The sequence below is a fragment of the Mercenaria mercenaria genome, chromosome 16, assembly GCF_021730395.1.
Source record: "Mercenaria mercenaria strain notata chromosome 16, MADL_Memer_1, whole genome shotgun sequence".
Classification (NCBI taxonomy): Eukaryota; Metazoa; Mollusca; class Bivalvia; order Venerida; family Veneridae; genus Mercenaria; species Mercenaria mercenaria.
In genome coordinates this window covers 35971549-36025519 of record NC_069376.1, presented here as the reverse complement: position 1 = coordinate 36025519, position 53971 = coordinate 35971549, and the positions used below count along the sequence as shown (strand labels likewise).

The following is a 53971-nucleotide window of genomic DNA, read 5'->3' as shown; positions in this document are numbered from 1 at the left end:
AAGGTCACAGTGACCCGAAACATTTAAACGATTTTTCGGACAACAACTTCAGAACGCTTGGGCCTAGGATCACGAAACTTAATAGGGAGGTTGGTAATGACCAGCAGATGACCCCTATTGATTTCGAGTTCCAAAGTTCAAAGGTCAGAGTCACCCAGAACATTTAAACTGTTTCCGGACAATAACTTGAGAACGCTTGGTTTGAAGATCATGAAACTTCATAGGGAGGTTGATCATGACCAGCAGATGACCCCTATTGATTTTGAGTTCAGTAGGTCAAAGGTCAAGCAAGTTCGACTTTGACATTGGCTTAGTTCTGTGACAAGGCCATATTGTGGTGGTATAATTCGTCACTCTTGTGAAAACTCTAGTTGAAACTAGTAAGATAATCAAGCCGTATTGCAACCACCATGTCAATCAAGCCTAATTAAAACCAGTTTGTCAAGCGAGATTGACACCAGAATGGCAAGCCTTATGAAACCAGTATGATTATTCAAACCTTACTGACACCAGTATGTCAATTAAACTTGACATACTGCTTCTTGAAAGCAGTATGTCATTTAAGCCTTACTGAAACCAGTATGTCAGTCCAGCCGGATTGACAACAGTATGACAATTATGCTGGATTTCAACCAGTAGATAAATCAAGCTGGATTAAAACCAGTGTGTACAAATTTGATAACCTAAAAATGCATGCTTACAGAAAGGTATTGGATGTCAAGATAAGAGCATATTCTGTCCATTGGAGAGTGTAATGCTGGCTGCAAGATTGCTTGATCCTGCATATGGCACTAATTGTCGTATAGTTACCAGCACAGAAGTTCACTCATTTTTGTGCCCCCCTCCCCTATGAGTGGTAGGGGGCATAAAGATTTGCTCTTGTCCGTGCGTCCGTCCGTCCATCCGTCCGTCCGTCCGAAGTTCGTGACGCGCCTAGCTCAAAAAGTATTTGATATAAATTGATGAAACCTTTCATGAGTCTTTATCATGATATGAACTTGCGCACCTTCTATTTTTCGTCTGGCTCCGCCCCCTAATTTTAGAGTTATGGCCCCCTGATATAGTCATAAATGCACATTTTCACCTTGTGACACGCCTAGCTCAAAAAGTATTTGATATAGATTCATGAAACCTTGCTTGAGTCTTAATCATGATATGAATTTGCGCACCTTTTATTTTTCATTTGGGTCCGCCCCCTATTTCTAGAGTTATGGTCCCTGAAATAGTCAAAAATGCACATTTTCACTTTGTGACACGCCTACCTCAAAAAGTATTTGATATAAATTGAAGAAACCTTGCATGAGTCTTTATCATGATATGAACTTGCGCACCTCCTATTTTTCGTCTGGCTCCCTGAAATAGTCATAAATGCACATTTTCACCTTGTGACACGCCTAGCTCAAAAAGTATTTGATATAGATTCATGAAACCTTGCATGAGTCTTAATCATGATTTGAACTTGCGCATCTCCTATTTTTAATCTGGGTCCGCGCCCTATTTCTTGAGTTATGATCCCTGAAATAGTCAAAAATTCACATTTTCACCTTGTGACACGCCTAGCTCAAAAAGTATTTGATATAAATTGATGAAACCTTGCATGAGTCTTTATCATGATATGAACTTGCGCACCTACTATTTTTGATCTGGGTCTGCCCCCTATTTATAGATTTATGGCCCCTGAAATAGTCAAAAAATGCACCTTTTCACCTAATTATGTGCCTCACCCAGGAAGTATTTAATGTAAATTCATGAAACCTTGCTTGAGTCTTTATCATAATATGACCTTGCACACTTGGCATTCTTTTTGAGAATTTTAGCGTTTATTACAGAGTTATGGCCCTTGAAATAGCAAAAATAGTGGATTTTTTGTTTGTGATGCTCATAGCACAAAAAGTATATGGTATAGAATAAGGAATCCTGTTCCTATTTATTTTTGAGGCTATATCCGATTTAGACTGCAAACATTTGAATTATTTCCCCTTATTTGTGACAAATGTACCAGTGGGCGGGGGCACACCCTGTGTTCTACAGACACATTCTAGTTTGACTTTATTATGGAACTGTCGTTGCTCAAAAAAATCGATACATAATTTTATTGTAATAATTGTTATTGTAATGTTTTATATTCCACTGAACTAATCATTAAACACAATGTATCTAATTTTCATTCAGACCTGCTAAAATTTGGCAGAGATCAAAAAATAAAAGTGTAGACTTGGAAAAGCCGTTGAGTATATATCATTCAAGCCTTATTGAAACCAGTACATGTATGTCAATCAAGTCGCATTCACACCAGTATGACAGTCAAGCTTTATTGAAACCACTATGTAAAAAAAAATAAAGTCTTATTAAAACCAATGTGTCAGTCAAGTCTTTTTGAAACCACTATGTCAAAAAAGTCTTATTAAGACTGTGTCGGTCAAGTTTGATTTTGAAACAAGTATGTCAATCAAACCTTTTTGAAACAAGTATGTCAACAAATCTTACTGAAACCAGTCTGCCAATCAAGCCTGATTGACACCAGTATGACAAGCAAGCCTGAATGAAATCGGTATGTAAATCAAACGGTATTTAAACCAGTATGTCAAGCAAGTCTTTACCAGTTTCTCGGTCAAGTCCGATTGACACCAGTATGACAGTCAAACCTTTATAAAACCAGTATGTCAATGAAGATTTATTAAGACAATGTGACAATTTAACCTTATTGCATCCAGTATAATAATCAAATGTTATTGTAATCAGTATGTCAGTCAAGCTTTATTAAAATCAGTACGTCAATCAAGCCTTATTGACGCTAGTATGATAAGGAAACCTTACTGAAACCAGTATGTCAGGCAAGTCTTACTGAAACCAGTATGTCAGGCAAGCCTTATTGAAACCAGTGTGTCAGGCAAGCCTTATTGAAACCAATATGTCAGGCAAGCCTTATTGAAACCAGTATGTCTATCAAGCCTTATTGAAACCAGTGTGCCAGGCAAGTCTTATTGAAACCAGTGTATCAGGCAAGCCTTACTGAAACCAGTATGTCAATCAAGTCTTATTAAAACCATTACGTCAATTAAGCCTTATTGACGCCAGTATAATAACAAAACCTTACTGAAACCAGTATGTCAGGTAAGTCTTACTGAAACCAGTTTGTCAGGCAAGCTTTATTGAAACCAGTATGTCAATCAAGCCTTATTCAAACCATTACGTCTATTAAGCCTTATTGACGCCAGTATGATAAGGAAACCTTACTGAAACCAGTATGTCAGGCACGTCTTACTGAAACCAGTGTGTCAGACAAGCCTTATGGAAACCAGTATGTCAGGCAAGCTTTATTGAAACCCGTATGTCTATCAAGCCTTATTGAAACAAGTGTGTCAGGCAAGTTATTGAAACCAGTGTGTCATACAAGCTTTATTTAAACCAGTGTGTCAGGCAAGCCTTATTGAAACCAGTGTCAGGCAAGTTACACTGAAACCAGTATATCAGGCAAGCTTTATTGAAACCAGTATGTCAGGCACATCTTACTGAAACCAGTGTGTCAGGCAAGCCTTATTGGAACCAGTGTGTCGGGCAAGCCTTATTGAAACCAGTGTGTCAGGCAAGCCTTTTTGAAACCAGTATGTCTATCAAGCCTTATTGAAACCAGTGTGTAAGGCAAGCCTTATTGGAACCAGTATGTCTACAAGCCTTATTAAAATCAGTACGTCAATCAAGCCTTATTGACGCCTGTATGATAAGGAAACCTTACTGAAACCAGTATGTCAGGCAAGTCTTACTTAAACCAGTGTGTCAGGCAAGCCTTGTTGATACAAGTATGTTAGACAAGCCTTATTGAACTCAGTGTATCAGGCAAGCCTTACCAAAACCAGTGTGTCAGGCAAGCCTTATTGACTCCATTGTGTCAGGCAAGACTTATTGAAACTAGTGTGTCGGACAAGTCATATTGAAACCGGTGTGTCAGGCAAGCCTTATTGAAACCAGTATGTCTATCAAGCCTTATTGAAACCAGTGTGCCAGGCAAGCCATATTGAAACCAGTTTGTCAGACAAGCCTTATTGAAACCAGTATGTCATGCAAGCCTTATTGAAACTAGTGTGTCAGGCAAGCCATATTGAAACCAGTGTGTCAGGAAAGCCTTATTGAAACCAGTGTGTCAGGCAAGTCTTATTGATACCAATATGTCAGGCAAGCCTTATCGAAACCAGTATGACCATCAAGCGTTACTGAAACCAGTATGTCATGCAAGCCTAATTGAAACCAGTATGTCATGCACGCCTTATTCAAACCAGTATGTCAATCAAGCTTAAATAAAACCAGTATAATGATCAAGTTTTATTGGTATATCACTCAAGTTATGTTGAAACCAGTATGACAATTAAGCCTTTTTATTCCCCAACAAAACGAACTTTGGGCGGGGGTATATAGGTGTGAGCTTGTCGGTTGGTACGTTGGTTTTCATGGTTTCCGGACAATAACTCATGAAAGGCTTGACAGATTTAGATAATTTTTCGTACACATATGTAACAGTGTCAAATACAGGTCAAGGTCGACTTTGAGGTCAGTAAGTCAAAGGTCAAGGTCATAATGTCATAAGACATTTAAACGGTTTCCGGATGATAACTTGAGAATGCTTGGGCCTAGGATCATAAATTTTGTGTAACATCATAAAATACAGGTCAAGATCGACTTTGAGGTCAGTAAGTCAAGTGTCAAGGTCACAATGACCCTGAAGAGTTAAACCGTTTCCGGATGATAACTTAAGAACGCTTGGGCCTAGGCTCATGCAAGTTGATAAGGAGGTTGGTCATGACACACAGATGACACCTATCGATTTTTAGGTCAAAAGTCAAGGTCACAGGGACCCAGAACAGTAAAATCGTTTTCGGACGGTGACTTGAGAACGCTTGGGCGTTGGATAACGAAACTTAGTACGAAGTTGATCATGTCCAGCTGATTACCCGTATTGATTTTGAGGATCAACTTTGACATTGGCTTACTTCTGTGACAAGACCGTATTGTGGGGAATATAATTCGTCACTCTTGTGACAGCTCTAGTTGAAATCAGTATGATTATCAACTCATATAGATACTGGTATATCAATCAAGCATTTTTGGGATGCAGTGTGATAATCGAGCCTCAATGAAACCAGTTTGTCAAGCAAGATTTACTGGAACCAGCATGAATTTCAAACTTATTGAACCCAGTATGAAAATCAAGTCTTGAGTAATCAATCAAGCTTCATCGAGCCTTATTTAAACAAGTATGACAGTCGAGCTTTGTTGAAACCAGTATTACAATTAAGCCTCGTTAAAACCAGTATGTCAATCAAGCCATATTGTTACCTCTATGTCAGTCAAGCTATATTAGCATGAGTATGGCAATCAAGTCTTATTAAAACCAGTATGTCAATCAAGGCTTATTGACACCAGTATGTCCTCGAGCCTTATTGACACCAATATGTCAGTCAAGCCTTTTGAAACTAATGTTTCAATCAAGTCTTATTGAAGCCAATTTGAGAATCAAGCCTTATTGAAACCGGTATGATAATCAAGCCTTATTGAAACCAGTAGTCAGTCAAGCTTTATGGAGCCATATTGGAACCAGAATGACAGTCAAGATTTGTTGAAACCAGTATGACAATTAAGCCTCGTTAAAACCTGTATGCCAATTAAGCTCTATTAACACGAGTATGACAAGTCGTATTGAAGCCAGTATCTTAATTAGGCCTTATTGAAGCCAGTATGTCAATCAAGCCTTATTGAAGCCAGTATGTTTATCAGCCTTAATGTTACCTGTTTGTCAGTCAAGCTATATTAGCAGGAATATGACAATCAAGTCTTATTGACACCAGTATGTCAATCAAGCCTTTTTGACACCAGTATGTCAATCAAGCCTTATTGAAACAAATATGTCAATCAGGTCTTATTGAAACCAGTATGTCCACCATGCCTTCTTGAGACCAGTTTGTCAATCAAGCCTTATTGAAACTATACGTCAGTCAAGCTTTATTGACACCATGTATGTCAATCAAGCCTTAATAAGCCATATTGAAACCATTACGTCAATCAAGCTTTATTGAAAGCAATATGTCCATCAGGCCTTATTGACACTATTATGTCAATCAAACTTTTATTAGCATTTTTGTCAATTAAGCGTTATTGAAACCAGTATAATTATCTAGTACTGAAACCAGTATGAATCAAGTCTTATTGAAACCAGTACAGCAATCAAGTCAGATTGAAACATGTATGGTAATCAGACCAGACTAAATCTAATATGGTTGTTAAGTCTTACTGAAAACAGCCTTATTCCCAGCCAGCATTCTATATCGGCCCGATATCAAACCGACGTCCTTGTCTACAACGGGTGGATACCGGCTTCAATTTCGGTTGCAAATAGGAATAATGTTGGCCCGACGTCGGCAGACGGTATCGGGCCAACATCATAATGGCATCGGTCCGATATTGGCAAAGGATATTTGTCCAACATCAAAATGATATCGGCCCGATATTTGCTGATCATATCGTGGTCGCGAAATAGTGTGACACGCATTGCTTTATCAAAACTTTCTTAAAAAATACATAACTTAGATACGTTACATCCAAATGGTATGAATGCAAAGTCACTTTATAAATTCTCAGAGTAATGTTCTTGAGAACTGATGTGGCACGCATCATGTGTATGAAGCTTATTTGTTTTTATGGATATAATATTTTTCACAACTATTATAATGCATGTTTTAGTTACGTAAGCTTTCTGTATATTCTTAACACTAGGAAAATTGTTCAATTAGAATTTAAACAAATTTATAATTTCAATTTTTTTGTAAATATAAATATTTCTATGGCGACAATTTACAAAAAAAAAATGCATCTTAATAATTACCTCCCTTTATTACATATAAAATTTTGATAAATACTGTTAACAAATTTTGTTTGGAACCTAGTTTGGTTAATATAGCATATATCATATTTGCTTAATAAATAAGCACATATAAACAGTTAGATTACTTACTATTATATGTACACTTTTTGAAAATGTTGCATTATCTTGTTGATAATTTATTGTTATATTAGAAAATCCAATATCGGCACGATGTCAACCCGACGTACGAACTAGTTACACTGATTGATGTCGATCTACCGATTTCAATATTTTGCGGCACTACAACGGCCTGACTTCGGCCCTACATCGGCACATTTTGCCGACATTTTACCCTATATCGGGCCGATATAATCATGCTGACTGGGTTGAAACCAGTATGTCAATCAAACCTTTCTGAAACCAGTATGTCAATCAAGCCTTATTGAAACAAAATATGTCAATCAAGTCTTATTGAAACCAGTATGAGAATCAAATCTTATTGTAACCAGTATTAGAACCAAGCTTTTTTGAAACCAGTAATCAAGCTTTGTTGAAACCAGTTTGTCAATCAAGTCTTATTGAAACCAGAATTTTTTTATATTCATTTTTTTGGATTTAACGTCGCACCGACACATGATAGGTCATATGGCGACTGTCCAGCTTTAATGGTGGAGGAAGACCCCAGGTGCCACTCCGTGCATTATTTCATCACGAGCGGGCACCTGGGTAGAACCACCGACCTTCCGTAAGCCAGCTGGATGGCTTCCTCACATACAGAATTCAACGCCCCGAGTGAGGCTCGAACCCACATCAATGAGGGGCAAGTGATTTGAAGTCAGCGACCTTAACCACTCGGCCACGGAGGCCCCCTGAAACCAGTATTTCAATCATACCTTACTGTTACCTGAATGTCTGTTAAACTTTATTTACACGCATATGATATTCAAGTCTTATTGAAACAAGTATTATATTCAAGCCTTATTGACACAAATATGTCAATCAAGCAATATTATTAATTTATTATTGAAACTTGTCAATTAAGTACTATTAAGTCAGCAAAGCTTTATTACCCTTATTGAATCTAGTATGTCAATCAATTCTTATTAAAAACAATATGTCAGTGAAGTCTTGTTGAAACCAGTATGTCCATCATGCCTTCATGAGACCAGTATGTCAATCAAGTTTTATTGAAACCATACGTCAGTCAAGCTTTATTGACACCATGTGTGTCAGTCAAGCCTTAATACGCCATATTGAAAGCATTTTGTCAATCAAGCTTTTATTGGCATTTTTGAAACCAGTATATCAATCAAGCCTTATTTAAACCGATGTCAATCAAGCCTTGTCAATTAAGCGTTATTGAAACCAGTATGTCAATCAGGCGGAACTGAAACCCGTGTGGTAATTAAGTCAGATTGAAACCAGTATAAGTATCAGGTATTGAAACCAGTATGAATCAAGTCTTATTAAAACCAGTACAGCAATCAAGTCAGATTGAAACATGTATGGTAATCAAACCAGACTGAATCCAATATGGCTGTTAAGTCTTATTAAAAACAGCTTGCTATCAAACATGCACTTCTGAAGCTTTAAGCAATAAAAATAACTTGCTGTTAGTTCATGTACTGCTTTGTTATAATACTAGTATACTGTTTGGCTACCACGGGAAGTAAAAGTAAATAATTTTCAGTTTCGGTTATGCAGTCGCATTGTTCTTCAACATAATTACCCATACAAAAAGAAGAAGTCACTATGACACTGACATTTGACCCTTAAAACAATTTGTAATCAATCAACTACATGCAGATCTTATAGGTAGTTGAAGGTCATAGATGTAGATCAAGACATTCTTTTGATCAACCGCTTTCAGCCACAATGTTACTTTTAACTTATTTCTGGCGCCCAGAAGTCAAAATACGAGTCATCTTCTGACCAATGAACGTAATTGTGACCTTGACCTTTACCTTCGGACCCCAGAAAGCAATAGGTGTCATCATTTTACCATAATCATCTTACGAAGTTTGAAGTCTGTATGAACAAATAACCTCCAGATGACCGTTTTCAGTCCCAAGGCCGCTTACTAACCACTGATCTTCTGATCTTCATCTGACTATTGGCAGTAATCCTATGAAGTTAAACCGCAATACGCCCAACCGATCAGAATCATATTTCAGTTTTGAGGTCCATTTTTCCTTGACCTTACACCCAGTGACCACTACAGGCCATTTTCTGAACACAATCATTCATTGCGATTATGCAATTTATGCAGTTACATTGGCCTTTGTCATAAGTCCGAAGGATAAAGGTCCAAATATTCTCAATATGAAATAATTTCAGCTCTAGGACCTCTGTGAATAGCCTCTGAGCTTCATCTACTGATCATAGGGTGTCTTATTGTTTAGTTTGACAGCTATATAACCCAAGTGATTGCATTTAATCAGCTCACAGGGTGAGCTTTAGTATAGGTGGGTGGTCCGTCGTCCACATTTTCACTTAAACATCTTCTTCTCTGAAGCTACTTGTCAGAATAACACCAAATTTTGTCTGTAGCATCCTGGTGAGGTCCTCTATCAAGTTTGTTCAATTGTGGGCACTGAGATCCCTTTTAGGGGCCGCCTGAGCTGAAAATAGAAAACCCTTTAAACGACTTCTTCTCAGGAACCGCTTGATGGATCTTTATCAAACTTGCTCTCATTATAAGGTCCTGTCCCAAGTTTGTTCAAATGGGGTACTTGGCCCCTTTTGAGGGCCGCTAGAGCCAAAATTATATATACCTTTAAACCATTTCATCTCACGAACGGCTTAAAGGATTTCCATCAAACTTGGCCTTCTCCCGACTTTGTTCAAATGGGGGCAATTGGCCCCTTTTAGGGGCCGCAAGAGCCAAAATTAGAAATACTTTAAACAACTTCTCATGAACCGCTTGAAGGATTTTCATCAAACTTGGTCTGTAATATCATTATAAGGTCATCTCCCCATTTTTAGTCAAAGGCTCGGGGTGAGCTATTGTGATCGCTCACCTTCCGTCCGTCCGATTACACTTTCCTTTAAACAACATCTTCTAAACCACCACGCCAATTTTGATGAAACTTCACAGGAATGACCCTTGGATGATCTTCTCTTAAAATTGGTCAAAGATTTAAGGAAAATCTTTTAAAATCTTCTTGTCCAAAACCACAAGGCCTAGGGCTTTGATATTTGGTATGTAGCATCATCTAGTCGTTCTCTACCAAGATTATTTAAATTATCCCCTAGGTTCAAATATGGCCCCACCCTTGCGGTCACAAGGTTCACATAGACGTATATAGGGGAAAAAAATTGAAAATCTTCTTGTCCAAAACCACAGGGCTTATGGCTTCTATATTTAGTATGTAGCATCATCTAGTGGTCCTCTACCAAGATTGTTCAATTTATAACCCTAGGGTCAAATATGGCTCCGCCCCGGGGATCACATTGTTTATATAGACTTATATAGGGAAAAACTTTGAAAATCTTCTTGTCCAAAACCACAGGGTCTAGGGCTTTGCTATTTGGTTTTCAGCATCATCTAATAGTCCTCTACAAAGTTTATTCAAATTATCGCCCTGGGGTCAAATATGACACGCCCTGGGGGTCACATGGTTTATAAAGATTTATACAGGAAAAACTTTGAAAATCTTCTTGTCCAAAACCACAGTGCCTATAGGGCTTTGATATTTGGTATGTAACATCATCTAATGGTTCTTTACCAAGATTGTTCAAATTATTCCTCTAGGATCAAGTTTGGCCCCGCCCTGGGGGTCACATAGTTGATATGGACATGTATAGGGTAAACTTTGAAAATCTTGTACAAGGGCTTTGATATTTAATATATAGCATTCTGTAGCAGTCCTTTACCAAGATTGTTTAAACTATCTCCCTGGGGTCAAATATAGCCCCATCCTTGAGGTCACATGGTTTGTAGAGGACTTCTAAAGGGAAATCTTTGAAAATCTCCATTCACTAAACCACATAGCCTAGGGCTTTAATATTTGGTATGTTGCATCATATTCTAGTCCTTTACCATATTAAGTATAATGTTTGATACAGGTTTCCATATTCATTTTGAATTGTCTTAATCGTGACCTACTGAACTAGTTTCTCGTTTCTTAAGTTACAGCATAGAAATTTGGACCACATGTATAATTTTTGATACAGATTTCAATACGCATCTTGAATAGTCTTAATCCTGACCTACATTCTTGTTTTTGAAGGTACGGCTTAGAAATTTGGACCACTTGTATAAATTTTGATACAGATTTAAACACTCATTTTTAATATTCTTAACTCTGACCTACTTTCTTGTTTTTTAAAGTTACCGACAAAAGAATTTGGACCGCATGTATAATTTTTGGTACAGATTTCAATACTCATCTGGACTAATCTTAATTTTGACATACTGACCAACTTTTCTTTTTGTTTTTGAAGCTTGATCTAAAACTAGAAATACCTTTAAACAACTTCTTCTAACGAATAGCTAGATGGATTTTCATCAGACTTGGCATGTAGGATCATTACAAGGTCTTTTCTCAAATTTGTTCAAATGGGGGCAGTTGGTCCCTTTTAGGGGTTGCTAGGGCTAAAAGTAAAAAATACCTTTTAATGACTACTTTCATGAATCACTCGGTGGATCTTCATCAAACCTGGTCTGTAGCATTAATAAATGTCTTAGGTCTTCTCATAAATTTGTTCAGTTTAGGGTGTTTGGTCCCTCAAAGGGTCAGATGGTTAAGGTCCTCTTCAGGTGAGCGACTTATGCTCATTTGGGCCTCTTGTTTCAGTCTCTATGTCGATGTGACCTTCACCTTCCAGTTATTGACCAGTGTTCATTTCTGAACGCAGTCAATCATCAAACGTGTGTCATTTTCAGTCTCGAGTGTACAGTAATTTCTTTGTTTTTGTTTTTGGGTTTAACGCCGTTTTTCAACAGTATTTCAGTCATATAACGGCGGGCAGTTAACCTAACCAGTGGTCCTGGATTCTGTACCAGTACAAACCTGTTCTCCGCAAGTAACTGCCAACTTCCTTACATGAATTACCTGAGGTGGAGGACGTATGATGTCAGGCACAATGTCTTTTATCAAATCGTCACGGAGGACATACCCTACAGTAATTTCGGCCTTTGACATAATATGGTCTATATCAAGAGGGGCAGATATTTGACTCTTAAGCATGTCTCATCAATCAACCACACGCAATTATCACAGGAGTTTTGAATGCTATTGGCCCAAGTGTTCACCAGTTATTGAATGGATTTTTTTCCTCAAGGTTCTTTGACCTATGACTCATTACCGATCGCAAAAAAAATTTCCTATAAGATTTAACGGTTGTAACACAAGCGGTCTCCTTTTATTAATCGGATACCGGTTTTTGGAGACACGGACGTGTTAAGTGATGGCGCGTGCGTCTGTCCGTCTGTCTATCCATCATAGTTTCTGTCCGTAGCATAACTCGGTAAGCATTCAAGGTGTTGACTTTAAACATGGCATATATATAGTGGAGATAAGACGATATGCAAGATAAAATGTAAGGGAAGATTTCCAGAAAGCACAGAGCACCACAAACACCAAAAACACCAACGCCTAAGGACAACCGGCAGTCAAAATTGTGGTGGGCACGATAACTTACTCATAGTAAAAGGAGAGAGGCAGCAAATGCAAGTGAGCGTGAATGCAAGGGAAATGGATTGGATTAGGCGATGGGGATAATGGGGGTAGTGAGGAGAAAGAGGAAAGAAACGCTAACAACAAACAAGACAACATACAAAGCACAAAGTACGACAAGTTGAAAATAGGGGCAAAGCGCATGAAACAGGTCGGTAGGTCAAATGTTAATGTAACAAATGCAGATCTTTGTCCTTTTTCATGTGTTCGGAGTATAAAGTAATAACTTTTCAAGGTATTGACATAAATCTTGGCATATAGGAAGCTGGCCATCAGAAGATGTGCGGAGTTCATGAACCAGGTCAAATGTCAAGGTAACGGCGAAGTCAAGTCTGTCCGTCAGATTTTGTAGCCAGAACATAAATTAATAACCACATACTAACTTCAAACTTGGCATATAGGTAAGTGGCATATGTGTAGAGCACATAAACTTGGCGGGTAGGTCAAAGGTCAAGCTCACAAATTTAGTAAAAGTATGTTCTTTGTACTTCGTATTTTGTGTCCGCAGCACAACTTCAAAGCTACTATTCAGTGTTTAAACTTGAAATATGGGTTGTGATGAGTATTTGAACAACAATCTTTGTGCAACAGCCCTCCTTACTCCCCCTCTCCCACATATTCTTGTGTCTAAGTATTTGAGCGCATGAATAAGGCCTGTAGGTCATAGGTCAAGGATACAGCAAGGTCAAATCTGTCCATCGTATTTTATGTCCAGTAACCATACCAGGTATTGATTTCAAAACAGAAGGTGGCGATGAGACAATGTGCAGATGAACTTGACTGGTAAGGAAAGGCAAACGCGGAAAATCGTGACTAACCTCATTGATATGATTTGCTGGGTACCTTTTGATATTAGTCTTAGAATGTTGAAATTTAAATACCATTTATAAAACATTATAATATATATTATTAAGTCTCTCTGAACCTGGACTAGGTCTTGTTTTTTATAATATGGTCGCTGGATCATGCATGTAGTTCATTTGAATGTTTCTGTTTAACAGAGTTCCACTTAAATAAGACAGGTGCTGGTGATTCTTGTGGGTTTATTATAATGGATAATACAATCGGTTTAATGTGACTAAAGCTACCTGGTCATATACGGAAACTAGCTACAGTTCTGTTGCTAAAATGAGCACGAAATATCGAGATCAGCGCTCCGAGTGCAGACCATTTCCTTTGATTAGTTGTGAAAGAGTTTTTCTATACTTTTTCCAACCCAGCCATTCTTATTTAAACATTTCAGAATATCCAAAGACCACTATAATGCATTACTAGACATTTACCATCAAATTTGCCAGTATATAGATAGTAAAATGTTCTTATGTAATACATCAAATATGACGCAAATGTCTCATATTCAAGCTAAAACAAAACTGAATCGGTGGGTTTGGTTTGCAGAGGAACAAAACGTATATGATTCTACCAAGGAACGAGGAACAGGTCGCAACAAGCCCGGAGAGTCCATAGGTTATAGCGGCGTACAAACTGTGAAACATTTAACTTGACTGTGTCAGCATACATAAAGCAGGAAATAAGTCGATTAGACTTAGCGCGCATTTTGGCACTTGTAACGGCAACAAATAAATATCACTTTGATCTGAAAAACAGTATTACAGCATAGCAGATTTTCATAATTACATATAATGAAATATTGTAAAACTTTGAATGTAATGCTAAGGGCAGGATATGAGAAATACTCTGATTGCAGTGTTAAATATATATGTTTAAATACTCTGAATATTGTTATTCACAACTAAAATGTCTGTACTATAATTAAGAAATAATTTACATGTATAGCAAACTATTTATACACGATGAGCGGTTATACGTCTGGCGTAATAATTCACGAGTGCGCAGCCCGACTGAAATTATTTAGAACGAAGTATAACAGCCCGAGTGTATAAAAAGTGTTCAAACACGACTTTATTATGAATTATTTCGATTTTAGTGTGTCTTTTATTGTAAAATGTATTCAAATTGAGACAATAAATACAATGAGATTTATTTTGAGTCGGCAAAAGACAACATTACAAAACTTTTGAACCGACTATACAACAATTAAAATAAATTTAACAGAATTAAAAAGCATTCAGTATTAAATAGAACTGGTTACGCATGTACAAGACTACAAGTAATTAAATCTGTGTTGAAACTGCTGATCTAGACATTACTGCCTAAAAACACCGTAAGAAAGGAAATAAATCTGCAATACAAAAAAAAAAACACAAAGGTGTATGTTTAAGAAATGGTGTTAAAAACTGCCTCCCTCCAAATCGGATTTGGAAAGGACTGATAAGCAATTTCCTCACAGTAGCAAAATGACAAAAACATCATAAAAGAAAGCATGTCATATAGACAGTGTGTAATACATAATAAGCATTTATAAAAACATACGAGCAAGCTAAGTAGCACTTACTAAGCAATGTATAGCAGCCCACAACATAAGCAGAAGCGAAATGAGTTCTTACCATATGTTGTTGTCTTAACTTGAGGGACCTGTAGAATATTAGAATTTCTAAAGTTACACCTGGAATCTTTTTTCTCTACTAAACCTGGCAGAACTGTAGGGGTCATTTCATTCAAAAAAATTAAAACCCTCAAAGCATGTTCTTGGATTTTTTCAATTTTTTCATATTACTGACTGAACAGAAATGCCAAGACAATAAACAAAAATTATAATTTGAGAGCACAAAAGTAAGAAATATTGTTAATCTGTTAAACTTACTTCAAATTACCTATTCGTTTTAAAATATTTATTTGTTGAGCAGCCTTTTTCAAATATTTTTTTATATGAGAGTCAAAACTTAAACTAAAGTTGATGTCAACACCCAGTAATTTCACAACATCTTCGTATTCAATAGCGGAACTGCTGATTTTAAGTTTATGGGCTTTTTCATGTGTTTTTTTACCAACAGCTATTGCCTGAAATTTATCCGGGTTGGTCTGCATACAGGTAAATCTGAACCAGTCAATTAAATCATCACTTTCTGTTTGTAAAGTTGTAAGGAGGAGTTCATCATATTTTGGTGTATGAAATGAGTGTGATGTTATCGGAATAATTATAAAGGGTACTGTTGTTTATCAAGCAGAAATTATCATTTATAAATTATTAAAAAGTAAAGGCCCAAGAGTGGAACCTTGAGGCACACCCTTATCTATTTCGGTCCAAGTAATGTTACCAATTTTAAAACGTTGTTTCTTATCTGAAAGATAACTATACATTAAGTTTATAGACTTATTAATTAGAACATATATTTTAAGTTACTAAGGAGAATGTTATGGGACACGCAGTCAAACGCTTTTGATAGGTGCATCAAAATGGCTGCAACGTGTTCATTAGAGTCAAGAGCTGATTCCCGTCCTCAAGAAGTTTCAAAAAGAGACGTTTAACTGGCAGCCATAACCTTTTCTTAAAGCACATATAATAGACATTAATCAAAAATGGAGTTGTTAAAAGGTGAGAAAAATGTGCAGCCAGACTGGTACTCGACACTGGGGCCTCGGAATACATAGCACAAGACCTAGACCTTTGGGATTTGGTATGTACAATTGCCTTGTGGTCCTCTACAAAGATTGTTAAAATTATTACCCTGGTGTGAATAGAGGCCCCATCCCGGGTGGGTTCCAAGTTTTACATAGACTTACACATGAAAAAAGACTTTAAAAATCTTCTTTTCTGAAACTGCAAGGCATAGGCTTTTGATATTTGGAGAATGTTATGGGACACGCAGTCAAACGCTTTTGATAGGTGCATCAAAATGGCTGCAACGTGTTCATTAGAGTCAAGAGCTGATTCCCGTCCTCAAGAAGTTTCAAAAAGAGACGTTTAACTGGCAGCCATAACCTTTTCTTAAAGCACATATAATAGACATTAATCAAAAATGGAGTTGTTAAAAGGTGAGAAAAATGTGCAGCCAGACTGGTACTCGACACTGGGGCCTCGGAATACATAGCACAAGACCTAGACCTTTGGGATTTGGTATGTACAATTGCCTTGTGGTCCTCTACAAAGATTGTTAAAATTATTACCCTGGTGTGAATAGAGGCCCCATCCCGGGTGGGTTCCAAGTTTTACATAGACTTACACATGAAAAAAGACTTTAAAAATCTTCTTGTCTGAAACTGCAAGGCATAGGCTTTTGATATTTGGTATGTGGCATTGCCTAGTGGTCCTCTACCAAGACTATTCAAATTATGCCCCTTAGTTGAAAAGAGGCCCCACCAAGGGGTCCAAATTTTTACACAGACTTTTATAGGAAAAAACTTTAAAAATCTTCTTGTCTGAAATCACAAGACCTAGGCCTTTGATATTTTGTACGTAGCATTGCCTTGTGGTCCTCTGCCAAGATTGTTCAAATTATGCCCCTGGGGTGAAAAGAGGCCCTGCCCCGAGTGTCCCAAGTTTTACATATAGGATTTTAATTTGTTAAATCTTCTTGTCTGAAAGTTCAAGGCCTAGACCTTTGATATTTGGTATGTAGCATTGCCTAGTGAATCTCTAACAAGATTGTTCAAATTATGCCCCTGAGGTTAAAAGAGGCCTTGGCCCGGGGGTCACTTTTTATATGAGTTATATAGGAAAAAATACTTCAAGAATTATCAGATCATATTTCCTAGACTGTTTAATTATAATTACCTGATGATCCCAAGTAATTAGGGATCACCTGACTGTGACCTTGATCTACTAACCTACTTTCTTGTTTTTTAAGATACAGCCTTGAAATTTGGATGACATGTACAGTTTTGCACACCGATCTTATAACTGACTTTCAGTGACCATGAATGTGACCTACTGATCTACTTTCTTAATATTTTAACATCAGTTTGACATTTGAAACATTTAGCTCACATTACTCAGGTGAGCGATCCATCTTGACCCTCTTGTTTAATATAAGTCATATACCGTGACAAAATCAAAGTAATTGCAGGGATAGAACTTTTTCCAAAAATTTCGAGAGCACAGGGAAAATGCTGACTGGTCTATAATTTGACTTTAATAGTGGGCCATTATTCTTGAAAACTTGAGCTTGTTTTAATCTGCCTGGAGAAATGCCTGAGTAAATTGTATAATTCGAAAGATGTGTAGAGTGAGGTACAAGAGCTGGTTTGCCTAGTTTTAATATCTTAACCACCAGTTGCCTTTTGAATATTAGATTTATCGATTATTTTTGGTCAATGGAATCTATTCCCGATAAATGTGAAGTTCTAAGAATGTACAGTAAAAGAAATCCTGTCATATATCCTTACACCCTACATAATGTCCAACTTCAGTCCACTGACCATGCAAAATGTTTTACCTTAAGTAATAATTTGACCTGGTCAAATCAGTGATTCACATAAATAACATAACATCCAAGGCCAGTGATACCCTCCGCTTCATCAAAAGGAATGTAAGAACTACTAACAGACAGGTTAAAGAAATGGTCTATACCTATGTCCGGCCCCAGGTCGAGTACTGTTCCATAGTCTGGCACCCCTGGCAAAAATATCTCACTTATAAAGTAGAAAGGGTACAATGATCTGCAGTCCGCTGTGTTTTAATGATTACCAGTATACCAGTAGTGTCTCAGATATGTCAACAGAACTAAATTGGAAGACCCTAGAGAAGACCCTAGAACAAAAAAGAAATCATTCCTTACTGGTTATATTCTATAAAATAAGAAATGAATTAGTGGCAGTGGACCATCATCATCTCATACAGACATAAAATTTAAACTAAATTCCCCAGTCACTCTCTCTAAATACTATAATCTACCGTTTTTAACTGTATAGTCTCGGTCTTTTATCTTTTTTACTTAGTATTTTTCACTAAAACACTGTTTCCTGACAGCGACTTCCAGTCATAACCGCTAGACGATTGTTCGGTAGTAGATAGCTGAAGATAGTTTAAGTTGATAATGCCGAGAAGAGTACCCGGTGAGGTTATATACCATTATAACTATAAAGCCAACAATACAATCTACATTCTACTGAGCATTGTGACTGAAAATCCATCTGAAACCCATTAAACGAACTTAAATTCTGCGAGAAACCGACTGAGTCATAACAATGAATACATTACAGATATACAAATGTACGTGCAAAAGCAAAAGTAAAACTATACTGTATGGTGTGTGTTTATATTAGTAATTATCAAGGTCCAGCCAGCAGTATTATCTGAAGTGCCTCGAAGAAAGCTGTGAAAAGTTAATACCTATTATATCTAACGAACCTTTTCCGTTAGTTTGTTATACTGAATACAGTTATATGTAGTATTTAACGCGTGGAAGGGTCTACCTTTTCCGTCTTTTCCGGAAATTATCTTTTCTTTTTCTGAATTTTCCGTGTTTTGCCGAATCAGAGACTGGTTTTCATTATTTTATTACAAATGAACACGAAATTCTGAATGAATTAAAACCAGTCACATTCGAAAAACAGGAAGTGTACCTGACAAAAATATTGACTTGTTTTTGTTGTTTTTTTTTTACATTTTTCTTCCAGTTTGAAGCATGTAGTTCATCAAAATCGAACTTTAGCTTCAATTTTAAACCATGTAATAAATTTTAGGTGTATTTATCAAACTCTGATTAGTCAGATCGCCATTTTTCTGAAAAGAATATTTTATGACTCACCTGTAATCAAGGTGTTTAGTTTATGATTTTAGTTCCGTTCAGAAACCAGCAGAAATGAACGGCTATAGTTTGGTCCAGTTGATTAAGACTGTCCTTCTGGGATTTACTGCCTTGATTTCGGGCGGTTCACTGATCTTACCATATTGGTACCAGTTTGAAGTTCAGGTGAGAATTTGTAGTCCATTTCTTTCGAAGTTCAAGTTGATTAGACTGATAATTTTTTATTGTCACACCTTTTTCGGCAATATCCGGTTATCTTCCCCTCTACGGAATGAAGTATATTATATCCACCTCAATCCGCGACCACCACCCCTAAGAGTGTCTTAAACTTATAGATATTGAATTATAACATACAGAAAGGTTTCTAAATCAACGTATTTTTTACCTCCCTTTATTATTTTTGTTCATTCCGTACATAGAGGGGAAGATTCCCGGATATTGCCCCTTTTTCCCAAGTTTCTAGTCTTATTTTTTTTCATGCATAGAAAATCAACGGCTACACGGTTCATTCAGTTTAGGAAATGTCTAGCCTGCGTTTGCCCATGATGGGAAAAATTGCTTGTACCAAAGAGCTATAAAAATAAACAGATCGGCAATTTGAAAGGCATATAGGGCAGATCTTTCCAACATCACATGGGAACTGAATGAGATTTCGTTTTACCAGTGTACGAAAGAGACAGCAGAAGGATAAAAATTTGTGTCATGAAAAACTTTCTGTCAGAATTCAGATAGTTTGTTTTTAATGATAATGGTCTTTTTAGCTCACCTGTCACATAGTGATAGGGTGAGCTTTTGTGATCGCCCGTCGTCCGTCCACAATTTCGTGTCTGCACGATAGTGGTTTCATTTATGATTTTATTTTAACCAAACTTGCACACAACTTGTATCACCATAAGATCATGGTTCCTTTCTTGAACTGGCCAGATCCCATTATGAGTGCAAGAGTTATGGCCCCTAAAAGGGCCAAAATTAGCTGTTTTGACCTTGTCTGCACAATAGCAGCTTCACTTATGATTTGGTTTTAACCAAACTTGAATAAAACATGTGTCACCATAAGATCTCAGTTCCTTTCTTGAACCGGCCAGATTCCATTATAGGTTCCAGAGTTATGGCCCCTGAAAGGGCCAAAATTAGCTATTTTGACCTTGTCTGCACAATAGCAGCTTCATTTATGATTTGATTTTATACAAACTTGCACACAAATTGTATCACCACAAGATCTTGGATCCTTTCTTGAACTGGCCAGATTCCATTATGGGTTCAAGAGTTATGGCCCCGGATAGGGCCAGAAATTAGCTATTTTGACCTTGTCTGCACAATAGCAGCTTCATTTATGAATTGAATTTAATCAAACTTGCACAATACTTGTGTCACTATAAGATCTTGGTTCCTTTCTTAAACCAGCCAGATCCCATAATGGGTTCCAGAGTTATGGCCCCTGAAAGGGCCAAAATCAAAATTAGCTATTTTGACCTTGTCTGCGCAATAGCACCTTCATTTATGATTTGATTTTAACCAAACTTGCACACAACTTGTATCACCATTATAAAGGTCTCGATTCCTTTTTATATGCCTGAAGGGGCGTATTATGTTATCGCCTCGGTGTCCGTCTGTCTGTCTGTCTGTCTGTTGGTTAGCAATTTCCCTTCCGTTCTGTAACTCTTGAACCCCTTGAAGGATTTCAAAGAAACCTGACACAAATGTTCACCTTTGAAACGACGTGCTGAGTGCTTGTTTCGGACGGCTCACTTCAAGGTCAATGTCACACTTAGGGGTCAAAGGTCATATGACTTTGTTTTGTGTGTATATTGCTCTGCATTTGCATTGCATTGCAATGCTCTTGTTTTTATTTGGCAGATCCTTCTTTTGTTAACTTACAATAATTGTTTTTTAATTACTTCCCTTTTATGTTACTATAAATAGCTTATTTAGTAACTTTTTTATTATTGGCCGAGACCACTTTTCTGTGGTACAACATGGATGGTACCTCTAAGTTTTAGGTGTATTTTGACATATCTGTACCTTATAAGAATTTTTGTTTTCTTTTTGGTTAAATTTCTTCCCTTTGTTCCTGTCCTTTGGACTTATGGCTATATAGAAAACTGATTTCAAAACAATTTTACACAAGACTTGGGTGATCCTCTGCTATATTCCTTCAAATAATTTTGATTCAGCAAAAACATGGCCCCCAAGGGGTTTTGCTTATTTTCCCTATATGCCTATATAGAACTTTGAAAATCTTTTTGTCAGAAATTGCAGGTCCGTTTTCAAAATAATTTTACACAAATATTTCTTGGGTGACCGTCTACCAAATTCCTTCAAATAATTTTGATTCATTGAAAAAGTGGCCGCCTGGGGGAGGGGCTCATTTTCCCATATGGCTATACGGAAAACCTTGTATGAAACTACTGGCCTGATTTGAAAATAATTTTATTTGAAGTAACTTTAAGAAAATTTCAACTACATTTTCTCATAATTCTTTTGATTGATCTTGATTATGATTTTTTGACCTCCTTGTTTTTAAGTGCAATGATAACAGGTGAGCGATATAGGGCCATTATGGCCATCTTGTTTAATGTTATTAGTATTTTCTACATGGGAAAGGAATGAATTTAGCGAAATGTAATGGTTAAAAAAGCATTGAAACTCCATGAAGTACCATTTTTTCAGAGAAATCATTTAAAAACCATTTATCTGGATTGATTTTAATGACTTTTTCTCCATTAGAATAGCATTTTTTCAAAAAATGGAAAAACAATGGATGAAATCAATGATCAAAGTAACACTTTACCATTTAAACACCATTGTTTTTCATTGCAGTATACTCAGGTCTTTTATATCAGTTGATCCATTGTTTTTCATTGACAAACCATTGTTTTTCATTACAGAATTTGCTTTAAGTTTGTTCAAACAGTTTTCTTCATTGTTTTTCATTAAAAACCATTGTTTTACCATTTCTAATGTAGTAACTGAATTTCATGATTTGTAAATAAAATAACACCTGTTTTGGCGGAAAAATGATGAAATGGAGTTTAAAATTCTGGCCCAGATTTATGTAAATAGCATGGCATCAGCTACAGTAAGTGTCTTTATATTATGTTGAATACCCAAGAAATTAAATAATAAAATGTGATATTTTCTGTTTCTTTGATTCAATTAATTCCAGTCAGATGCAGTCATATTTTTGTCATTGGTTTTCATGACTATTTATTTTATACATGTTTGATCAGTTCTTGATTTCCATGCTTCTTACTTTGTCAAAATATGTATTTTTGTGCTCCCAGGTCAAGGTCACAGTGATTCAGAACAGTTAAACGGTTTCCGGAGGATAACTTGAGAACGCTTGGGCCTAGGATCATAAATTTTAGTACACAGGTGTAACATCATAAAATACAGGTCAAGTTTGACTCACGTCGGTAGGTCAAAGGTCAAGGTCACAGTGACTCAGAACGGTTAAACGGTGCTGGATGATAACTTGAGAGTGCTTAGGTCTAGGATCATAAATTTTTGCGCACATGTGACACATGACAAAATACTGGTCAAGTTTGACTTTGGGGTTAATGGGTCAAAGGTCAAGGTCACAATAACACAAAACGGTCAAACAGTTTTCGGATGATAACTTGAGAATGCTTGGGCCTAGGATCATGAAAATTGATAGGGAGGTTGGTTGTATCCAGCAGATGACCCCCTTGTAATATTGAGGTCAGTAGGTCACATGTCAAGGTTACATTGACCCAGAACATTTAAACGGTTTTCGGACAACAACTTCAGGACCCTTGGGGCTAGGATCACGAAACTTAATAGGGAGGTTGGTCATGTCCAGCTGATGACTCATATTGATTTTGAGTTCCAAAGGTCAAAGGTTGGAGTGACCTGGAACATTACACAATAACTTGAGAACACTAGGGCCGAGGATCATGAAACTTCATAAAGGTTGATTATGACCAGCAGATGACCTCTATTGATTTTGAGGTCAGTAGGTCAAAGGTCAGGCAAGTTCGGCTTTGACATTGGCTTTGTTCTGTGACAAGGCCATATTGCGGGGTTGTAATTCGTCACTCCTGTGACAACTCTAGTTTTCGTCTGTCTCTGCCCCCTATTTCTAGAGTTATAGCCCCTGAAATAGTCAAAAGTGCACATTTTCATCTTGTGGTGCCCCAAGCTCAAAAAGGAGTATTATATGACCTGCCACATCCTATTTTCCAGCTGGCACCACGCCCCCCTCCCAATTTTCAGAGTTATGGCCCCAGAAATAGTGAAAAATGCACATTTTCATCTTGTGATGATGCACCTACCTCAAAAAAAAAATTTCATATAAACCTTGAAACCTATATTTATAGCATGAGTCTTTAACATGATATGAACTTGCATGATCATGTATATATTTACCTAACGCAAAGATTTAAGTCACTTTATAAATGAATATCAACTGAAAGACAGGGTCTGTATTAAAAGTTGCAAGTGTATGCCACCTGTCAGAATAGTCACCTGTCCAGTGTCCCCTAATTGCCCGCCATGCAGTGGCAGTGGGAAAAATGCTGTCCATGCAGTGCATTATTCACCATTGAATTTCATTCTAAGATATCATTAAAGTACCATTTATATTCATTGATTTACCATTGATTTTCATTAGATATCATTGATGTACCATTTTTTTTTTTCATTGAAATACCATTTATTTTCCATTAGAATTCCTCCATTGAAATACCATTAAGTATCATTGAAATTTCATTTTTAGCTTGACTGTTCAAAGAATAGTCTAGCTATTCTACTCACCCTGGCGTCGGCGTCACACCTTGGTTAAGTTTTTGCATGCAAGTACATACAGCTATTATTTAAAGGCATATAGCTTTGAAACTTATTTTTTCTTTTTCTATGTCAATTACAAACCTCACTGGGTCAAGTTCCATAACTCTAACGTGTATTTTGAGCAAATTATGCCCCCTTTTGGACTTAGAAAATTCTGGTTCAAGTTTTACATGCAAGTTACTGTCTCCAAAACTAATGCAGATATTGAATTGAAACTTCATATGTGTCTTCGGGGTTATAAAACTAGTTGATAGCAGCAAGTCCCATAACTCTGATATGCATTTTGGTCAAATTATGCCCCCTTTTGAACTTAAAACTCTTTTGATATTTTACCTTTTTGGGTAATATTTTCCTGCTTCTGGGACAATATTTCGAATAGTCGAGCTTGGCTGTCTTACGGACAGCTCTTGTTTTAAAGTCTTTAAGAGAGCTCATTTGCATATTTCGGTCCATTTCAGTGGTAATTAAATGGTTTTTTGATGGTGTTTCAGTGGTGTTTCTATGGTTTTTAGCTCGACTATACGAAGTATAAGGAGAGCTATCCTACTCGCCCCGGCGTCGGCGTTTTTCCGCGTCCCCACCTTGGTTAAAGTTTTGGTGCACTTTCTCTTTTTTCAACTTATCTCTGTAATTACTTGATAGATTTGATTCAAACTTGAAATACTTATTCCTCATCATCATCCACATCATCTGACATAAGGGCCATAACTCTGGCACCAATATTTCATGAATTATCCTCCCTTTTCACTTAGATTTTCAGGTTAAAGTTTTGATGCACTTTCACTCTATCTCTGTTGTTACTGAATGGATTTGATTCAAACTTAAAATAGTTGTTCAACATCATCACCCACATCATATGACACAAGGTGCATAACTCTGGCACCATTTTTTCATGAATTATTCCCCCTTTTTACTTAGAATTTCAGGTTAAAGTTTTGGTGCACTTTCACTCTGTCTCTGTTATTACTGAATGGATTTGATTCAAACTTAAAATAGTTGTTCAGCATCATCACCCACACCATATGACACAAGATGCATAACTCTGGCACAATTTTTCATGAATTATTACCCTTTTTACTTAGAATTTCAGGTTAAAGTTTTATGCACTTTCACTCTATCTCTGTTATTACTGAATGGATCTGATTCAAACTTAAACAATTGTTCAACATCATTAACCTTATCATATGACACAAGGTGCATAACTCTGGGACCAATTTTTCATGAATTATTTCCCCTTTTTACTTAGAATTTAAGGTTAAAGTTTTGATGCACTTTCACTCTGTCTCTGTTATTACTGAATGGATTTGATTCAAACTTAAAATAGTTGTTCAACATCATCACCCACACCATATGACGCAAGGTGCATAACTCTGGCGCCAATTTTTCATTAATTATTCCCCCTTTTTACTTAGAATTTTAGGTTAAAGTTTTGATGCACTTTCACTCTGTCTCTGTTATTACTGAATGGATTTGATTCAAACTTAAAATAGTTGTTCAGCATCATTACCTACACTATATGACACAAGCTGCATAACTCTAGCACCAATATTTAATGAATTATGCCCCTTTTTGCTTAGGATATACTTACATAGTGTTTTGATACATTTTATCTTTACCTCTCTTACTACTTTAAGTTGATATTTTTGACATAGACTCAGGCTATTGTGCAATATCTTCATCCACAATTGGAGTCATTAAACACTCCAGTGACAGCTCTAGTTTCCTCAGATATGCCCAGTTTCACTATCCAGCATCGAAATAGTCGAGCGCGCTGTCTCCTGTGACAGCTCTTGTTCAGTGATTGCACTATAACATATATGCGAATAAAAATGGTATTTCAATGGTTACTTTCCCAAAGAATAAATGGTAATTCAATGATGTTTCACTAGAATTGCATTTCGCTAGAAGTCTGAAAAATCAACAGTTGTCGTTCGAAATTTGGACCTGATTCCGTTTATTACCTGCCGACCATATTACCAGTATAATACTTTAATCAGCGTACGTCTGTTGATTTGAACAGGACTATATCAAGTCTGCAAACGCTTGAATAAGATCACACGCTGACACGAGATTATCGCTTGTTGCCATTCTGTGTATTTTATACATCTTTGCCTGTACATACAGTGTGTTGCACTTGGGTAATCCGATCCAGTTTTCATGCGAAATGAACGACAGAATAGGATTGTCAAATCGATTCATGTATAATTCGCTGATCCTATTCTGTCGTATTTCATATGAACATGGAAAAAAGTTTAATTTCTTATATTTACATTGTATTTCCTTCCCATTTATAAACAAGACTGAATTATAAGTTGCACACATTTTGTTGCATTTAAAGGGAATTCCTATAGTTTTTTATGCGCATCTATCTGCGCAGCCGACACTTCCTATGGAAAACTGAACTGAAGTCAAAATTTGTTGAAACATGTTTGCAGACAATCTTAAATATGAGGAATCTTGAATGAAATAACATTTTTGATAAGTTTTATCAGTAATCAAATGTTGATACTGGTTTATGTTGTATTGACAGGTATCATGCCTGACAGGTATCTTGCTATTTTTGTGGTTGTGTTTTCACATCGCATTTTAGTACAAAGACAGTGTTGTTCATATAATATAAGATAATTGACTTAGTACTGATAAGACAATTCACCTTTCAGATTATTTAGTATTCAATTATAGAAAGAATTAAAAGTTGTTTTTTTAAGTTTTAGCAGACATACATGTAATCAATTTGGCCAGGTTCGAGCCATTTCCGTCCGAACAGGTGTTGTATTCTAGCGGTCTTAACATAAAATTTAGCCTGGTGACCCATACATTTTTAGCCATTTTTATGCTCACAAAACAATTATCTATACAAAAGAAAAAAAAAGAAAAAATTCTATGAAAGAGTTTTTTCAAAATTTAAAAAAATATTCTTCACTATGGGTATTTTTCGTTGAAAAGGTTCACGAAAGTAAATATGAAACAATATTTTTTATTCATTTGTACCCATTATTGTAAGGATAGAGTATTACAAGTATGACTATGATATCAAATAAATATATAATAAAATCTGTAAAAAGAAAAAACCGTATTGTGCTGTCTTGATGTATATTTTGGTTGGTATTTATACAAAAGCAGAAAATTATGAAAATGTTGAAAAATCGCTGGCAATTTCAGCAACAGTGGGTGTGTTCAAAACAATTTTTCACAAAAACAAGCCTGGTGACCTATTGTTTTTATTTGTTCATTGTTTTCAGCACAAAATTTCCTATCATATATGTGAATTAAAAAAAATTCTATGAATGGAAAAAAACTATAGGAATTCTCTTTAACATTGAAATCTGGCCATTCTTTTCACCAGACAGAACAACAGCAGCGTCATCTAAGGAACGCTCGCCCTGACTTTACGCAGAGGTCGTCAAAACATCGGTCCGTTATCACTAAGCCTCATTGACGTAATTGTCGCGCCATTCCTTTTGCTGTTCATACAAAATGAACATCATAATTTTCAGTGGAAAAGAAAAGGGTGATTATTAATGTAAATATTTGCAAATAAAAAGCTGTTATTTGAATTCTGAAATATCACTTACTTTTTGAAATATTTAAATTCTAGTTCTACATCTAGTCAGTACTCCCGAACATTCAGTTAAAATCATGTCTACAATGACTTGCCTTGCCTGACTTGTTATGGATTTTCTTGTACAATTTTAACAGTTTTGGAACAATGAAATCCATAAACAAGAGGACCAAAATTTTTTAATGGTCCTAGGGTGCTATCCTGAGAACTGTATCTTTCCAGTTTGAGCATCTAAATATATAGACGGTACTGTGCAAATGTTATCTACCGGTAGTCATAATTTAGTAATATCCTTAACCGCACAGGGACTACCTTAGCCTGGAAAATTAGGGAGAAGTGACTTCTCCCTCCAGGAAAAATAGGGAGAAGTTTTGAAATTTAGGGAGTCTGAGAAGTTTGGTGACCGTAAGACAGGACATTGCTCACATGCATTAAATAAAAATGACATTGTTTATTCGGTTTTATTTATAGTATTATCTCTTTATGACATATAAATAAAAACAGTGCATCTTTCAACTACTACTGTTTGCAGATCAAATTGCCCCTTCAACCTTTATCAAATCGATAGAATTGCACGTTTACGTCACAAAAACTGTGAAGCTGAAGCAATTTTTGGAGTAATCCTGACAGGTTAACCCCGCCTATTCATTCACCTTGTCGTGAAAGTTTTTTTTTTTCTTTAATGATCTTGACATCACACAAAGCGCGCAGTCTGACTCTTATCTTTGAAGTATTGTCGTACTTGCATACATTGTAAAGTGCAATGAGGTGATAATGGATATGTTTTAAAAGTAGAATATAGAATGTTTCAATTACGTTCAAATGAAAACAGCGTTTTTTGTTTGTTATAACAATTATTGACGAAATTTCCAACTACGCAAGGTATACAAGGTTTTACAGAAAGGTATAATTGAACCTTCAAGCTATGTAACACTTGTAGATCTAATTGTCATATCCATAAAACTGATTTATTTGATATTCGAACTTTTGCAGAGTCTTCCGTAGCTTAACTATCGCAAATCTAACTCCATTATAGATCCAGTTTTTTTAATTTTATCTTTTAAGTGGGTTGTGAATTTATCTGCTATTTATTTGAAGTCGTTTAAACACTATTTCAGTTATTCACATACAGGCAGTTGATAAGCCTTGTCTTCGTTCATGGAAAGAACCATTTATAGACTCACATAAGTCAAAATAATTCGACGTTTAGTTCGTTTTAATATATTTGTGACGGTCACTCTAAAAGGACCAAAATAACTGAGGTTAAATAACAGCACACCGTCATGTAAAGTTATTGGTTTTATCACTTGCACTTTATGTGTAACCGTTCGTTAATCGTTTCAAATGGAATTATTATAACTTTTACATAAAATAATGAGGAATTGAATCCCACTTTAGATTAGTCTAAATAATGAAACCTCGGGTAGACCGATTTTACATTTTTGCATTTTGAAATTTTTCGTTGACATCTACCTAAAGGGGATATCGACCAGTCAAAAAATACTAGTATAACGATATTTAACTCTTGACTACCTGTTGATACATGTAAGTTTTATTTGAATTTATCTGTTTCCTAGCATCGCGCCAAATTAGTTAGACTAAGACTCACATATTCCGTAAGAAATTGCCGACTTTTTTTCAACTAAAGAGGCATGGTCGGTTCCGGGAATCAAACTTCTGCCCTTCAGTCAATGATGAGCGAATCCAACAACTCGAGTCAGTCACGTTTTATAATTATCGTGAATATTAAACACGAGATACATTATTTAAAAGTAAAGTCTGCAGCAAAAGGTACTGAAATTTAGGCAGAAAATGGCCTGTAATACCTAGTGTCTTTTTTTCACATCCATGCTACTTAAATGTAAAGTGTGCATTGTGGCAAGATTCATTTAAATTTTAAATGAAGATTAGATCAAGTACATCTGTTACATTCCGGTTAAACACCCGTTCGAACAGTATTTAAATCATCATTTCTTGGTCATACAGCCAATGTAAACAAGTTCATTCAGTAATTTTTTACTCGTATCGGAAAGGCGGAGTTACCAGTATAGACAAGATGCAAAAATAGCTTCAGCATCGCTGCTTTTGTGACGTAAAGGTACAAGTCTATAGATTTAGGAAAAGGCGAAAGGGCAATTTGATCTGCAAACAGTAGTATATAGTACATATTTGCACTGTTTTTACTGTAAAATGCTCAAGACAACTTGACACAACACATCTTTCTTCGTATAACCAGTACTTGATTTTTCTTGGATTTCTTCCTTCCTATGACAGCTTTTTCAGTTAGCATTGTTCAAGTATGTGAACATATAGAGTTTAAAAATTTTATTTGTACTTCCTTCAATTTGACAAACTACAGAGTTAAAAAAAAAACTCGAACTTTCAATGAAATGTTATTTGTATTGATCAGTAGATAAAAGACTTAAAAATCAGGGGCAATATTTTTAAAACAACATATTTTACATATAAAATTTAATAATTAGCTATTTACTTAAATGTATTACCTCCCTTTTATACATTTCAAAAGGAACTAAAAGGGTTCCGGTTGTCTGCTATTTTTATCAAAGTTTGTCAATGACATTTTATTTAACTTACATTTTTTTAATGAAAGAAATACAGACCGAGAAATTAAGTTAAAAAAACAGTTGAACTTCGCTTTTCTTGGTGGGAAAGGTGAAGTGAAATATTTTAAAGCAAAGTTATCGCTCAACTTCACCCAAAACACAGTCCCTGCTGCAACTCTCATCAAAAATGAAAATATTATTTGTCAAGGCATTTTGGTAATGATGATATATATTGCTGAACATAGTTATATTAGTGGTCCATATCTCTTACGATATCTTTGTAAAAACAGTGATTTCTTTAAAAATCTGATCTGATTCACTCCAGGTTATTTAGCAAGCTGTCATATTGACTTCCAGGTACAGTAATTGTATGTTGCAAAAAATACAACCTTATTCGAAAATGCATAATTTTATATTGTCGGCATCGGTTTGTTTTCAGTCTTTGTTACTGAAACAGTCAAAATATCTTACTTTCTTATTTACAATAGATAAAGTGTATGATACATGTTTTTATGCTTTTTAATTTGTTAATTAACTTTCAAACAAAATGTTCATGCCATTTGTCCAAGGCTTTTTGATAATGATGATATATTGATGAACATTGAAATATTAGTGGTCCATAACTCTTGCACCAGTATTTTATGAATTATCACCCCTACCACTCTTTACTTAAAATTTTGTGTTAAAATAAAATTAATAAAATATGATGGACTTTCATTCAAACTTGAAAAAGTTGTTTTGCATTAATACTGATGATCTGTGGGTGTTATATGAGCTTTTAACATATATCTATATATATATATAGTCATCATTATGTTTACAGAAAAAAAATAAGATAGTGGATTGTGTAGCATCTTAATTTCCATGCATAAAAATAGCGCTTTAAATCTAGTGCAAAGATGACTGTGACAATAAAAAAAGTAATCTGTCTATAAAATATGTCAAAGCTGAAAGCCAAAATTAGCCTGCACATTTGATCTGAGTCTAATACTTTGATATTAAGGACAGATTTCATACAGAAAAGAACCAGATCTCAAATGAGATGTAACAAGTCCTTCTGTAAGAACAGTTTATTAAAATTTTCAGTGGTTTCACAGGCTGATCTGTGTACTGATTGCGAATACAGCTTACACAAAGCAAGATATTTTTTAATCCCATTGGTGTGGGTATTAGGAATGGTTTCCATCCGTCCTTCTGTCTTCCATCCTTGCGTCTCACTCTGTAACATTTTGTGTCCACTCTGTGTCTCCTAAACCCCTTGAAGGATAATCGTGAAACTTGGGTCAAATGATCACTTCATCAGGGCAATATGCAGAACTCATGAGTCAGCCATGTTGACTCAAGGTCAAGGTCACAACTCGAGGTCAAAGTTTTGAGCCTTCCATTTTGTGTCCACTCAGTATCTCCTAAACCCCTTGAAGGATTTTCTTGAATAACGGTGGTTAAATTACAGCTGATCAAGACAATGTGACAGGAATGTGATTTATTCCTCTGTTCCTAAGAAGATTGATGTCAAAGTCCAAAGTTTCAGTCAGTAGTCATGTGCTCAAGGTCAAGGTCCAACCTTAGGTCAAATGTTTCAGCCTTCATTTTGTGTCTTGTCTGTATTGCCTAAACCCCTTGGATTTTCATAATACTAAGAGTCAAATGATCACATTATCAATACAACGTGCAGAACTCATGAGTCAGCCATGTCTGGTTAAGGTCACTAGTCAGGGTCAAATGTTTGAGCTCGCTCTGTATCTCCTAAACTCCTTGAAGGATTTTCATGATACTTGGGTCAAATGATCACCTCCTCAAACTCATGAGTGTAGCTCAGGTCAAGGTCACAACTCAAGGTCAAAGGTTTGAAGTCTGTGAGTCTGTATCTCCTGTTCCCCTTGAAGGTTTTTCATTATTCTTAGGTCAGATGATCACCTCATCAAGATGATATGCAGAACTCATGAGTCAGCCATGTTGGCTCAAGGTCAAGGTCACAGCTAGAAGTCAAAGATTTGTGCCTTCCATTTTATGTCTGCTCTGTATCTCCGTAACCCCTTGAAGAATTTTCAAATTCATTGATGTCGACATACATGGGCTATAAAATATAATTGACAACATCAATGCTTCTACTCAATACTATCAACCCTTTCACTATCAACAGTGGCGGGGGATATGGCTGTCTTTCAGACTGCCTTGTTAAAAGGTCAAAAGAAAGGTGCTAAAAATTTGCTTCAAATTTTTGGATATTAAACTAATTGTTAGTATGTTCACAATAAGTCTATCTCAGATTTGACTGAGAACTGGAAATAGAAAAATTATGACTAAACTTACACTAAATTTTGAAGATATGCTTTCATTGATATGCAGCAAACAAAATAGTCAAAAAAATTAAGACCTTTTTATTCATTCTGTTGCTATTCTTTAATTTTACAGGTTACCTGGGATGGAGGTCGCACGATGCAGACAAAGACGATAGATGTTGGACTGTTTTACATGGACCAGGGAGACAATATCAACATGATAGATATCATCATGATTGATAAAGCTAGTAATGCAAAAACATTCCCACGTAAGTATATAAAGTCAGTTACGCGACTACATTTACATTTTCACGTAAGTATATAAAGTCAGTGACGCGACTACATTTACATTCCCACGTAAGTATATAAAGTCAGTGACGCGACTACATTTGCTTTCCCACGTAAGTATATAAAGTCAGTGACGCGACTACATTTACATTCCCACGTAAGTATATAAAGTCAGTGACGCGACTACATTTACATTCCCACGTAAGTATATAAAGTCAGTGACGCGACTACATTTACATTCCCACGTAAGTATATAAAGTCAGTGACGCGATTACATTTACATTCCCACGTAAGTATATAAAGTCAGTAATGCGAATACATTCCCACATAAGTATACAAAGTCAGTGACGCAAATGCATCTCAACATAAGCAGACAAACCCTGTATTGCAAATACATTCCTACATAAATATACAGTCAGTAATGCAGAAACATTCCCATGTACGTATATAAAGTCTGTAATGCGAATAATGTACATTCCTACATAAGTTTACAGTCAGTAATGCAGAAACATTCCCACGTAAGTTTACAAAGTCTGTGACGCAAATGCATCTCAACGTAAGCAGATAAATCCTGTATTGCAAAATCATTCTACGTAAGTGGACAAAGCCAGTAAGGCAAATACCGGTACATTCACATGTAAAGCAGACAAAACCAGAAATGCAAGTACATTCCGTCGTAGGTAGACAAAGCCGGTAATACAAATACATTACCATTTAAGTTGAAAAAGCCATGTAATGTAAATACATGTCAACGTTACTTTCATGTCCGGATATAAAAAATTTTAATGTTCTCTAACATTTTTATTTTGTTTCAGCCATGTTCCGTGTAGCTCAGATCTTCTTCGGCCTTGGGATTTCTGCAGTGTTTGTGCTGTTTATTGCCTCATTGATATATTTCTGCCGAAAATACAAGTCGGCAACAGGGGAGATGTGCCTTGCTGCGGGACTTTTGCCAACATGTAAGTGAAGTGTTTTTAATTACCCTTACCCTGCTAAATTTCTAAAATGGACTGGTCCATCTTTCAATTTGGACAGTACCAACTTTTATTCAATTTTGGGGTGTTAACTGAACTTGAACTGACGTGCTGGCTGAACTTTGTCTACACTGGTTGCTAAAGGCAGAATCACTTGCTGCCAGCAGGCTAAAGGTTAACTTTATAGTGTATATGTGTAGTAAATCCTTGTACATGATAAATGACTATAAAAAATCATGGGGTGGATTTATTGAGTTGCTAGCGAAACATTAAGCTGTCTTTGAAACTTCAGATTTTGGATTTACAAGTAGGCATTGATTTGTATAGGAGTAAACCAATTGAATAACTTGCAGTTTCTTTTAAAATCTTGACAATCGGTGGAAGAAATGAAGCCCTACTCGTGTGTGAACCCCATACTAGTTTGAACTCTCAGCTAGTCTACCATTATTTGTTTCACGAGGAAAAGAGGGTTGAGGAAAGAGGTTTTGCTTTTAGTCTCTACCCTTCTGACCCAAAGTTTATGTCTACTGGTATTCTATATCTTTTTACCAAATAGAAGGATTTCCAAACAACTAATAATTTTAACCATATTAATGCAACATACAGAGTGCCACTTTTGGGCAATACAGTGTAAGGTTACAGTTTGTTGGCTTTGTGTCCAGATTAAGCATTTTAATTGCTCTGTCTTCCAACTCCTTTCTTAGTGCAGTGGCAAGATACTACTGAGCTGCACCATGAGAAAGCCAACATAGTGCGATTGCAACCAGCATGGATCCAGACCAGCCTGCCCATCCGCACAGTCTGGTCAGGATCCATGCTGTTTGCCAATGGTTTCCCTACTTCCAATAGGTTTTGAAAGCGACCAGCATGGATCCTGACCAGACTGCACGGATGCGCATGCTGGTCTGGATCCATGCTGGTTGCAAAGCCACTATGTTGGTTTTCTCATGGCACGGCTCATTAATCAATTCACCTTCCTTTAAAGAGACAGGTCTTTCTATGAACATTAGAAAATCGAAGTTTTTGAAACAGTTAGGATTAGGTGTAAAAATGATAAACCAGCATTATTTAGGTAGATCTATAAAGTACTCACAAATTCTTTGGTACTTAAGATGGATTCCTAGGTAAATGCTTTCGAGTGTGACCTGAACCCATCAGATCAACTTTCATGATATTTTTTAGTGAAAGTTCTTGTTGCTCATGACTGCTTTTTTAAATTACAGTTCCATACATTTTCTTGCTACCCAGTGGGGAAAGTATACATTTATCCGAGCACGTGCCGGGGACAGATATTCCTATCTTTCCCTAGGGAAAAAGCTTGTCTAAAATAGCGTGCACTAAGGTGACGTCACATAGTACTAGCACCATTGCGACGTCATAAACTTTATAAATAATGTCAGGAAATACAGTTTTGTCTCCACGATCTATTTTGAATGTGATAGGCAAGAAAAATTATCTAACATGTCTGCCTGTGTAAGACAGGTGTTTTCCCTACCCTCTGGACAGCATGGATAACGACCTCGTTAATGCTCGGTTTTCCATTCCACACTGTCCCTCGGGTAGGGAAAACTCCATCTTACATAGGCAGGCATGTAAGATCCTTATAGTCTTACTGACCAGTCAATAGTCTTAGGTTTGCTGGACAAAAATGAAAGCTTAGGAAACATGGGGAAAATACCTTAAAATTTATTTATGATGTCTTAATAAAACAGTTAAAAGGCCTTCTTGTCAGTAGTATACATCTGTCTACCATTTAAGTAAAATTACTCAGCTAAGGAAAATGACTATTAACCCTCACCAAGAAACTGTTGACTGTCATTAAGTTGAGGTTAATAGTTAACTGATGAGAGATTGTGGTCATTTGCCAAAGCTGATTAATTCTTATCCATTGACCACTTCAGAGGTTACGGTAGATGTTTTATTATACTGAAACAGCAGTAAAAAGAGTTCCAGGAAAGAAGTTTTACGTTGTTTATTGCCACTGTACTTTTTGCGTATTGATATTATATTTCTAACTCTACTTTTCAAAAAAGGTAGAGCTATTGCACTCGCCCTGGAGTCAGCGTCGATGTTGGTTAAAGTTTTTGAAGTCGTATATCTCTCATACTATCAAAGCTATTGACTTGAAATTTAAAATAGTTATTAACTATCAAAGTCTACACCAGAAGGAACAATCCAACTCTGATTTGAAATTTTACAGAGTTATGCCCCTGTTTAATATAGAATTTTTTGGTTGAAGTCTTTTAAAGTTTTTTATGGCAAAGCTCTAATTCAGAGTCAAGCACTGGAAAAAGTCGAGCGAGCTGTATTACGGACAGCACTTATTTCAGTCAGTTATTTTGTTTACTAGGTGAAACATTGCTAAAATTGAAAGTAAAATTATCATAAATACATGTTTGCTTTTATTTGGCAAGCCTTTCATTAAGTGTATACTATGATTATAATATTTCGTTTTAACTGTTTTTCAGCCCTGTGTCTGGTTCTAGGTACCGTATTTGCCGCGCTGGCAGGAATCATCAAGGATCCTAGTGCTTGGGAAGCCTTTCCGGTTCCCGACAACTACATGCAGGTGAAGGCTGATCCGGTTATAAAGCTTGGCATTGGTCTTTATGTGGCAGCTTTTGCTGCTCTTCTAGGCCTGGTATCCTTGGGGCTAGCCTGGATGCAGGCTTGTATGTTGTGTAAGCATGTCGAAGAGGTCAGGTACCAGATGTTGAATGCACCTCTCACTGAAGATGAGCGAGGTGTGGGTCCGGCTACAATGTACAAGTTTGGTGCACCAACTTCTGGTTTCCGGTATGATGGGTACAGCAAACCAGAACGAGGAATGGAAGTTGACTTCTAGAAGCTAGGAACCAGGCTTGAATTACACACTTTAAAGACACATTTTATAACAGTTTGACTTCTAGAGCTAATTGTACAAAAAAAAAGACTTGTTTAGAGAGAACATAAAACACATATCACATACCGTAATATACATATGAGTATGACTAATGAAATGTATAATTATGCAGTTTATAACAGTAGCAAAATGAGTTTACCTACCCTAGGACATGTTAATATATTAATTTATATACAGGAACATGTCATATTCAGATATGGATTATAATAGCATCAGATTCAGGAAATCTTGATAAATTGTGCAAATTGTTTAGGTAGATTCAGTTTAGGTTGTCAAGTTACCACTCAAGTCAATTCTACATAAAATACGATGTAAAGTACGCAAATTGTCAAGGCTGATTCAGTTTTTATTGTCAATTGTCAGTCAGGTTTCTATCATTCTTGGCTTGTTTAACCAGTTTAGAGGATAAAACTGTTCATCCAGTTACAATTAATTTGTGGTATATTGTAATTACTTACAAAAACACTCATTGCCATTTTCAAGAACAGTTGCTTTTGATTTTCTAATCAAATGGTTTACAGAAATGTTTGTACTTAGTAACTGAAACACTAGATCTGGAATCATTTGATGAAGACAAGTTTTGTGAGTGCTTTAAACTAAATTTGACATACATTGTTTTATATAGAATTTTATTTTTGTATTAAATTTTGTATTATACATTATACATGTAACTAGTTTCATTTGTCTTACATATCAGCTAATAAAGTCTAACTTTCGATTCACCTTTTCCTAACAAGGGTGTTTTTTTCTGTAATTAGTCTTAAGTAAGACAATACCATCGGTATTGTACATCATTATTATTCTAAAGAACTTTTAAGGGTGTAAGTAGGAACTATGTATATTTATAAAAATCTTAATTAGTCTTTAATTTATAGTAAAAACAGTTTAGATTGGGTGTCAGTATGCAATTCCATTTTAGTATTTTGGACCCCAGAAGTTTTAACTTTAACTTTTGATAGAGTATTGTAGAAAGTTTCAAAATATCTCAGTTAGCATGTAAGTAACATTTCTCTTGTACAGAAATTGTTAACTTTGAGGAATATGATACATTAATCACATTGGCCAAAACTTTAAAGAGGGAAAATAAAGACTTGACATTAATAAACATCTTAATACATGTAACTCAATAAGGTCCTACTGCCTCTCAGAGAAGTTGTAAAATTATGTATAGCTAAAAGGGAAATCAACCCAAAATATAATTGTATGGAATAGGTGAATTATAAACAGTAGGTTTAACTCATGCTTTGTCAGTTTGGATATAGGTGTGTTTGATTCACAATGTATTGGAAGTGATAAGTTGACATAAGTTTTGTTCCCAACTCATTCGGATATGAGCAAAAACTTTTTCGAGTTCACAAAATGCATACCTCATTTATCTCTTGCATTTCAGTCTTATTTTATTTGAAGGGCCATATGATTATCTTCATTATGTTCGGTTTTCATTATGTTTGGTTAATGTGCTGCCAGGGGAGATAACTGCTGCTGGAAATTTGGCTAACTACAAAAGTACATGTGTCCATGCTTTTATTTAGATCATCTGTAAACAATAATGTCATGAAATTTTCTGCATTTTCAGTTTTCATTGTACTTATTAACAGTGCTTGTATTAAATACAAAAAATTATCAAATATTACCAACAAATGCCTAGACTAGATAAACAGTGGTTCTGCCCAGCTGTGCCAGAAAGACTGCCCTGAAGACACTTTTGGTCTTCCTCTATTGTTAAAAGCTGAAAAATTCAGCATTGTGTCCATGTGACTCTAAACCTAACAAAACGGTGGAAAAAAACTTGACCACTGAAACATTTTTATTAGCTCATCTGATTTTTTGAAAAAAAATGATGAGTTATTGTCATCACTTGAGCGGTTGTCGGCATCGGCGTCTGCGTCGGCGTTGCCTGGTTAAGTTTTATGTTTAGGTCAGCTTTTCTCCTAAACTATCAAAGCTATTGCTTTGAAACTTGGAATACTTGTTCACCATCATAAGCTGACCCTGTATAGCAAGAAACATAACTCCATCTTGCTTTTTGCAAGATTTATGGCCCCTTTAGTACTTAGAAAATATCAGATTTCTTGGTTAAGTTTTATGTTTAGGTCAACTTTTCTCCTAAACTATCAAAGCTATTGCTTTGAAACTTGAAATACTTGTTCACCATCATAAGCAGACCCTGTACATCAAGAAACATAACTCCATCTTGCTTTTTGCAAGATTTATTGCCCCTTTTGGACTTAGAAAATCAGTTTTCTTGGTTAAGTTTTATGTTTAGGTCAGCTTTTAGCCTAAACTATCAAAGCTATTGCTTTAAAACTTGCAACACTTGTTCACCATCATAAGTTGACCCTGTACAGCAAGAAACATAACTCTTTCCTGCTTTTTGCAAGATTTATGGCCCCTTTTGGACTTAGAAAATATCAGATTTCTTGGTTAAGTTTTATGTTTAGGTCAACTTTTTCGCTTAAACTATCAAAGCTATTGCTTTGAAACTTGCAACACTTGTTCACCATCATAAGCTGACCCTGTACAGCAAGCAACGTAACTCCATCCTGCTTTTTGCAATAATTATTGCCCCTTTTGGACTTAGAAAATCATTTTCTTGGTTGAGTATTATGTTTAAGTCAACTTTTTTCATAAACTTTCAAAGCTATTGCTTTAAAACTTGCAACAGTTTTTCACCATCATAAGTGGACACTGTACATCAAGAAACATAACTCTATCCTGCTTTTTGCAAGAATGATGGCCCTTTTTAGACTTAGAAAATCATGGGTAGGACAATATTTCTATTACACAAAAAAAATCAGATGAGCGTCAGCACCCGCAAGGCGGTGCTCTTGTTAATTTTTATTTCAATTTTTCAACATTGTAATTGCAATTGTTCTTAATCATATTATTACATGTATACCCCTAAAAACAAACTTTAGAACGGGATATACCGGTACTTGAATTACACTGTCACTGGGTCTGTACAACTGTGATAAAATAATAAGTTGATAGAGTTTCTGGGACATAGGTATATAATCATAAGATACAGGTCAAGGATTATTTTGGTTACAATCCACTGTTTTTTGCCAGAGTTATGGCCCGTTTTCAACATAAAATTCAGTAACATGTCGATGTCTGTTCGATAACTCTTGATAGCATGAACAGACTAAATTTATTTTTGATAGACAGGTACATGATTATAAAATACAGGTCAAGTCCTATTAACCAATTTTGATAGAGTTATGGCCCCTTTGCAACGTAAAAATTGGGTTATCTATTCAGTAACTCTTGAATTCATTATACCATTGAGAAGACTAGATATTGTCATATAGTTCTAAAAATCAGGCTCTTCACCGACTTTTTACAGTTGTAAAACAGGTGTATTTCAAAAAGGCATGGAGGTATCATTTAGTCTGCAATATCAACACTGTTCTAATATATCACTGTAATATACCATTTTTATAGTCTTTATAAGGTACAGGCATATAAATATTTTGTATCTTGTAACAGTAATAAAAATTCATACAGAATGTATGTTTCTTTGTATTTTCAATCACCCGCCACGAGTGGTGGGGAGAGGGGTTATAGGAATGGTCTCCGTCCATAACATTTTGTATACACTCTGTATCTCCTAAACCCTTTGAAGGATTTTCATGAATGATCACCGCTTCAAGACGATTTGCAGAACTCGTCGATCATGAGTCAGCCATGTTGGCTCAAGATCAAGGTCACAACTCGAGGTCAAAGGTTTGCGCCTTCCATTTTGTGTCCACTCTGTATCTCCTAAACCCCTTGAAGGATTTTCATGAAACTGGTCAAAGGATCACCTCTTCAAGACAATGTGCATAACTCATAAGTCAGCCATGTTGGCTCAAGGTCACAACTAGAGGTCAAAGGTATGAACCTTCAATTTTGTGTCCGCTCTATCACCTAAATCCCTTGAAGGATTTTAATATGACTTGTCTGTAATATTCCCGTTATCAAGACGATGTGCAGAACTCGAAATTCACCCATGCCAGCTCCAGGTAAAGGTTACAACTCAAATGTTTAATGCTTCCACCCAGCACCATCAACGCTTTCACTAACCAACGGCGGTGGATATAGCTGTCCTTCAGACTGCCTTGTCAAGTTTAAGAAGATTTTTCCATTGATTGTGAATATCCACATTACCTAACATGACACATTCAAAGAGCAACATCTGTGTACATAGACATGATTGAATTCTTGGTAAAATAATCCCACCCAAACAATAACATGTGCTTAACAAACGTATTTTGGGCTTCCCAGTTGTGTGTTGCTCTGTCACAAAGTGCGAGTCAGAAAATTTCTTTATGTTAAAAGCATTCTAAAACTTGTTGAAAATTAATAGTAGTTACTTTATGTTTAGAGTGTTCCACCACAGGATATCATACGTTTTGGCTCACCTGAGCACAAAGTACTGTAATCACTTGTCATCAATCCGTCCACACATTTCTTTGAACAATATCTCCTCTGAAACCATGTGGTGGAAGTTGATGAAACTTGGCCTGGATATTCTTTGGGTTGTCTTCTTCCAAAAATAATTCAAAGGTTCTGCTTGGTTAAAAAATGGAGCACCCGGAGCTAAAAATAGAAAAATCTTCAAACGACATCTCCTCCTAAACCGATGGTCGATTTTGAAATGATTTCACGCAAATGGTTCTTATGTTACCCTCTACCAAAATTGCTCAAATTATACCGATTCGTCAAAAAGCATGGCCGCCAGGGGTTTGGTCACTACTTTATATGTATATAGTGGAAATTAAAAAAAAATCTTCTTGTGTGAAACTGCTGGCCCAATTTTAAATTAATTTTACACAAAAGGTCCTTATGTGACCCTCTACAAAGATTGTTCAAATTATTTGGATTCGTAAAAAAACATGGCCGCCAGAGGGCGTAGTCACTTTTCCCTACATGTATATAGTGGAAACTTTAAAAATCTTGTGTGACCCTCTATCAAGATTGTTCAAATTATTTCGATTCTTCAAAAAGCATGGCTGCCACGGGGCGTGGTTACTTTTCCATTTATGTATATAGTAGAAAACCTTGTTTAAAACTTTTAGCCTGATTTTAAAATATTTTCATACAAATTGTCCTTGTGTGACCTATAAATAGTGTTCAATTTTTTTCCGATTCATCAAGAAACATGGCCATCAGAGGGCATGGCCACTTTTCATCGACAATTTTTTTAAACAACATCTCCAAAACCACTGAATAGATTTTGATGAAACTTTACACAAATTATCTCTGGGTAGCCCTCTTTCAAAGTTTTTCAAATGGTTTCGGTTCATTGAACATGTAGGTCTTTTTTGGTTAAAAATAGGTTTTCAGCTATCGACTTCAGAAATCCTTTTTCCTAGAGCTTTGATATTTGACATGTGACATAGGGGTGTGACTCTCTACCATTCTTGTCCAAATTATTGTCCTAAGGTCAAAAAATGGCCACACCCTTGTGACTCACATGTACTTACTATACTTACTATAGGCTTTTATATAAGAAACTTTGAAACTCTTCTTCTCTGAATCAATAATAGCTAGAGCCTTGATTATTTGGCGTGTGATATCAGATTTGTAATGTCTACCGTAATTGTTCAAATTATTGCCCTAGGTTCAATAATGTACGCGTGTATGACATGTATATAATATAGGCTAACATAGAAGAAACCTAACTCTGTACTTAAACAAACACACTTGAAGCCTTGTAGGGTCAAAGACCCTCTTGTTTGTATTCAAGTAAATAAAATATAACAAAATATATAAAGTAGTACCCCATAATCAATTCTTTATTCTTATCAACAGTGCGATTGCTTGCAATGGTCATAACCATTCTATCATCACATGTCACATTATATCATTTTTATTGTACATAAGGTACAGTCATATCTATATATCTAATCATGAATCAGAAATAATTACTCATACAGAATCTGTCTATGAAGCATTTTTTGAAAGTTGTCTGTTCTTATCAGCCGAGTGACTTTGTAAAATTTTTACTGCCAAGTATCAACTGCGTCAGCCATTTTCATTAATTTTGTTGTTTGCAGATGGATAAGATAAGAAATTAAACCGTTATAATCACAGATCTTAACATTTTATCATCGTGTTAATGTCACATGAATAAATCATGGGTTTTTGTAACATCTGTCAGCCGTTTTATACAGTTTGGAGCATGCTGTAGGTTTAGGACCCTGGAATAGAAAATACAGACGAAGTTAAGAAACATCAGAAATGAAGTTTGTAATTGTGAAATTTGCAGTTATTTTCTATATACAGGTAATGACTGGCGATTTCTGTGTGATTACGTCTAGTCGTAAACTTCTCTGAAATTCCTTTGCTCTTAATGTATCTCAAAAGAACGCATATCTTTCCATACCAGGAAGACATGATGCACCATTCATATATATTACTGTATAAGGTATTTTGTTGTGACTAGGGCATTTTTGATAAAAGCGTTAGTCATAATCATTTAGCACATACTGTAAAATTGTAACTTAAACGCCCTGAAAAATGTTATCCTTAAAATAAGTTGCTAAAAACTGCGAGATACAGCATACCTTATGCAAATATTCTACCATTGAAAGAAAAGCATTCAGGCCTTGCCAAAACAAAACGGTCGGTTTCAAATTCCCGCCTATATATACACCATATTATACCATTGGTATAACACCAATCAGTGCTTGCCGAGAACGCCGAGTTTCATTTAACTTAAAAAGGTCATTCAGTACTTGCTAAGAGTAATTTTTTTCTCAGTTTACATAATTCTCATCACAAACCACAAGTAAAAGACCATTCAGTACTTGTTGAGAGCCACGGGTTTCAGATTACTTAATTCACATCACAGACCAATATTAAAAGAACAGTCAATACTTTCTGAGACTAAGGTTTTTACCTAATTCACATCACAAACCACAAGTAAAAGACCATTCAGTTCTTGTTGAGAGCCACGGGTTTCAGATTACTTAATTCACATCACAGACCAATATTAAAAGAACAGTCAATACTTGCTGAGACTAACGTTTTTACCTAAGTCACATCACAAACCACAAGTAAAAGACCATTCAGTTCTTGTTGAGAGCCACGGGTTTCAGATTACTTAATTCACATCACAGACCAATATTAAAAGGTCAGTCAATACTTGCTGAGAGTAACGTTTTTACCTAAGTCACATCACAAATCACAAGTAAAAGACCATTCAGTTCTTGTTGAGAGCCACGGGTTTCAGATTACTTAATTCACATCACAGACCAATATTAAAAGAACAGTCAATACTTGCTGAGACTAACGTTTTTACCTAAGTCACATCACAAATCACAAGTAAAAGACCATTCAGTTCTTGTTGAGAGCCACGGGTTTCAGATTACTTAATTCACATCACAGACCAATATTAAAAGAACAGTCAATACTTGCTGAGACTATATATACGTTTTTACCTAAGTCACATCACAAATCACAAGTAAAAGACCATTCAGTTCTTGTTGAGAGCCACGGGTTTCAGATTACTTAATTCACATCACAGACCAATATTAAAAGAACAGTCAATACTTGCTGAGAGTAACGTTTTTACCTGTCACATCACAAACCACAAGTAAAAGACCATTCAGTTCTTGTTGAGAGCCACGGGTTTCAGATTATAATTCGCATCACAGACCAATATTAAAAGAACAGTCAATACTTGCTGAGACTAACGTTTTTACCTAAGTCACATCACAAACCACAAGTAAAGACTTCATTCTTGTTGAGAGCCACGGTTTCAGATTATATTCGAATCACGACCATATAAAAGTCAGTCAATACTTGCTGAGAGTAAACGTTTTTACCTAATCAATCACAAATCACAAGTTAAAGACCATTCAGTTCTTGTTGAGAGCCACGGGTTTCAGATTACTTAATTCGCATCACAGACCAATATTTAAAGAACAGTCAATGCCTGCTGAGAGTAAAGTTTTTACCTAAGTCACATCACAAATCAAAAGTAATTTGCTGAGAGCCACGAGTTTCAGATTACATAGTTCAAATCACGTACCTCCAGGAAAAACCATTCAGTGCTTGCCATAAAATTAAGAGTTTCAGTTAAACAAACAAACTTAACTTTGAGGTTCTCAAAAAGCTTTAGTCCAGGGATATTCTCCTAAAGGTGTTTGATATGCATAATATAAAGGAACTCCCAGAGCATTAGATAGACTTTTTCCATATTTACGGAATGCTGAAACGCAGCGCTCTTGGGAAGAACCGGATGTTTTTAATCTGATCAATCGTAAATCCTTTTGGCCGTTGATCAGAACCCACACAAGCAAAACTGTAAACCATTTTTATTGCATTTGTTTATGACAGACATACCAGCACAAGCTTCAAAGAAACTTCGTTATAAGGTTTCATTGGACTCTAGGACCATAAAGGACCAGAAGTAATAATACTGAGTGACAGTAAGGGGCGATGTTTTTCGGCCACAGCAGGACTCTTAAAGACTGATGATGCCTAAGATAATCAGTCAAAGAAGATCTTTTTGAAGCACTTAAGGTAAATGCTCAATATTAAAGCAAACTCGGTTTGAATGAGTTTATAAATGTCTTAAAAACGAAAAGATAACTTAGTGTGTGCCAGGAACTCTAAGTCCTTTAAGCTTAAACGTACCAAATACCTTTTGGAGAAAGTTATTGAGTGTAAGCCAATAACCTCAAGATTCAGCGTACTTTATCATGAAACGCTAGGGGAAGGTCACCTTGTGCTACTCGAGAGTCCTAAGTCCTTTAAACAATGACTACAGAATAAACAGGGAAAAAAAACACTGTGAAAAAGAGTGAAGCCAACGATACAGCACTCCAAGTGGAAACATTTACACGTACACACAGTCTGTGTATAAACAAAACTAACTAACAGTGAAGAAGGAAGACAGCAGTGCACCGTCTTTTATCGACCAGAAGCAATACTACCATTGTAGAATTTTAATTGGCTAAATGGCATCACACCACAATTTAAAACTTTAGGCTTATTTTATACACATCAAGACTGAAGTAATTTTGTGTTTGTCGTTAGACCTGTGTTTCGGCTGAGCTTCGATAGACCTGTGTTTCGGCTAAGCTTCGATAGACTTGTGTTTCGGCTAAGCTTCGATAGACATGTTGTATTTCGGCTAAGCTTCGATAGACCTGTGTTTCAACTGAACTTCGATAGACCTGTGTTTAAGCTGAGCTTCAACAGACCTGTGTTTCAGCTAAGCTTCGATAGACCTGTGTTTCAGCTAAGATTCAATAAACCTGTGTTTCAGCTAAGCTTCGATATACCTGTGTTTCTGCTAACCTTCGATATACCTGTCTTTCAGCTAAACTTCGATAGACCAGTGTTTCAGCTAAGCTTCGATAGACCTGTGTTTCAGCTAAGCTTCGATAGACCTGTGTTTCAGCTGAGCTTCGATAGACCTGTGCTTCAGCTGAGCTTCGATAGACCTGTGCTTCAGCTAAGCTTCGATACACCGGTCTTTCAGCTGAGCTTCGATAGACCTTTGCTTCAGCTGAGCTTCGATAGAGCTGTGCTTCAGCTAAGCTTCGATAGATCGGTCTTTCAGCTAAGCTTCGATAGACCTGTGTTTCAGCTAAGCTTCGATAGATTTGTGTTTCAGCTAAGCTTCGATAGACCTGTGTTTCAGCAAAGCTTCGATAGAGCTGTGTTTCAGCTAAGCTTCAATAAACCTGTCTTTCTTTAAGCTCAACTTCGATAGACCTGTGTTTCAGCAAAGCTTCGAAAGACCTATGTTTCAGATAAGCTTCGACAGACCTGTGTTTCAGCAAAGCTTCGATAGACCTGTGTTTCAGCTAAGCTTCGGTAGACCTGAGTTTCAGTTAAGCTTCGGTAGACCTGTGTTTCAGTTAAGCTCGATCGACCTGTGTTTCATCTAAGTTTATACATAATTCATATACCCTAAGAATCCAGTATTTGGCGAGTACTGCAAGAATCAGCTTACCTTATACATGTCACATACCACCGACAGGAGGTCACTCAGTGCTCTGTTTTCTAAAATTCCATCATGTTGCTGAAAGTATAATCATGGTTTGTATAGGTTAAAGTTCCATAAGGCTCTTAATTTTATGTTAAAAACAGATAATGCTTTTGTCCAAATAAATACTACACATAATTGAATAGTTAGAAGAATGCTCCTTTCAATATTACACATGAAATTATGAAGTCAAGATCACAAAGGGAGATAATCAAAACAGTGCATTTTATAGAACTTTCAATTATGTTAATCACATAGTCAAACCTATGACAAATACGTGAGAAAACAATTATCAAACATTGGATGTAACAAGAAAATAATATATTAAAATATGTTCTTAATAAAAAAAAGTGACAGCCACATTTTAATCAAAGGCATTATGAGCCTTTAAAGTTCGGGACCCTGAAAGTATGGTTATCAGCATGATTTTATAGGTAAAAGTTCGGGGCGCAAAATGCATGATTATCAACATGGTTTTCGCGGCGCTGAAAGTATTATCATCAACATGGTTTTATAGGTAAACGTTTGCGGCGCTTAAAGTATAATTATCAACATGGTTTTATAGGTAAACGTTTGCGGTGCTTAAAGTATAATTATCAACATGGTTTTATAGGTAAACGTTTGCGGCGCTTAAAGTAAAATTATCAATATGGTTTTATAGGTAAACGTTTGCGGCGCTTAAAGTATAATTATCAACATGGTTTTATAGGTTAAAGTTCGCGGTACAATAGTTTCTGCCGTGGCATAATTGAAAACATTCCCTCACGAACAATATTGAAAGATATATGTTACTACCAATAACATTTCTTTTGATGATTAATTTTAAACAAACAAAAGTATCAAACAAAACATAAGAAATTTTAAGTCAACTTACACCATTAAATGTTATCCAAGGGACGTACATATGTGGTGGATTAAGAGCTGCTGTTTTAAGTGCCATTTCATGTAGTAAACCATTTCCCAGTTTACCATTGGCACAATCTGTGATTGGTGCCAAATCAATTTTCATGTTTTTTGCACACTGTAAATGGAAAAAGTGAATTATATTTCTCTTTATTTACACCATTTTAAAGTTACTTTACTAGTCTTATTCTGTATCCGTTATTTTGATTGGAAATAAAATATTTTGATTTAAGAAAGTTTATACTTCACTTTTCTTAAATTTTGGATATATAATCATTAATATCGCAAAAATCAGTAATTTGAACAGAATAATCCATGATCGTCCTAACATGACACTTAAAATGGAAATGAAATTTTCTTTATCGCTTTCTTTGGTAGTTTACACGCTTCAACATCAGAAAATCATAAAACTGAAATTCATATCCCCAGATTTCATAACAATACAGTCATTTTATAGTCTTACAGTTTTAGCAGCATCAGCAGGAGCTGTCCATTTTTGAGCTTCTATACAGTGTATAAATGGGAAATAATTACTGAAGTTCTGCATTATGTACATGGCACATGTCTGAAAAAAAAAGGAACATGTTTTGAAAACAAAGCAATACATGCGAGCATATGTCCAGTGTGATGTAAGAGGCAGCCAGTCTTGAATACGATATCTTGGTTAAATGGTTATCTATCACTATGCTATAATCTATGGAAGTCTTTTTCAACTTTACAATCACTGGAAACCGAATCTCAGATACAACAACTTAATGAACAGTTTAAAGTGCTTCAACACAAATCGCTTCATCATGGCGACATGCGCACTGCTATTCTACAAACCATGTACCACTTACCTCTATCAGATTGCCAATACAATCATGCTCTCCATGATGGCGCATACTTACACTTTCAATTTTTCGCCTATAGGCAACATACCTCTATGAGGTTGCCAGCACATTCGTCCTGCCCATGCTGACATGTGTACTCCCATTTTCCAAACCACTTCTTCTCCTGCAATAAACATGCTACACTTCAAAATAATATGACAATTCTATGTTTCCTAACTGTCAAGCACATTAGAATATTGAGGTAGTTTGTTACATAAAGGTAAAAACGACAGCTTGAATTAAGCAGAATACATAAACATTTTGTTAGAAACCAAATATCTTCGTAATTATTCCAATAAAACTTTCGCCCTGGAAACACATTACAGAATTAATTGGCTTAAACAGGTTTTTATTTTCATTTCATTTTCATTTACGATAAGTAGCAAATTTGTCAAGCTTGTACGTTGCTATTTTTGTTTTTGTTTTTGCTTGTTTTGTTGTTTTGCTATTACTAGTATTGATCACATCCTGAACTCCGACCTTGGCGTTTCCGTACGGCACTATAGTTATGTTGAGGATATCTGACCCCAGCTCCTTCCAGGTTTTGTACAATTGTTCCGCGATGAAAGTTTTACACGCATTACATTCCGATTCAAAATATAATGCTAGGTTCACAGGGGATGCTGGAGTGTATGAGTACTGTTTACACTGTGTTTCTACCTGTAAACAAAAAGAAACATTTAGTTTTGGTTTAAATTATAACACAAGTCCTGAAGATTCTTTTGGAGTGGATGCTCGGACCATTTACTCACTGTCACCTCCGCTAGTTTAGTCGTGCGACTACCAAAGATCAAACATGGCATACGACAGGACTTCGACCACTTGCACCTAGTTATAATCCAAGCCGTTCCTTACCTGTTGTATGCTGCTCCTCCAGAAGTCTGTTAGTAATGTTGGTCGGAGCTTAGCGCAAGATACAAAAGACGCTCCAATTCCAGAAGCTTCCATGGTTCTTCAGTGTGCCAGGTGTAAAGCACCCATACACGGGACTCTTATCCCAGCGTTAGTACTTTTCAGTTGGAGGAGCGGGGGCTCGAACTCACGAGCCCTGGTTTCGTAGTTATACGGTGTGACCACTTGACTGCTTTCCTGTTGTAATGTGTGACTAGGGCTTTCATACTTCCAATATGTACAAGACAAACAATGGATATAATGTATTAATAGCTCTAGAGATATAATATATATCTGCAATATATAGGTAAGTGAGATATACTTACTTTCCCCGAATTGGGTTAAAAAGTTTTAAACACTTTAAAGAAGGTTTGCAAGATATCTTTGTGAAAGGGTCTTACATTGCAGGTTTTGGCAATTTCCAGGGAAGAGCACCACAAAGAAGGTGGGAAGTCACACGCCAGTGTTGGAGCAATAATTAGAAGTAAGAAGAGTCCGGAGCTTTGTGTAATTATCTTCATTTTCTGTTTTCTGAAAGGAAAGAATGTGTCTATGACTTGAAATATTTTTCATCCGTTTTGATTAAATAATATTTCTACAACAAGCAAATTCGATGAATTGGTATCCCCCGCCGAAAGGGTCTGTGGGGAGGAACGGCAAAAAAAAAATACATCTGGCAAAAAGTTAAGAATGTTACAAAGAAGCAAATAATTTCATTAGTCAAAATCAAATTAACAGAAAATGAATGCTTTTTTTTTGGGTGAGTGCGTGGGTGGAGGGGTGAGGGTACAAAACTTTACATGTTGATTATAAATATTGATGGAAAATTTAAAATGAAAAAAAAAGGGGGGGGGGGGGGGGAATGCATGATCGGGGTGGTGAGCATGACTGGGTTGAGAGAATGGTACAACTTTGCATGTTGATAAATATTCATGGAAGGTTTGGAAAAAAAGAAACAAAAAAAGGAATGAAAAAAAATTGGGGGGGGGGGGGGGGGGGGGGGTTGGGGGGGGGGGGGGAGGGGGTGTGACCAAGGCAAGGTGGCGACCAGGTGTGGGTACACAACTTCACATGTTTATAATAAATGTTCATGGAAAAGAATGAAAGAAGTTTAATGAAATTCTTCCAATTGGTTGGTTTGTTATGTACAAATCTGTGAATTTTTAAACAGTTAAAGGGCAATAACTCTATGGAAAATTGACCAATAAAAAAAGAAAATGACGGGCATCATCAAAGTTTGTTGGTTCATATTTATTTCAAGTTTCATGAAATTCTACCAACTTGTTATTGAGAAATGGCTGCAGACGTGGATTTTTCATTAAATCAAGGGCAATAACTCTAAGGGAAATTGACCAATCCAAAAAAACTTGATGGGCATCATTGCAAGTTTGATGAAATTCTACCTGCTAGTTACTGAGAAATGGCTGCGGACGGACATTTTTGTGCATTTTTCATTAAATCAAGGGCAATAACTCTAAGGGAAATTGACCAATCAAAAAAAAAACTTGAGGGGCATCGTTGTAATATCTTGGTTCATGTCTTTTTCAAGTTTGATGAAACTCTACCTGCTAGTTACTGAGAAATGGCTGCGGACGGACATTTTTCATTAAATCAAGGGCAATAACTCTAAGGGAAATTGACCAATCCAAAACAAAACTTGACGGGCATCATCGCAGTATGTTGGTTCATGTTTATTTCAAGTTTCATGAAATTCTACCAGGTAGTTACTGAGAAATGGCTGCGGACGGACGGACTGACGGACTGACTGACGGACGGACAACGCCATTTCAATACCCCCCTCCCGATTTCATCGGCGGGGGATAATAAGGCAATATAAGTTATGAACTTAAGAAGTGTTTTCAATGTCTTCGTTCTTTGGAAACTTCCAAAAATTTAGTCAAGTAAAGTAATCTTGGTACAACTCGGGGCAACTGACAACTTTCCACGAGCTAGTGTAGGAGACAATTCATAAAAATAACAACAGCAGAAGAAAGAGTCTTACCTTTAGTTTTTTTTTTTTTTATCTCATGAATGAGTAAAGCAATTATCAAAGTTGTCATATGATATAGCTATTATCGATTATAGGGTTTTATCTATGTGATAATAATTTACCATATTTCCTCTTATACACAGCTCTGTCTTTCACACGAGAGATGTTCGGTTACTCGGTCATAGACCATAGTTGCTTGCGTTTTGAACTAGAAAAAAGTCCCATTTACATTGATCGAAAATTTTCATGTTTGCTCATTGTCATGTAGACCGGATTCATTTGTTACATTTCTATATTTTTGAGCTTTAGAATGTATTCATGAGACGGGCTTAAAATTCATTTTTATATTCGTAATATTGCAAATTTGAAAGAAACATTGAATGTGCGAACATAACTCAATCTGTGTCCTTGTCATAATCGCAGACCACCACTGACGAACATTTCACTGGAAACTGTTTAATCCTCTAATTTCTGCATCATTTTTCGTTACTTGCATACTTATTATAACTTTCTCATTAACTTAAACAGAGGTGCACAATGTCAGTTTACACGAATACCAGGCTGAATCCTGGTCTCGATCAAAACATTACATTAATGCTGTTTGAACTAGTTCGTAAGTAGTAAATGTATTAAAACAAATTATAACATACCCCCACACCTGGAAATTTTTAAAATTCAGCGCTTCATTTCCTGCATTCTGGGGCATTTAGGAGCATTTAAGAACACCTTTTTCACAGCAATTTTATATACAATATACCCCTTATCTTCACATTTTTATGAACTCGCCTGTTAGATTTGGAAAAATAATGATATTAAGTTTTTTCAAGGTAAAATTCTTTGTTTCTTTCAGATAATTAACTTATATATGAATTACGCCGGGATCTTAAGTAGTAGCAGCCACATACGCTTTGAAAGCGGTCCTTATGTTGCCTTTTCGAAAATCCACTTTCTTTCCTTCTTCTCTTCTTTCCTTTTTTAGGATTTTCCAGGGGGGTCCAGACCCCCATCCACACCCCCCACGCCCCTCCCTTCTCTCTCCGGATCCGCGCATGTTTTCTGTAAGCAAAGTTAAGCAAACTGAATATTTCTTATTCCCAAGTCTAATTTTCAGACGTAAAGCATTTTAGAATACGGACCCTAAGGCCGTAAGCATTAACGTTTAAGATCTGAACCTTTGACTTAAGAACGACGAATATTGAATTTGCTGTAGCTTTATTAATCGTATTGCTAAATTAATGAACTTTTTCAGCGCCATTTGCAGCTGCAAAATGTACATTCCAACGAAGTTTCATTACTATTTCAACTTATTTAACAACGACAGAGAGCGATTAAAGTAGTGGACTCGTGAGGAATATCGGTTATTTCCGTGCGAATTCTCCATCAAGTTCCTCGTACAATTTACATTAGTAGCCGGAAGACTCCGAATCAGTATCGGGATATTACGTAATGTCACGTAAATTGCCGATTGTCATTACGGATCCATTACCTTAATACGCCGATGAAAACGGGCCCAAGTCATGAATTTACAGGGTCCCTATTCATCAAATTTAAAGCTGTAAAATTTTCTTTTTGCTCTGTTATTCAAAAAGTACCAAACATTATACATAAATATATAACGAACCTTATGCATTTTACAGCGTTTTACAGCTAAAGACAGCAAAATTCCATTAGTAAAAAGATGCTACCAACACAAAGTTATGGGAAGTTGTATATTTGTCTTTCTTTTAGACTTTAAATGCTAATTAATACTAGCCCAGTCGTATGAGCCAGAAAACTGCTCTTAACCAGTCAATCCCATTCATGCCAAGTAATTTTAAAATCCCTTCATCGATGGCAGAGTTATGAACCGGACACGAAACAGACCCCGTTAACGTTTGACCTCTAAGTGTGACCTTGACCTTGGAGCTAGGGGTATAGGTCTTGCGCATGACACGTCGTTTCATTATGGGGAACATTTGTGCTAAGTAATTTCAAAATGCCTTCATGGATGTCGGAGTTATGGACCGGACACGAGGTGTGAAGGACGGAAGGACGGATGGACGGATGGATGGAAGGACGCAGCCTATATTTTGTCCCCCTTTTTTCTTCGAAAAAGGCGGGGGACAATAATGCTTTCCGTATCTGGAAGACATGCTGCATCTTTCAAATATCACTGTATGAAGTATATTGTTTTGATTTGGGCATTTCTGATAAAACCGAAAGTTATAATAATGGTGCACATACTGTCGCACTGAGATTAAAGCACATTTCTCGGAAAATGCAATCATAATAAATTGCTAAGCAACTGTAAACTACAGCTTATCTAACGGATATAACAGACCACTGGGAAAGAATGTCATTCATATTTTCATTTTAAACACATGACCCTCTGAGCTTTCAGTTAATACTGCAACAAATCTAGAATAAAGTACATGGCCGTTAGATAACAAGAGGGTCATGATGACCCTGGATCGCTCACCTGAGTAATACGAGCAACATGATTCAAATGTCAAACTGATGCTAAAATATTAAGAAAGTCAGTGGGTTACATTCATGGTCAACGCAATTCAGTTTTACGATCGGTGTGCAAAACTGTACATGTCATCCAAATTTCAAGGCTGTATCCTAAAAAACAAGAACGTAGGTCAGTAGGTCAATGTCACTGTCAAGTGACATCGTATTACTTAGGGTCATCAGGTAATTATTATTAAACAGTCTTGGAAATAGGATCAGATAATTTTTCAAGTATTTTTTCATATAACTCATATAATAATTAAGTGACCCCGGGGCGGGGCCTCTTTTAACCCCAGGGGCATAATTTG

At 36.2% G+C, this 53971-nt stretch overlaps 2 protein-coding genes across 2 annotated transcripts; one reads left to right on the top strand and one right to left on the bottom strand.

Moving 5' to 3' along the window:
- Positions 1-18929: 18929 nt before the first annotated feature.
- On the top strand, positions 18930-40035 carry LOC123539640 (uncharacterized). Its single transcript, XM_045324317.2, has 4 exons — positions 18930-19310; positions 32496-32631; positions 33466-33609; positions 36093-40035. Exons 1-4 carry the CDS (start codon positions 19200-19202, stop codon positions 36467-36469), a joined length of 768 nt encoding a protein of 255 aa, XP_045180252.1. The 5' UTR covers positions 18930-19199; the 3' UTR covers positions 36470-40035.
- Positions 40036-42280: 2245 nt separating this feature from the next.
- LOC123540456 (gamma-interferon-inducible lysosomal thiol reductase-like) lies at positions 42281-49707 on the bottom strand. Its single transcript, XM_053526735.1, has 7 exons — positions 49582-49707; positions 48770-48949; positions 48339-48413; positions 47881-47982; positions 47389-47535; positions 46482-46550; positions 42281-42711 (listed from the first exon to the last, which is right to left on the bottom strand). Exons 1-7 carry the CDS (start codon positions 49699-49701, stop codon positions 42646-42648), a joined length of 759 nt encoding a protein of 252 aa, XP_053382710.1. The 5' UTR covers positions 49702-49707; the 3' UTR covers positions 42281-42645.
- Positions 49708-53971: the final 4264 nt, after the last annotated feature.

Excerpts from the sequence above, each read along its gene's own strand:
- LOC123539640 (XM_045324317.2), top strand. The coding sequence starts at position 19,200 with ATGAACGGCTATAGTTTGGTCCAGTTGATTAAGACTGTCCTTCTGGGA. Across the intron at positions 32,632-33,465 it reads TAATGCAAAAACATTCCCAC|CCATGTTCCGTGTAGCTCAG; the intron begins GTAAGTATATAA and ends ATTTTGTTTCAG. Across the intron at positions 33,610-36,092 it reads TGCGGGACTTTTGCCAACAT|CCCTGTGTCTGGTTCTAGGT; the intron begins GTAAGTGAAGTG and ends ACTGTTTTTCAG.
- LOC123540456 (XM_053526735.1), bottom strand. The coding sequence starts at position 49,701 with ATGAAGATAATTACACAAAGCTCCGGACTCTTCTTACTTCTAATTATT. Across the intron at positions 48,950-49,581 it reads AAATTGCCAAAACCTGCAAT|GTAGAAACACAGTGTAAACA; the intron begins GTAAGACCCTTT and ends TTTTGTTTACAG. Across the intron at positions 47,983-48,338 it reads GTGCTGGCAACCTCATAGAG|ACATGTGCCATGTACATAAT; the intron begins GTATGTTGCCTA and ends TTTTTTTTTCAG.